The 70,081-nt window shown below is 58.5% G+C and overlaps 2 protein-coding genes across 2 annotated transcripts; one reads left to right on the forward strand and one right to left on the reverse strand.

The window, feature by feature from the left end:
- The first annotated feature begins 6,354 nt into the window (after window positions 1–6,354).
- Window positions 6,355–43,161, forward strand: LOC148784560 (uncharacterized). Its single transcript, XM_088876888.1, has 2 exons — window positions 6,355–9,797; window positions 43,038–43,161. The coding sequence occupies exons 1-2, from the start codon at window positions 6,355–6,357 to the stop codon at window positions 43,159–43,161; spliced, it is 3,567 nt and encodes a 1,188-aa protein (XP_088733014.1).
- A 579-nt stretch (window positions 43,162–43,740) lies between these two features.
- On the reverse strand, window positions 43,741–54,478 carry LOC148784561 (uncharacterized). Its single transcript, XM_088876889.1, has 2 exons — window positions 50,906–54,478; window positions 43,741–43,878 (listed from the first exon to the last, which is right to left on the reverse strand). The coding sequence occupies exons 1-2, from the start codon at window positions 54,476–54,478 to the stop codon at window positions 43,741–43,743; spliced, it is 3,711 nt and encodes a 1,236-aa protein (XP_088733015.1).
- Window positions 54,479–70,081: the final 15,603 nt, after the last annotated feature.

Genomic DNA, 70,081 nt, shown 5'->3' on the forward strand with positions numbered 1-70,081 from the left:
TCAATTCCCCTCTTCATTTTTATTTATTTATTTATTCATTAAAAAAAAATAATAATAAAAATAAAAATTCAAAAATCAGAAAATCGAAAAACATATGTCACTTACCTTCTTCCCTAATTCAAACTTCTGACCACAATTGTTCTCTTTCAGCAAATCCGCCAAGAAATCGTCGCCACCGCAATCACCACTGTCGCCGCTGGACGTTCGTCGCCGCTCAGCCCACCAATTGCCGTCGCACCACCGCTCGCCCAAATTTCTGGTTCCAGAAACCCTACCCATTTGCTCACGTAGCCCGCCGCTGCCGCTCACGAGCAACTCGCCGCCGCCGTCTCGTCTTCTCTCTTCCTCTCGGAACCAAGAAACCCACCAAGTTCTGGTTACAGAAACTCGCCGCCGCAGTCGCCTCCACCGCCGCTGCCGCTCACGAAACCCAGTTTCCCGCCTAAGCCCACCGTTCACGAGCACCTCACCACCGCCGCTGCCCCGACGACAGAAATATCCGCGGCCATCAGTACACGGTTTTCTCAACTTCCTCCATCTCATTCTTTTCTTTAACTCACTTTGATTTACTTTCTCTCAGTCGAGTGACAATGAGCGGTCGAAAAAGAAACCGTGAAGCTGGAACTCCCTCTCGATCGGGACCCCGTGCCCGTAGCACGCGCTGCGCAGACGTACTTCCGCCGTCATCTGAAGCCCTTAGCGGCACTCTGAAATTCACTACCCGCGCAGAGAAGGATAGGTACGCACTACTTAGCACTCGCTCTATTTTACCATGGAAAATATTGAGCACTGATACTCTACGTACCTTGCATGCTGTTGATAGTAGTACCTTATTGATTGACAATATTGGTTGGAAATGTTTCTTTGATTGCACCGAACATGCCTATATTGAACTGACAAGAGAATTTTACACCACTTTTGAATTTACTACTCCATCATCACTCACATTAGATACGCCAGGAGTAATCAAATTTCGCTTAATGGGGCGTCACTTTTCTATGACTTTGACTGAGTTCAATATTGCATTGGGTTTCACTACCACTGAAAACGCACGCACTCACGAATACGTTAACTCTTTATGTGATTATCGTGATGACTTTAATCCTTTCAAAGAATGGCGTAGACTATCTACTGATCCCCTTGCCTATCACCCTAGTAGATCGAAAAGTCATTACTTGAAAAGCCCCGTGCTCAAGCTTGTTCATCGTTTCTTAGCTTTCAATTTTTTCGGTCGTCGAGATACATCTGGAATTTGTTCTAAAGCTGAATTGTTTTTCTTGTGGTGTATGTTACGTGGAATTAAAGTAAACCTTGGATTTTGGTTAGCTACACAATTCCAATCATGTATTAACCGAAATCGTGCTTTAATTCTTGGTTCTTACATTACCTTGATTGCAATTAATCTTGGTGTTTTTCGTCCTTCATTCCATTACCTTCACATCGCCTGTGAATCTGAACCATTGGACATGGCCACCCTAATACGAATGGGCCTTGTCATTAGAAATGGAAGTCTTTTTGAGTTTGTGGATGCAGGACGGTCGCCCATCAGAGATGCACCCTCCACTTCACAATCCACCCACAACGATGAACCACACGGTGACGTCAACACCGCGAATGAAGACAGCAATGATGGGGACGACGAGGATGAAGACGATGATGGGGATAACGAAACCAACAACGAAACAAGGGCGCAAGAAGAGAACACCAACACCACTAGACCATCACCACCACCTCCGATGCCACAGCAAACAACCTTGGACGACATAGCTCGCAAAATCGCTCGCATCGAAGCCAACTTGATGGGTTTATTTGAACACTTCGGGCTGACACCAAGGCAACCACCCACACCTTGACCTCTTCGTCACATGCACTCAGGGACGCTTCCTTAAACTCTCTCTTTTCAATTTTCCTTGAGTTGCATGTCATAGTGCACATTGAGGGCAATGTGGACTTTAAGTGTGGGGGTATTATTGTTGAGCATGTTTATTGAAATAGGTGTTGTTGGTTGCATGATTGAAAATGGTTGTTGCTCTTGCGGATTATTGAAATTGAATCGATATTTTTTGCGCTTGATTTTCTTGAACTTTTGAAAATTTCTTAGCCTTATGAACATCTTTGCCTGAGTTTGAAACATTTTGGCATGATAAAACCCTTCAATTTTGGAATATTCTTGGCTTGATAGTGCTATGTGCAAGAAAAATACATGTTTTATGCTTGAGAATAATTCACTAGTTGAAAGCTTGTTTTCACCAAAATGATTTGAGTTAAAACCTTCTGATATAGGATTAGTGGACTACACATACCTCGTGAGATTTTGAGCTTGATATATTCATAAAAATCTTCATTCTTTCTCGAGAGAGTAACACTTTTATGGCTTTGTCTTCCTAGAATTTGCCTTGAACCACATCGAGGCCACACAAATGTGCACTTATTTGGATATGATAAAGGCATTAGAAACCACTTTCGGCCTTCTTTAACCACCTAACACAATTTTAACATTAGAGAAACTCCTTTGAGCCTTTTGACCTATTTTGTTGAATAAACCGTCATATACAAACCTATCCTGTCGCTTGTTTAAAACCTTGATTTTGATCCCTCTAAGAACTACTGGAGCATCAAGGGAAATGGGTTTAGGTTCAAAAGAACAAGTTCTCAAAATAGGAGATCGTCAAAATCTTTATGATTCACATGCTTAAAAGATGTACCTCAAAATGAGTGTGGGGGTTCCAAAATTATATTCTGCTTTATGGGAACCGACATCAATTTCCTTGGTCTATGCCTATCACAAAAAATTGGAGAGGAGAAAAAGAAAAAGAAAAAAAAAAGAAAAACAAAAGAAAAGAAAAAAAAATGTATGAACTCTCCAAAAGGAATAAGAAAGGCATAGTTCAAGGAATTGTCAAAGGATCTTGAAGGGAGATTAGTAAACTTTGAGAGCTTCGAATTATTGTTCACTCAAATTCTTTTGGTGCTCTAATTAGTTTCTTGGAATTTAACCTCATTATCCTTTTATCCTACCCCAAACCAAAGCCCCATTACAACCAAAATAAAAGACCTTTTGATCCATATATGTGCATATTTCAAAAGTGGTGGAGATGTGGTGTATAGGCAAGCCTATGGTGAAGCATTGTCGTAGTAAGTGTCGAGAGATACACTTGAGCCATATATACACTTGAGAGAATGGAAAGTGGAGAGAAAATAGTCCACTAGTTTTATGCGATTGATTTTGATAATGGTCATCACGTGAAAACTTGTTTGATACATGTTGAATTATCTCCTTCATGAAGTATGTCATTTACTTTGCACATGATTACAAACTGCCTTGAATAGTTTAAAATTTGGAGGGATTTTTGAATGCATCTTGTTTTTGCTTGAGGACAAGCAAATGGCTAAGTGTGGGGGTATTTGATAACTCTGCAATTATAATAATTTTATAGCAATTTAATCTTCCTTTTTAAGCCAAAATATTCCTAATTGTGTGATTTTATTGCATATTCAGCAAAAAGGAAGATTACAAGGACGTTTCTGCAAAATTGACAAAGTGCGCCCACGCTTAATGGAGTAGTCAACTCGGGATAAGGATAAGCACGAACGATTTCCCCAAGAGATAAAGGAATCAAGTGTTTAGATTTAGAAAGGATTCTTTTGAGCTTATCTTTTGTAATCTATTTACCTTTTTAGAGTTTATCACGTATCTATCCCCCCACTACGTTTAGATTCGTAGGGGACTTTTGTTATAAATAGGGGGGATCTCTTCATTAGAACACAGGCAGTTTTTATATTAGAACTCTATAGAATTCTCTGTTCATCTCTTCCCTATTATTTTATTTTACTACCGGAATTAATGGAATTCCACTTTCTAGTGTGTTCTTCCGTTAATATGTCCGGCTAAATTCCTTATTCCCTGGTTAAGGTATGGTGATTGCTTGATTCCTATCATGTTGTGAGATCTAATCTGCGTTCTACACTTGTCAAACAAATATTCATGTTATTCTCTGCGCTTTAATTACAAACATCTGATTTATGAATGATTCGGCCGGTTGTTCATTATCAAGAAGGTTTGCTTAGCTAATTGAACTTTATAAATCCGTGTAATTGTTTATTTAGTTCAATACTTAGTGGCAACGTAGCATGATTAGTTATGTCACAGTATTTAATTATGTTATGGGGAATGCATGATCTAGTTTAAACGAATTGTCCTCGTAGGAGTTTGTTGATTAGAATCAGGCCTTTCTAATTCTTAATGCTGTTAATAGATTAAATCTTGTGGACGTTCCCAAGGTTGTCTGTTAATTAGAGATCTAGCCAACGGTCGTACCTTGGCTAACGAAAAGGTAAGGAAAGGTGAGGTTGTTAGGTCGTACCAATGACCATAACTGGTTTATTTGTCCATACATGTGTTATTCTTGCATCAATGATCAACTCACGAGAATCAAGCACAATCCTAGCCTTAACCGGGAAATCTCTCTCTCATATCTCTATCAGGTATTTTTAATTATTTAGTTTTTGATCACTTCTATTTATCACAATCTTCCCCCCATTATTTTCTATTTTTCCAAAAGAAATCAACTTAAAGCCAATCTCTGTGGATCGACCCTACTCCCACTTTCACAAGTGTAGTAGGAATTATTTTTGGTGACTTCGACACTCATCAGCCGACGTGCGCGCGCAGCAGCCACTGCCGACGGCCGCGCGCAGGCAGCCACTGCCGACGTGCGCGCGCGCGCCTGTACGGATAGTGCCGACGGCCGCACGGGCGCCTGTGCGGGCACTGCCGACGTGCGCGCGCAGGCAGCCCGTGCCGACGTGGGCGCGCGCGCGCCTCGGGCGACCACTGCATGAAAATTTTCGCGTCACCTCAAAATCACATGATTAATTAATTTTTGTTAAAATAATTTATTTTTGAGTTATGAAAATTTTTATTTAATTATTTCAATTATTAAAAAAAAAAAAAAAAAAAAAAAACGCTTGCGCGGACGCTGCCGGCGCGCGTGCAGGCGGGCACTGCCGGGCGGGCGCGCGCAGCAGCCACTGCCGACGGCCGCGCGCAGGCAGCCACTGCCGACGTGCGCGCGCGCGCCTGTACGGACAGTGCCGACGGCCGCGCGCGCGCCTGTGCCGGCACTGCCGACGGCCGCGCGCGCGCCTGTGCGGGCACTGCCGACGTGCGCGCGCAGGCAGCCCGTGCCGACGTGCGCGCGCGCGCCTCGGGCGTCGCGTCACCTTAAAATCACATGATTAATTCATTTTTGTTGAAATAATTTATTTTTGAGTTATGAAAATTTTTATTTAATTATTTTAATTACTAAAAAAAAAAAAAAAAAAAACGCTTGCGCGGACGCCGGGCGTCGGGCGTCCACTGCATGAAAATTTTCGCGTCACCTCAAAATCACATGATTAATTCATTTCTGTTGAAATAATTTATTTTTGAGTTATGAAAATTTTTATTTAATTATTTTAATTATTAAAAAAAAAAAAAAAAAAAACGCTTGCGCGGACGCCGGGCGTCGGGCGTCCACTGCATGAAAATTTTCGCGTCACCTCAAAATCACATGATTAATTCATTTTTGTTGAAATAATTTATTTTTGAGTTATGAAAATTTTTATTTAATTATTTTAATTATTAAAAAAAAAAAAAACCCTTGCGCGGACGCTGCCGGCGCGCGCGCGCAGGCGGGCACTGCCGGGCGGGGCCGCGCGCGCCTGCGCGGGCACTGCCGGGCGGGGCCGCGGCGCCTGCGCGGGCACTGCCGGGCGGGGGCGCGCGCGCCTGCGCGGTGTCACGGGCTGCCCGTTCACTAGGCCCCGTGACGCGCACTTCGGCCACTCAACCGTTCTACATGGCCGACCACTCAGCCTTCATCGACAGACGCTGGACAACCAACTAGTCTTAGAGTCCTAGGTGTAGGCCTTTTATTGCTTTGTTACTGCTTTGTTATTTGCTTTCTATTGTTTAGATTCCTCAAGGGGACGTTATGCCTCTTGAGTTGCAAATTTCAGCTTTTCTAGTGTCTAGTGTAGACAATAGGATTTATTTTTTTAAGCCTATTATAGGGGGGAATGAGTTCAAGAAGCTTGGTTTAGTGACGTGTTAGAGTCCCCCTCAAGGCGATCCCCTTGCTCTAGCATCGTTGATCATTGTATACGCATCTTCAGTTTAATGCAATTTGGTTTTCTGAATCCGCGTGCGCAATTTACTGTTTTGTGATTTGTTCCTCCCGACTCTGATATATTCGGCGCGCTGCATTTGTGCCGAGCGGAGGTATTGGCGGACGTAGTCAGCGGACTACTAGCCACACGACGCGCTGTGTGAGAGGCGCCTCGTGAGAGGTGGTATCAGAGCCTCGTGCCACGATGGGGCCGAGGCGGACCGCTACTGCTGCGAGGGCATCGGGGCAAGATCCGGAAAGCCCGCGACATGCCGCAGCTTCAACCAGCGAGAGAGCTGAGAACCCGGAGGACGGACACTCCCGGTTGGTGGAATTGGAGACGAAGGTCTCTTCTCTAGAATCTGAGATCACGGTGCTGAATTCGGAGTTGGACGAGTGTCGGCACGTGATTCAGGAGATGGCTGGCGTATTCGGAAACGACAGCATTGCCGATATGCGGCGTGACATGGAGCAGATGGCCATTCAGATTGGGCTGCTCCAGCGTGCGGTGGGTAGCACGCCTATGGTTGCTCACGACCCCGGTGCTAGGCTTCGAATACCAGAACCGAAGGCCTATAGCGGTGAGCGTGATGCGAAGGAGGTCGAGAACTTCCTCTTCGACATGGACCAGTACTTCCTTGCGGCAGACGTGCGGGACGAGGCAAGGAAGGTTGCGACTGCGACCATGTACCTGACTGGTGACGCAAAGCTGTGGTGGCGGACCAAGTTTGCGGAAATCCAGGCTCATCAAATACAGCTCGACACGTGGGCTCTTCTACGGGAGGCGATTAGAGAGCAGTTCTTCCCCGAGAATGTGGAGTACAATGCCAGGAGGGCATTGCGAAAGCTTGAACATACAGGTTCCGTGCGGGAATATGTCAAAGCTTTCTCAGCGCTGATGCTGAACATCCGAGACATGTCGGAGGCGGACAAGCTGTTCACTTTCATGGAAGGCTTGAAACAGTGGGCGAGAAACGAGTTGCAGAGGCAACGAGTGACCGATTTGAGTTCGGCTATTATAGCGGCCGAACGCCTGGCCGATTTCAACCTAGAGACTCAAAAGGATAGGCAGGCGACGCCTAGTCCTGAGCGGGAGAAGTCGAATGGGACGAGATGGTTCAGGAATAACTTCAACAGAGGTGGGGGAGACCAGAGGCCCCACTCTCAGAATGGCTCACAGGGCAGTTCAAACAGTAACAGGCCCCAGGAGAACAGGCAGGGAGCACCCGAGAGGAGAAGAGGGTGTTTGATCTGCGATGGTCCGCATATGTATCGGGATTGCCCGAAGAGACAGGTGTTGAATGCACTGGCAACGACCTTTACCGACAAGGCGTCGTCCTCAAAGAGTGTGGAGCCACAAGCAGAGGCAGGTGGTGAGAATGACACGGAGGAGTATGAGGACAACTTGGGGGCCGTGAACCAATGGTGCAACACATTCTCTACGGTGGCGGCGAAGAGAGTCGCGCCACCCCTTGCGAAAAAGACCATCCCGGCTCTTACTGTGGAGCAGCCGGAGAAGAAGGAAGAAGATGTTCAGTCCCGGATTCCTAGGAAGAAAGGGTTGATGTTCGTGGATGTGAAGATTCATGGCAAGCCGATTCGAGCCATGATCGACACTGGAGCCTCTCACAACTACCTTGCGAGTGCCGAAGTGGCGAGACTCGGGCTCGTGCTGGAGAAGGGAGTTGGGCGTGTGAAGGCGATCAACTCGGCTGCACAACCCATTGCCGGTGTAGCCAAGTCTGTGCTGATTAAGGTTGGTGCTTATGAGGGCAAGACCAATCTTTCTGTTGTGGCAATGGACGACTTCAAGCTTATCCTTGGGCTTGAATTTCTACGGGATACACGCACTGCTGTCTTACCTCATGCCGATTCGCTGATGATGTTGGGGGCGAAGCCGTGTGTCATTCCTACCTTGGCCGGACGTACTGGAGGGAAGAACTTGTCGGCCATGCAGTTTGAGAAGGGGCACAAGCAGGATGAGATCTCCTACTTGGGTACCCTTTGGTTTGAAGAGATGGAAGAGGTGTCAGGGCCCACCCCGGGCGGTAGTAAGGAACTGTTGGGGGAGTCTAAAGACGTGATGCCAGACGAGCTGCCTCGGAAGCTACCACCGAAGAGGGCAGTGGATCACGAGATCGAGTTGGTGCCTGGCACGAGACCGCCCGCTAGGGCACCGTACAGAATACCGCAACCTAAGCTTGTGGAGCTTAGGAAGCAGTCAGCAGATGCCTTGAGCCGCAGGGCGGACTTGGCGAACTTGGAGTCGATAGCAGCGCTCTCTTCTAGCGCGGCTGCTATCTCTATGAAGGATCAGGTGCGGGAGTTACTACCGAGAGATCCCGCGGCGCGACGCCTGATTCGGCTTGTCGAGCAGGGCAAGGCTCGACACTTTTGGATCGAGGATGGATTGCTGATGACCAAGGGAAACCGCGTATACATTCCGAGAGGCGGGGACCTACGGAAATCACTTCTTTCCGAATGCCACGACACACTTTGGGCGGGACACCAAGGACAGGAGCGCACGTTTGCTTCGGTGCGGAGGGCCTATCACTGGCCACAGATGCGGGACGATGTCGAGACGCATGTCCGCACTTGTTTGATTTGTCAGCAGGACAAGGCAGACCATCAGAAGAAGGCTGGTTTGCTACAACCACTTCCCATCCCAAAGCGTCCATGGGAGAGCGTCTCCATGGATTACATCTCTGGATTGCCTAAAGTCGGGGACTTAGGCTCTATTATTGTCGTGGTCGATCGTTTGTCAAAATATGCTACATTCATCGCAGCACCCAAACACGTTACAGCAGAAGGGACGGCTCATCTCTTCTTCAAGCACATCGTCAAACATTGGGGACTGCCAAAAGATATTGTCAGTGATCGTGACTCCCGATTCACTGGCGTCTTCCGGACCGAGTTGTTCAAACTTCTCGGGTCCACACGTTCCATGAGCTCGAGCTATCATCCACAGTCCGATCGTCAGACAGAACGCTTTAATTCTACGTTGGAGGACTACCTTCGGCACTTTGTGCGAGGTACGCAGAAGGATTGGGTGAAGCTCTTGGATGTCGCTCAGCTATATTTCAATGTTCAAAAGAGCTCTTCCACCACCAACAAGAGCGCTTTTGAAATCGTTACTGGGCAGCAGCCGCTCCTTCCTCACACTCTTGACATCCCACAAAGTGTGAGATCCCCTCTTACTCGAAGTTTCTCCCAGGAGTGGAAGAAGAATGTTGATATCGTTAAAAGTTGCCTGGAGACAGCTCAGAAGCGGATGAAGACGTATGCAGATCAGAATCGCCGCTTCATTGAGTTCAATGCGGGAGACCTGGTGCTGGTGAAGGTCCCGAAACCGAAATTGTCAAAGTCATCAAGGTGGAGAGATCCTCGGTTGATGCAGAAATATGTTGGTCCTTTGCCTGTCCTTAGGCGTATTGGGACGGTGGCGTACAAGGTGGAGTTGCCGCCGTGGTGGAAGATCCACAACGTTTTCCATGTCAGCCAATTGAAAAAGTATTCAGCAGACAAGGAAGACGATACCCGCAATCAACCCAGCCGCCCACAACTCGAATTGAAGAAGACGAAGGAGAAGGTGGCTGAAGGAATCCTAGATCACCGAGTGACGAGTACCGCGAAGAAAGACCACACAGAGTACTTGGTGAAATGGAGGGGATGCAGCAGCGAGGAGAACACTTGGGAGCGAGTGATGAACCTAAAGGCGTTTCTACCTCTTGTCGAAGCGTACCATGCTTCCGTAGCGCCGGGGACGTCGCTATCTCAGGTGGGGGAGAATGTCACGGGCTGCCCGTTCACTAGGCCCCGTGACGCGCACTTCGGCCACTCAACCGTTCTACATGGCCGACCACTCAGCCTTCATCGACAGACGCTGGACAACCAACTAGTCTTAGAGTCCTAGGTGTAGGCCTTTTATTGCTTTGTTACTGCTTTGTTATTTGCTTTCTGTTGTTTAGATTCCTCAAGGGGACGTTATGCCTCTTGAGTTGCAAATTTCAGCTTTTCTAGTGTCTAGTGTAGACAATAGGATTTATTTTTTTAAGCCTATTATAGGGGGGAATGAGTTCAAGAAGCTTGGTTTAGTGACGTGTTAGAGTCCCCCTCAAGGCGATCCCCTTGCTCTAGCATCGTTGATCATTGTATACGCATCTTCAGTTTAATGCAATTTGGTTTTCTGAATCCGCGTGCGCAATTTACTGTTTTGTGATTTGTTCCTCCCGACTCTGATATATTCGGCGCGCTGCATTTGTGCCGAGCGGAGGTATTGGCGGACGTAGTCAGCGGACTACTAGCCACACGACGCGCTGTGTGAGAGGCGCCTCTGCGCGGGCACTGCAGGGCGGGCGCGCGCGCGACTGCGCGGGCACTGCCGGGCGGGCGCGCGCGCGCCAGCGCGGGCACTGCCGGGCGGGGCCGCGCGCGCCTGCGCGGGCACTGCCGGGCGGGGCCGCGGGCGCCTGCGCGGGGACTGCCGGGCGGGGCCGGTCGCGCCTGCGCGGGCACTGCCGGGCGGGCGCGCCTGCGCGGGCACTGCCGGGCGGGCGCGCGCGCGCCTGCGCGGGCACTGCCGGGCGGGGCCGCGCGCGCCTGCGCGGGCACTCGGGCGGGCGCGCGCCCGCCTGCGCGGACTGTGCCGGCCTGCGCGCGGGCGCCTGCGCGGACTGTGCCGGCCTGCGCGGCGTGTGCCGGCCTGCCCGCGCGCGCCTGCGCGGCCTGTGCCGGCCTGCGCGCCCGCGCCTGCGCGGACTGTACCGGCCTGCGCGCGCGCGCCTGCGCGGCCTGTGCGGCCTGCCCGCGCGTGCCTGCGCGGCCTGTGCGGCCTGCGCCGGCCTGGCCGCGCGCGCCTGCGCGGCCGTTGCCGGCCTGCCCGCGCGCGCCTGCGCGGCGTGTGCCGGCCTGCCCGCGCGCGCCTGCGCGGCCTGTGCCGGCATGCGCGCGCGCGCCTGCGCGGCGTGTGCCGGCCTGCGCGCCCGCGCCTGCGCCGCCTGTGCGGCCTGCGCCGGCCTGCCCGCGCGTGCCTGCGCGGCCTGTGCCGGCATGCGCGCGCGCGCCTGCGCGGCCTGTGTTGGCCTGCGCGGACCGTGCCGGCCTGTGCGCGCGCGCCTGCGCCGGCCTGCCCGCGCGCGCCTGCGCGGCCCGTGCCGGCATGCGCGCGCGCGCCAGCGCGGCCCGTGCCGGCCTGCGCGCGCGCGCAGGCAGCCCGTGCCGACGCGCGCGCGCGCGCGCCTTGTCCGACCACTGCATGAAAATTTGCACGTCACCTCAAAATGACATGATTAATTCATTTTTGTTGAAATAATTAATTTTTGAGGTGTGAAAATTTTTATTTAATTATTTTAATTATTAAAAAAATAATAAATAAAAGGAAAAAAATGGGAAAAATATGAAGACACAATAGAATAATATTTTAATTTTTTACGCATCGTATTTGTATCGCGAAATATTTATTTTATTATATTCAGTTATATTGTGCGTCCCAAATGTTTGAAAAATAATTGGGAAAAAAACTGGAGAGTTCACGTTCGCGCGGACACTGCCGACGTGCGCGCGCAGGCAGCCACTGCCGACGTGCGCGCGCAGCAGCCACTGCCGACGGCCGCGCGCAGGCAGCCACTGCCGACGTGCGCGCGCGCGCCTGTACGGACAGTGCCGACGGCCGCACGGGCGCCTGTGCGGGCACTGCCGACGTGCGCGCGCAGGCAGCCCGTGCCGACGTGGGCGCGCGCGTGCCTCGGGCGACCACTGCATGAAAATTTTCGCGTCACCTCAAAATCACATGATTAATTAATTTTTGTTAAAATAATTTATTTTTGAGTTATGAAAATTTTTATTTAATTATTTCAATTATTAAAAAAAAAAAAAAACGCTTGCGCGGACGCTGCCGGCGCGCGCGCAGGCGGGCACTGCCGGGCGGGCGCGCGCAGCAGCCACTGCCGACGGCCGCGCGCAGGCAGCCACTGCCGACGTGCGCGCGCGCGCCTGTACGGACAGTGCCGACGGCCGCGCGCGCGCCTGTGCGGGCACTGCCGACGGCCGCGCGCGCGCCTGTGCGGGCACTGCCGACGTGCGCGCGCAGGCAGCCCGTGCCGACGTGCGCGCGCGCGCGCCTCGGGCGTCGCGTCACCTCAAAATCACATGATTAATTCATTTTTGTTGAAATAATTTATTTTTGAGTTATGAAAATTTTTATTTAATTATTTTAATTATTAAAAAAAAAAAAAAAAAAAAAAAAACGCTTGCGCGGGACGCTGCCGGCGCGCGCGCGCAGGCGGGCACTGCCGGGCGGGGCCGCGCGCGCCTGCGCGGGCACTGCCGGGCGGGGCCGCGGGGCCGCGGCGCCTGCGCGGGCACTGCCGGGCGGGGGCGCGCGCGCCTGCGCGGGCAATGCAGGGCGGGCGCGCGCCTGCGCGGGCACTGCAGGGCGGGCGCGCGCGCGACTCCGCGGGCACTGCCGGGCGGACGCGCGCGCGCCTGCGCGGGCACTGCCGGGCGGGCGCGCGCGCCTGCGCGGGCACTGCCGGGCGGGGCCGCGGGCGCCTGCGCGGGCACTGGCGGGCGGGGCCGGGCGCGCCTGCGCGGGCACTGCCGGGCGGGCGCGCCTGCGCGGGCACTGCCGGGCGGGCGCGCCTGCGCGGGCACTGCCGGGCGGGCGCGCCTGCGCGGGCACTGCCGGGCGGGCGCGCCTGCGCGGGCACTGCCGGGCGGGCGCGCGCGCGCCTGCGCGGGCACTGCCGGGCGGGGCCGCGCGCGCCTGCGCGGGCACTCGGGCGGGCGCCTGCGCGGACTGTGCCGGCCTGCGCGGCGTGTGCCGGCCTGCCCGCGCGCGCCTGTGCCGGCCTGCGCGCCCGCGCCTGCGCGCCCGCGCCTGCGCGGACTGTACCGGCCTGCGCGCGCGCGCCTGCGCGGCCTGTGCGGCCTGCTCGCGCGTGCCTGCGCGGCCTGTGCGGCCTGCGCCGGCCTGCCCGCGCGCGCCTGCGCGGCCGTTGCCGGCCTGCCCGCGCGCGCCTGCGCGGCCTGTGCCGGCCTGCCCGCGCGCGCCTGCGCGGCCTGTGCCGGCATGCGCGCGCGCGCCTGCGCGGCGTGTGCCGGCCTGCGCGCCCGCGCCTGCGCCGCCTGTGCGGCCTGCGCCGGCCTGCCCGCGCGTGCCTGCGCGGCCGGTGCCGGCATGCGCGCGCGCGCCTGCGCGGCCTGTGTTGGCCTGCGCGGACCGTGCCGGCCTGGGCGCGCGCGCCTGCGCGGCCTGTGCGGCCTGCGCCGGCCTGCCCGCGCGCGCCTGCGCGGCCCGTGCCGGCGTGCGCGCGCGCGCCAGCGCGGCCCGTGCCGGCGTGCGCGCGCGCGCCAGCGCGGCCCGTGCCGGCGTGCGCGCGCGCGCCAGCGCGGCCCGTGCCGGCGTGCGCGCGCGCGCCAGCGCGGCCCGTGCCGGCGTGCGCGCGCGAGCCAGCGCGGCCCGTGCCGGCGTGCGCGCGCGCGCCAGCGCGGCCCGTGCCGGCGCGCGCGCGCGCGCGCCTTGTCCGACCACTGCATGAAAATTTGCACGTCACCTCAAAATGACATCATTTTTGTTGAAATAATTAATTTTTGAGGTGTGAAAATTTTTATTTAATTATTTAATTATTAAAAAAATAATAAATAAAAGGAAAAAAATGGGAAAAATATGAAGACACAATAGAATAATATTTTAATTTTTTATGCATCGTATTTGTATCGCGAAATATTTATTTTATTATATTCAGTTATATTGTGCGTCCCAAATGTTTGAAAAATAATTGGGAAAAAAACTGGAGAGTTCACGTTCGCGCGGACACTGCCGACTTGCGCGCGCAGGCAGCCACTGCCGACGTGCGCGCGCAGCAGCCACTGCCGACGGCCGCGCGCAGGCAGCCACTGCCGACGTGCGCGCGCGCGCCTGTACGGACAGTGCCGACGGCCGCACGGGCGCCTGTGCGGGCACTGCCGACGTGCGCGCGCAGGCAGCCCGTGCCGACGTGGGCGCGCGCGCGCCTCGGGCGACCACTGCATGAAAATTTTCGCGTCACCTCAAAATCACATGATTAATTAATTTTTGTTAAAATAATTTATTTTTGAGTTATGAAAATTTTTATTTAATTATTTCAATTATTAAAAAAAAAAAAAAACGCTTGCGCGGACGCTGCCGGCGCGCGCGCAGGCGGGCACTGCCGGGCGGGCGCGCGCAGCAGCCACTGCCGACGGCCGCGCGCAGGCAGCCACTGCCGACGTGCGCGCGCGCGCCTGTACGGACAGTGCCGACGGCCGCGCGCGCGCCTGTGCGGGCACTGCCGACGGCCGCGCGCGCGCCTGTGCGGGCACTGCCGACGGCCGCGCGCGCGCCTGTGCGGGCACTGCCGACGTGCGCGCGCAGGCAGCCCGTGCCGACGTGCGCGCGCGCGCGCCTCGGGCGTCGCGTCACCTCAAAATCACATGATTAATTCATTTTTGTTGAAATAATTTATTTTTGAGTTATGAAAATTTTTATTTAATTATTTTAATTATTAAAAAAAAAAAAAAAAAAAAAAAAAACGCTTGCGCGGACGCTGCCGGCGCGCGCGCGCAGGCGGGCACTGCCGGGCGGGGCCGCGCGCGCCTGCGCGGGCACTGCCGGGCGGGGCCGCGGGGCCGCGGCGCCTGCGCGGGCACTGCCGGGCGGGGGCGCGCGCGCCTGCGCGGGCAATGCAGGGCGGGCGCGCGCCTGCGCGGGCACTGCAGGGCGGGCGCGCGCGCGACTCCGCGGGCACTGCCGGGCGGACGCGCGCGCGCCTGCGCGGGCACTGCCGGGCGGGCGCGCGCGCCTGCGCGGGCACTGCCGGGCGGGGCCGCGGGCGCCTGCGCGGGCACTGGCGGGCGGGGCCGGGCGCGCCTGCGCGGGCACTGCCGGGCGGGCGCGCGCGCGCCTGCGCGGGCACTGCCGGGCGGGGCCGCGCGCGCCTGCGCGGGCACTCGGGCGGGCGCCTGCGCGGACTGTGCCGGCCTGCGCGCCCGCGCCTGCGCGCCCGCGCCTGCGCGGACTGTACCGGCCTGCGCGCGCGCGCCTGCGCGGCCTGTGCGGCCTGCTCGCGCGTGCCTGCGCGGCCTGTACGGCCTGCGCCGGCCTGCCCGCGCGCGCCTGCGCGGCCGTTGCCGGCCTGCCCGCGCGCGCCTGCGCGGCCTGTGCCGGCCTGCCCGCGCGCGCCTGCGCGGCCTGTGCCGGCATGCGCGCGCGCGCCTGCGCGGCGTGTGCCGGCCTGCGCGCCCGCGCCTGCGCCGCCTGTGCGGCCTGCGCCGGCCTGCCCGCGCGTGCCTGCGCGGCCGGTGCCGGCATGCGCGCGCGCGCCTGCGCGGCCTGTGTTGGCCTGCGCGGACCGTGCCGGCCTGTGCGGCCTGCGCCGGCCTGCCCGCGCGCGCCTGCGCGGCCCGTGCCGGCGTGCGCGCGCGCGCCAGCGCGGCCCGTGCCGGCGTGCGCGCGCGCGCCAGCGCGGCCCGTGCCGGCGTGCGCGCGCGCGCCAGCGCGGCCCGTGCCGGCATGCGGGCGCGCGCCAGCGCGGCCCGTGCCGGCCTGCGCGCGCGCGCAGGCAGCCCGTGCCGACGCGCGCGCGCGCGCGCCTTGGCCGACCACTGCATGAAAATTTGCACGTCACCTCAAAATGACATGATTAATTCATTTTTGTTGAAATAATTAATTTTTGAGGTGTGAAAATTTTTATTTAATTATTTTAATTATTAAAAAAATAATAAATAAAAGGAAAAAAATGGGAAAAATATGAAGACACAATAGAATAATATTTTAATTTTTTACGCATCGTATTTGTATCGCGAAATATTTATTTTATTATATTCAGTTATATTGTGCGTCCCAAATGTTTCAAAAATAATTGGGAAAAAAACTGGAGAGTTCACGTTCGCGCGGACACTGCCGACGTGCGCGCGCAGGCAGCCACTGCCGACGTGCGCGCGCAGCAGCCACTGCCGACGGCCGCGCGCAGGCAGCCACTGCCGACGTGCGCGCGCGCGCCTGTACGGACAGTGCCGACGGCCGCACGGGCGCCTGTGCGGGCACTGCCGACGTGCGCGCGCAGGCAGCCCGTGCCGACGTGGGCGCGCGCGCGCCTCGGGCGACCACTGCATCAAAATTTTCGCGTCACCTCAAAATCACATGATTAATTAATTTTTGTTAAAATAATTTATTTTTGAGTTATGAAAATTTTTATTTAATTATTTCAATTATTAAAAAAAAAAAAAAAAAAAAAACGCTTGCGCGGACGCTGCCGGCGCGCGCGCAGGCGGGCACTGCCGGGCGGGCGCGCGCAGCAGCCACTGCCGACGGCCGCGCGCAGGCAGCCACTGCCGACGTGCGCGCGCGCGCCTGTACGGACAGTGCCGACGGCCGCGCGCGCGCCTGTGCGGGCACTGCCGACGTGCGCGCGCAGGCAGCCCGTGCCGACGTGCGCGCGCGCGCGCCTCGGGCGTCGCGTCACCTCAAAATCACATGATTAATTCATTTTTGTTGAAATAATTTATTTTTGAGTTATGAAAATTTTTATTTAATTATTTTAATTATTAAAAAAAAAAAAAAAAAAAACGCTTGCGCGGACGCCGGGCGCCGGGCGTCCACTGCATGAAAATTTTCGCGTCACCTCAAAATCACATGATTAATTCATTTTTGAGTTATGAAAATTTTTATTTAATTATTTTAATTATTTAAAAAAAAAAAAAAAACGCTTGCGCGGACGCTGCCGGCGCGAGCGCGCAGGCGGGCACTGCCGGGCGGGGCCGCGCGCGCCTGCGCGGGCACTGCCGGGCGGGGCCGCGGCGCCTGCGCGGGCACTGCCGGGCGCGGGCGCGCGCGCCTGCGCGGGCACTGCAGGCCGGGCGCGCGCGCGACTGCGCGGGCACTGCCGGGCGGGCGCGCGCGCGCCTGCGCAGGCACTGCCGGGCGGGCGCGCGCGCGCCTGCGCGGGCACTGCAGTGCGCGCGCGCGCCTGCGCGGGCACTGCAGGGCGGGCGCGCGCGCGACTGCGCAGGCACTGCCGGCCGGGCGCGCGCAGTCCTGCGCGGGCACTGCCGGGCGGGGCCGCGCGCGCCTGCGCGGCACTGCGCGGGCACTGCGGGGCGGGCGCGCCTGCGCGGGCACTGCCGGGCGGGCGCGCGCGCGCCTGCGCGGGCACTGCCGGGCGGGCGCGCGCGCGCCTGCGCGGGCACTGCCGGGCGGGGCCGCTCGCGCGGGCGCGCGCCCGCCTGCGCGGACTGTGCCGGCCTGCGCGCGGGCGCCAGTGCGGGCACTGCCGGGGGCGCGGGCGCCTGCGCGGACTGTGCCGGCCTGCGCGGCGTGTGCCGGCCTGCCCGCGCGCGCCTGCGCGGCCTGTGCCGGCCTGCGCTCCCGCGCCTGCGCGGACTGTACCGGCCTGCGCGCGCGCGCCTGCGCGGCCTGTGCGGCCTGCGCCGGCCTGCCCGCGCGTGCCCGCGCGGCCTGTGCGGCCTGCGCCGGCCTGCCCGCGCGCGCCTGCGCGGCCTGTGCCGGCCTGCCCGCGCGCGCCTGCGCGGCCTGTGCCGGCATGCGCGCGCGCGCCTGCGCGGCGTGTGCCGGCCTGCGCGCCCGCGCCTGCGCCGCCTGTGCGGCCTGCGCCGGCCTGCCCGCGCGTGCCTGCGCGGCCTGTGCCGGCATGCGCGCGCGCGCCTGCGCGGCCTGTGTTGGCCTGCGCGGACCGTGCAGGCCTGTGCGCGCGCGCCTGCGCGGCCTGTGCGGCCTGCGCCGGCCTGCCCGCGCGCGCCTGCGCGGCCCGTACCGGCATGCGCGCGCGCGCAGGCAGCCCGTGCCGACGCACACGCGCGCGCGCCTTGGCCGACCACTGCATGAAAATTTGCACGTCACCTCAAAATGACATGATTAATTCATTTTTGTTGAAATAATTAATTTTTGAGGTGTGAAAATTTTTATTTAATTATTTTAATTATTAAAAAAATAATAAATAAAAGGAAAAAAATGGGAAAAATATGAAGACACAATAGAATAATATTTTAATTTTTTACGCATCGTATTTGTATCGCGAAATATTTATTTTATTATATTCAGTTATATTGTGCGTCCCAAATGTTTGAAAAATAATTGGGAAAAAAACTGGAGAGTTCACGTTCGCGCGGACACTGCCGACGTGCGCGCGCAGGCAGCCACTGCCGTCGTGCGCGCGCAGCAGCCACTGCCGACGGCCGCGCGCAGGCAGCCACTGCCGACGTGCGCGCGCGCGCCTGTACGGACAGTGCCGACGGCCGCGCGCGCGCCTGTGCGGGCACTGCCGACGTGCGCGCGCGCGCCTCGGGCGTCGCGTCACCTCAAAATCACATGATTAATTCATTTTTGTTGAAATAATTTATTTTTGAGTTATGAAAATTTTTATTTAATTATTTTAATTATTAAAAAAAAAAAAAAAAAAAACGCTTGCGCGGACGCCGGGCGTCGGGCGTCCACTGCATGAAAATTTTCGCGTCACCTCAAAATCACATGATTAATTCATTTTTGAGTTATGAAAATTTTTATTTAATTATTTTAATTATTTAAAAAAAAAAAAAAAACGCTTGCGCGGACGCTGCCGGCGCGCGCGCGCAGGCGGGCACTGCCGGGCGGGGCCGCGCGCGCCTGCGCGGGCACTGCCGGGCGGGGCCGCGGCGCCTGCGCGGGCACTGCCGGGCGCGGGCGCGCGCGCCTGCGCGGGCACTGCAGGCCGGGCGCGCGCGCGACTGCGCGGGCACTGCCGGGCGGGCGCGCGCGCGCCTGCGCAGGCACTGCCGGGCGGGCGCGCGCGCGCCTGCGCGGGCACTGCAGGGCGCGCGCGCGCCTGCGCGGGCACTGCAGGGCGGGCGCGCGCGCGACTGCGCAGCCACTGCCGGCCGGGCGCGCGCGTGCCTGCGCGGGCACTGCCGGCCGGGCGCGCGCGCGCCTGCGCGGGCACTGCCGGCCGAGCGCGCGCGCGCCAGCGCGGGCACTGCCGGGCGGGGCCGCGCGCGCCTGCGCGGCACTGCGCGGGCACTGCGGGGCGGGCGCGCCTGCGCGGGCACTGCCGGGCGGGCGCGCGCGCGCCTGCGCGGGCACTGCCGGGCGGGGCCGCGCGCGCCTGCGCGGGCACTCGCGCGGGCGCGCGCCCGCCTGCGCGGACTGTGCCGGCCTGCGCGCGGGCGCCAGTGCGGGCACTGCCGGGGGCGCGGGCGCCTGCGCGGACTGTGCCGGCCTGCGCGGCGTGTGCCGGCCTGCCCGCGCGCGCCTGCGCGGCCTGTGCCGGCCTGCGCTCCCGCGCCTGCGCGGACTGTACCGGCCTGCGCGCGCGCGCCTGCGCGGCCTGTGCGGCCTGCGCCGGCCTGCCCGCGCGTGCCCGCGCGGCCTGTGCGGCCTGCGCCGGCCTGCCCGCGCGCGCCTGCGCGGCCTGTGCCGGCCTGCCCGCGCGCGCCTGCGCGGCCTGTGCCGGCATGCGCGCGCGCGCCTGCGCGGCGTGTGCCGGCCTGCGCGCCCGCGCCTGCGCCGCCTGTGCGGCCTGCGCCGGCCTGCCCGCGCGTGCCTGCGCGGCCTGTGCCGGCATGCGCGCGCGCGCCTGCGCGGCCTGTGTTGGCCTGCGCGGACCGTGCAGGCCTGTGCGCGCGCGCCTGCGCGGCCTGTGCGGCCTGCGCCGGCCTGCCCGCGCGCACCTGCGCGGCCCGTGCCGGCATGCGCGCGCGCGCAGGCAGCCCGTGCCGACGCGCACGCGCGCGCGCCTTGGCCGACCACTGCATGAAAATTTGCACGTCACCTCAAAATGACATGATTAATTCATTTTTGTTGAAATAATTAATTTTTGAGGTGTAAAAATTTTTATTTAATTATTTTAATTATTAAAAAAATAATAAATAAAAGGAAAAAAATGGGAAAAATATGAAGACACAATAGAATAATATTTTAATTTTTTACGCATCGTATTTGTATCGCGATATATTTATTTTATTATATTCAGTTATATTGTGCGTCCCAAATGTTTGAAAAATAATTGGGAAAAAAACTGGAGAGTTCAAGTTCGCGCGGACACTGCCGACGTGCGCGCGCAGGCAGCCACTGCCGACGTGCGCGCGCAGCAGCCACTGCCGACGGCCGCGCGCAGGCAGCCACTGCCGACGGCCGCGCGCAGGCAGCCACTGCCGACGTGCGCGCGCGCGCCTGTACGGACAGTGCCGACGGCCGCACGGGCGCCTGTGCGGGCACTGCCGACGTGCGCGCGCAGGCAGCCCGTGCCGACGTGGGCGCGCGCACGCCTCGGGCGACCACTGCATGAAAATTTTCGCGTCACCTCAAAATCACATGATTAATTAATTTTTGTTAAAATAATTTATTTTTGAGTTATGAAAATTTTTATTTAATTATTTCAATTATTAAAAAAAAAAAAAAACGCTTGCGCGGACGCTGCCGGCGCGCGCGCAGGCGGGCACTGCCGGGCGGGCGCGCGCAGCAGCCACTGCCGACGGCCGCGCGCAGGCAGCCACTGCCGACGTGCGCGCGCGCGCCTGTACGGACAGTGCTGACGGCCGCGCGCGCGCCTGTGCGGGCACTGCCGACGGCCGCGCGCGCGCCTGTGCGGGCACTGCCGACGGCCGCGCGCGCGCCTGTGCGGGCACTGCCGACGTGCGCGCGCAGGCAGCCCGTGCCGACGTGCGCGCGCGCGCGCCTCGGGCGTTGCGTCACCTCAAAATCACATGATTAATTCATTTTTGTTGAAATAATTTATTTTTGAGTTATGAAAATTTTTATTTAATTATTTTAATTATTAAAAAAAAAAAAAAAAAAAACGCTTGCGCGGACGCCGGGCGTCGGGCGTCCACTGCATGAAAATTTTCGCTTCACCTCAAAATCACATGATTAATTCATTTTTGTTGAAATAATTTATTTTTGAGTTATGAAAATTTTTATTTAATTATTTTAATTATTAAAAAAAAAAAAAAAAAAAACGCTTGCGCGGACGCTGCCGGCGCGCGCGCGCGCCTGCGCGGGCACTGCCGGGCGGGGCCGCGCGCGCCTGCGCGGGCACTCGGGCGGGCGCGCGCCCGTCTGCGCGGACTGTGCTGGCCTGCGCGCGGGCGCCAGTGCGGGCACTGCCGGGGGCGCGGGCGCCTGCGCGGACTGTGCCGGCCTGCGCGGCGTGTGCCGGCCTGTGCGCCCGCGCCTGCGCGGACTGTACCGGCCTGCGCGCGCGCGCCTGCGCGGCCTGTGCGGCCTGCGCCGGTCTGCCCGCGCGCGCCTGCGCGGCCTGTGCGGCCAGCGCCGGCCTGCCCGCGCGCGCCTGCGCGGCCTGTGCCGGCCTGCCCGCGCGCGCCTGCGCGGCCTGTGCCGGCCTGCCCGCGCGCGCCTGCGCGGCCTGTGCCGGCATGCGCGCGCGCGCCTGCGCGGCGTGTGCCGGCCTGCGCGCCCGCGCCTGCGCCGCCTGTGCGGCCTGCGCCGGCCTGCCCGCGCGTGCCTGCGCGGCCTGTGCCGGCATGCGCGCGCGCGCCTGCGCGGCCTGTGTTGGCCTGTGCGCGCGCGCCGGCGCGGCCTGTGCGGCCTGCGCCGGCCTGCCCGCGCGCGCCTGCGCGGCCCGTGCCGGCATGCGCGCGCGCGCCAGCGCGGCCCGTGGCGGCCTGCGCGCGCGCGCAGGCAGCCCGTGCCGACGCGCGCGCGCGCGCGCATTGGCCGACCACTGCATGAAAATTTGCACGTCACCTCAAAATGACATGATTAATTCATTTTTGTTGAAATAATTAATTTTTGAGGTGTGAAAATTTTTCTTTAATTATTTTAATTATTAAAAAAATAATAAATAAAAGGAAAAAAATGGGAAAAATATGAAGACACAATAGAATAATATTTTAATTTTTTACGCATCGTATTTGTATCGCGAAATATTTATTTTATTATATTCAGTTATATTGTGCGTCCCAAATGTTTGAAAAATAATTGGGAAAAAAACTGGAGAGTTCACGTTCGCGCGGACACTGCCGACGTGCGCGCGCAGCAGCCACTGCCGACGGCCGCGCGCAGGCAGCCACTGCCGACGTGCGCGCGCGCGCCTGTACGGACAGTGCCGACGGCCGCACGGGCGACTGTGCGGGCACTGCCGACGTGCGCGCGCAGGCGGCCCGTGCCGACGTGCGCGCGCAGGCAGCCCGTGCCGACGTGGGCGCGCGCGCGCCTCGGGCGACCACTGCATGAAAATTTTCGCGTCACCTCAAAATCACATGATTAATTAATTTTTGTTAAAATAATTTATTTTTGAGTTATGAAAATTTTTATTTAATTATTTCAATTATAAAAAAAAAAAAAAACGCTTGCGCGGACGCTGCCGGCGCGCGCGCAGGCGGGCACTGCCGGGCGGGCGCGCGCAGCAGCCACTGCCGACGGCCGCGCGCAGGCAGCCACTGCCGACGTGCGCGCGCGCGCCTCTACGGACAGTGCCGACGGCCGCGCGCGCGCCTGTGCGGGCACTGCCGACGTGCGCGCGCAGGCCGCCCGTGCCGACGTGCGCGCGCGCGCGCCTCGGGCGTCGCGTCACCTCAAAATCACATGATTAATTCATTTTTGTTGAAATAATTTATTTTTGAATTATGAAAATTTTTATTTAATTATTTTAATTATTAAAAAAAAAAAAAAAAAACGCTTGCGCGGACGCCGGGCGTCGGGCGTCCACTGCATGAAAATTTTCGCGTCACCTCAAAATCACATGATTAATTCATTTTTGTTGAAATAATTTATTATTGAGTTATGAAAATTTTTATTTAATTATTTTAATTATTAAAAAAAAAAAAAAAAAAAACGCTTGCGCGGACGCTGCCGGCGCGCGCGCGCAGGCGGGCACTGCCGGGCGGGGCCGCGCGCGCCTGCGCGGGCACTGCCGGGCGGGGCCGCGGCGCCTGCGCGGGCACTGCCGGGCGGGGGCGCGCGCGCCTGCGCGGGCACTGCAGGGCGGGCGCGCGCGCGACTGCGCGGGCACTGCCGGCCGGGCGCGCGCGCGCCTTCGCGGGCACTGCCGGCCGGGCGCGCGCGCGCATGCGCGGGCACTGCCGGGCGGGGGCGCGCGCGCCTGCGCGGGCACTGCCGGCCGGGCGCGCGCGCGCTTGCGCGGGCACTGCCGGGCGGGCGCGCGCGCGCCTGCGCGGGCACTGCCGGGCGGGGGCGCGCGCGCCAGCGCGGGCACTGCCGGGCGGGCGCGCGCGGGCCTGCGCGGGCATTGCCGGGCGGGGACGCGCGCGCCTGCGCGGGCACTCGGGCGGACGCGCGCCCGCCTGCGCGGACTGTGCCGGCCTGCGCGCGGGCGCCAGTGCGGGCACTGCCGGGGGCGCGGGCGCCTGCGCGGACTGTGCCGGCCTGCGCGGCGTGTGCCGGCCTGCCCGCGCGCGCCTGCGCGGCCTGTGCCGGCCTGCGCGCCCGCGCCTGCGCGGACTGTACCGGCCTGCGCGCGCGCCTGCGCGGCCTGCGCCGGCCTGCCCGCGCGCGCCTGCGCGGCCTGTGCCGGCCTGCCCGCGCGCGCCTGCGCGGCCTGTGCCGGCATGCGCGCGCGCGCCTGCGCAGCGTGTGCCGGCCTGCGCGCCCGCGCCTGCGCCGCCTGTGCGGCCTGCGCCGGCCTGCCCGCGCGTGCCTGCGCGGCCTGTGTTGGCCTGCGCGGACCGTGCCGGCCTGTGCGCGCGCGCCTGCGCGGCCTGTGCGGCCTGCGCCGGCCTGCCCGCGCGCGCGCGCAGGCAGCCCGTGCCGACGCGCGCGCGCGCGCGCCTTGGCCGACCACTGCATGAAAATTTGCACGTCACCTCAAAATGACATGATTAATTCATTTTTGTTGAAATAATTAATTTTTGAGGTGTGAAAATTTTTATTTAATTATTTTAATTATTAAAAAAATAATAAATAAAAGGAAAAAAATGGGAAAAATATGAAGACACAATAGAATAATATTTTAATTTTTTACGCATCGTATTTGTATCGCGAAATATTTATTTTATTATATTCAGTTATATTGTGCGTCCCAAATGTTTGAAAAATAATTGGGAAAAAAACTGGAGACTTCACGTTCGCGCGGACACTGCCGACGTGCGCGCGCAGCAGCCACTGCCGACGGCCGCGCGCAGGCAGCCACTGCCGACGGCCGCGCGCAGGCAGCCACTGCCGACGGCCGCGCGCAGGCAGCCACTGCCGACGTGTGCGCGCGCGCCTGTACGGACAGTGCCGACGGCCGCACGGGCGCCTGTGCGGGCACTGCCGACGTGCGCGCGCAGGCAGCCCGTGCCGACGTGGGCGCGCGCGCGCCTCGGGCGACCACTGCATGAAAATTTTCGCGTCACCTCAAAATCACATGATTAATTAATTTTTGTTAAAATAATTTATTTTTGAGTTATGAAAATTTTTATTTAATTATTTCAATTATTCAAAAAAAAAAAAAAAAAAAAAACGCTTGCGCGGACGCTGCCGGCGCGCGCGCAGGCGGGCACTGCCGGGCGGGCGCGCGCAGCAGCCACTGCCGACGGCCGCGCGCAGGCAGCCACTGCCGACGTGCGCGCGCGCGCCTGTACGGACAGTGCCGACGGCCGCGCGCGCGCCTGTGCGGGCACTGCCGACGGCCGCGCGCGCGCCTGTGCGGGCACTGCCGACGGCCGCGCGCGCGCCTGTGCGGGCACTGCCGACGGCCGCGCGCGCGCCTGTGCGGGCACTGCCGACGGCCGCGCGCGCGCCTGTGCGGGCACTGCCGACGTGCGCGCGCAGGCAGCCCGTGCCGACGTGCGCGCGCGCGCGCCTCAGGCGTCGCGTCACCTCAAAATCACATGATTAATTCATTTTTGTTGAAATAATTTATTTTTGAGTTATGAAAATTTTTATTTAATTATTTTAATTATTAAAAAAAAAAAAAACGCTTGCGCGGACGCCGGGCGTCGGGCGTCCACTGCATGAAAATTTTCGCGTCACCTCAAAATCACATGATTAATTCATTTTTGTTGAAATAATTTATTTTTGAGTTATGAAAATTTTTATTTAACTATTTTAATTATTAAAAAAAAAAAAAAAAAACGCTTGCGCGGACGCTGCCGGCGCGCGCGCGCAGGCGGGCACTGCCGGGCGGGCGCGTGGGCGCCTGCGCGGGCACTGCCGGGCGGGGCCGGGCGCGCCTGCGCGGGCACTGCCGGGCGGGGCAGCGCGCGCCTGCGCGGGCACTCGGGCGGGCGCGCGCCCGCCTGCGCGGACTGTGCCGGCCTGCGCGCGGGCGCCAGTGCGGGCACTGCCGGGGGCGCGGGCGCCTGCGCGGACTGTGCCGGCCTGCGCGGCGTGTGCCGGCCTGCCCGCGCGCGCCTGCGCGGCCTGTGCCGGCCTGCCCGCGCGCGTCTGCGCGGCATGTGCCGGCCTGCCCGCGCGCGCCTGCGCGGCCTGTGCCGGCATGCGCGCGCGCGCCTGCGCGGCGTGTGCCGGCCTGCGCGCCCGCGCCTGCGCCGCCTGTGCGGCCTGCGCCGGCCTGCCCGCGCGTGCCTGCGCGGCCTGTGCCGGCATGCGCGCGCGCGCCTGCGCGGCCTGTGTTGGCCTGCGCGGACCGTGCCGGCCTGTGCGCGCGCGCCTGCGCGGCCTGCGCCGGCCTGCCCGTGCGCGCCTGCGCGGCCCGTGCCGGCATGCGCGCGCGCGCCAGCGCGGCCCGTGCCGGCCTGCGCGCGCGCGCAGGCAGCCCGTGCCGACGCGCGCGCGCGCGCGCCTTGGCCGACCACTGCATGAAAATTTGCACGTCACCTCAAAATGACATGATTAATTCATTTTTGTTGAAATAATTAATTTTTGAGGTGTGAAAATTTTTATTTAATTATTTTAATTATTAAAAAAATAATAAATAAAAGGAAAAAAATGGGAAAAATATGAAGACACAATAGAATAATATTTTAATTTTTTACGCATCGTATTTGTATCGCGAAATATTTATTTTATTATATTCAGTTATATTGTGCGTCCCAAATGTTTGAAAAATAATTGGGAAAAAACTGGAGAGTTCACGTTCGCGCGGACACTGTCGACGTGCGCGCGCAGGCAGCCAATGCCGTCGTGCGCGCGCAGCAGCCACTGCCGACGGCCGCGCGCAGGCAGCCACTGCCGACGTGCGCGCGCGCGCCTGTACGGACAGTGCCGACGGCCGCACGGGCGCCTGTGCGGGCACTGCCGACGTGCGCGCGCAGGCAGCCCGTGCCGACGTGGGCGCGCGCGCGCCTCGGGCGTCGCGTCACCTCAAAATCACATGATTAATTCATTTTTGTTGAAATAATTTATTTTTGAGTTATAAAAATTTTTATTTAATTATTTTAATTATTAAAAAAAAAAAAAAAAAAAAACGATTGCGCGGACGCCGGGCGTCGGGCGTCCACTGCATGAAAATTTTCGCGTCACCTCAAAATCACATGATTAATTCATTTTTGTTGAAATAATTTATTTTTGAGTTATGAAAATTTTTATTTAATTATTTTAATTATTAAAAAAAAAAAAAAAAAAACGCTTGCGCGGACGCCGGGCGTCGGGCGTCCACTGCATGAAAATTTTCGCGTCACCTCAAAATCACATGATTAATTCATTTTTGTTGAAATAATTTATTTTTGAGTTATGAAAATTTTTATTTAACTATTTTAATTATTAAAAAAAAAAAAAAAAAAAAAACGCTTGCGCGGACGCTGCCGGGCGGGGCCGCGGCGCCTGCGCGGGCACTGCCGGGCGGGGGCGCGCGCGCCTGCGCGGGCACTGCAGGGCTGGCGCGCGCGCGCCTGCGCGGGCACTGCCGGGCGGGCGCGCGCGCGCCTGCGCGGGCACTGCCGGGCGGGGCCGCGTGCGCCTGCGCGGGCACTCGGGCGGGCGCGCGCCCGCCTGCGCGGACTGTGCCGGCCTGCGCGCGGGCGCCAGTGCGGGCACTGCCGGGGGCGCGGGCGCCTGCGCGGACTGTGCCGGCCTGCGCGGCGTGTGCCGGCCTGCCCGCGCGCGCCTGCGCGGCCTGTGCCGGCCTGCGCGCCCGCGCCTGCGCGGACTGTACCGGCCTGCGCGCGCGCGCCTGCGCGGCCTGTGCGGCCTGCGCCGGCCTGCCCGCGCGCGCCTGCGCGGCCTGTGCCGGCCTGCCCGCGCGCGCCTGCGCGGCCTGTGTCGGCATGCGCGCGCGCGCCTGCGCGGCGTGTGCCGGCCTGCGCGCCCGCGCCTGCGCCGCCTGTGCGGCCTGCGCCAGCCTGCCCGCGCGTGCCTGCGCGGCCTGTGCCGGCATGCGCGCGCGCGCCTGCGCGGCCTGTGTTGGCCTGCGCGGACCGTGCCAGCCTGTGCGCGCGCGCCTGCGCGGCCTGTGCGGCCCGTGCCGGCATGCGCGCGCGCGCCAGCGCGGCCCGTGCCGGCCTGCGCGCGCGCGCAGGCAGCCCGTGCCGACGCGCGCGCGCGCGCGCCTTGGCCGACCACTGCATGAAAATTTGCACGTCACCTCAAAATGACATGATTAATTCATTTTTGTTGAAATAATTAATTTTTGAGGTGTGAAAATTTTTATTTAATTATTTTAATTATTAAAAAAATAATAAATAAAAGGAAAAAAATGGGAAAAATATGAAGACACAATAGAATAATATTTTAATTTTTTACGCATCGTATTTGTATCGCGAAATATTTATTTTATTATATTCAGTTATATTTGTGCGTCCCAAATGTTTGAAAAATAATTGGGAAAAAAACTGGAGAGTTCACGTTCGCGCGGACACTGCCGACGTGCGCGCGCAGGCAGCCACTGCCGACGTGCGCGCGCAGCAGCCACTGCCGACGGCCGCGCGCAGGCAGCCACTGCCGACGTGCGCGCGCGCGCCTGTGCGGACAGTGCCGACGGCCGCACGGGCGCCTGTGCGGGCACTGCCGACGTGCGCGCGCAGGCAGCCCGTGCCGACGTGGGCGCGCGCGCGCCTCGGGCGACCACTGCATGAAAATTTTCGCGTCACCTCAAAATCACATGATTAATTAATTTTTGTTAAAATAATTTATTTTTGAGTTATGAAAATTTTTATTTAATTATTTCAATTATTAAAAAAAAAAAAAAAAAAAAAACGCTTGCGCGAACGCTGCCGGCGCGCGCGCAGGCGGGCACTGCCGGGCGGGCGCGCGCAGCAGCCACTGCCGACGGCCGCGCGCAGGCAGCCACTGCCGACGTGCGCGCGCGCGCCTGTACGGACAGTGCCGACGGCCGCGCGCGCGCCTGTGCGGGCACTGCCGACGGCCGCGCGCGCGCCTGTGCGGGCACTGCCGACGGCCGCGCGCGCGCCTGTGCGGGCACTGCCGACGGCCGCGCGCGCGCCTCTGCGGGCACTGCCGACGTGCGCGCGCGCGCCTCGGGCGTCGCGTCACCTCAAAATCACATGATTAATTCATTTTTGTTGAAATAATTTATTTTTGAGTTATGAAAATTTTTATTTAATTATTTTAATTATTAAAAAAAAAAAAAAAAAAAACTTTTGCGCGGACGCCGGGCGTCGGGCGTCCACTGCATGAAAATTTTCGCGTCACCTCAAAATCACATGATTAATTCATTTTTGTTGTAATAATTTATTTTTGAGTTATGAAAATTTTTATTTAACTATTTTAATTATTAAAAAAAAAAAAAAAAAAAAACGCTTGCGCGGACGCTGCCGGCGCGCGCGCGCAGGCGGGCACTGCCGGGCGGGGCGGCGCGCGCCTGCGCGGGCACTGCCGGGCGGGGCCGCGCGCGCCTGCGCGGGCACTCGGGAGGGCGCGCGCCCGCCTGCGCGGACTGTGCCGGCCTGCGCGCGGGCGCCAGTGCGGGCACTGCCGGGAGCGCGGGCGCCTGCGCGGACTGTGCCGGCCTGCGCGGCGTGTGCCGGCCTGCCCGCGCGCGCCTGCGCGGCCTGTGCCGGCCTGCGCGCCCGCGCCTGCGCGGACTGTACCGGCCTGCGCGCACGCGCCTGCGCGGCCTGTGCGGCCTGCGCCGGCCTGCCCGCGCGCGCCTGCGCGGCCTGTGCCGGCCTGACCGCGCGCGCCTGCGCGGCCTGTGCCGACCTGCCCGCGCGCGCCTGCGCGGCGTGTGCCGGCCTGCCCGCGCGCGCCTGCGGGGCCTGTGCCGGCATGCGCGCGCGCGCCTGCGCGGCGTGTGCCGGCCTGCGCGCCCGCGCCTGCGCCGCCTGTGCGGCCTGCGCCAGCTTACACGCGCGTGCCTGCGCGGCCTGTGCCGGCATGCGCGCGCGCGCCTGCGCGGCCTGTGTTGGCCTGCGCGGACCGTGCCGGCCTGTGCGCGCGCGCCTGCGCGGCCTGTGCGGCCTGCGGCGGCCTGCCCGCGCGCGCCTGCGCGGCCCGTGCCGGCATGCGCGCGCGCGCCAGCGCGGCCCGTGCCGGCCTGCGCGCGCGCGCAGGCAGCCCGTGCCGAAGCGCGAGCGCGCGCGCCTTGGCCGACCACAGCATGAAAATTTGCACGTCACCTCAAAATGACATGATTAATTCATTTTTGTTGAAATAATTAATTTTTGAGGTGTGAAAATTTTTATTTAATTATTTTAATTATTAAAAAAATAATAAATAAAAGGAAAAAAATGGGAAAAATATGAAGACACAATAGAATAATATTTTAATTTTTTACGCATCGTATTTGTATCGCGAAATATTTATTTTATTATATTCAGTTATATTTGTGCGTCCCAAATGTTTGAAAAATAATTGGGAAAAAAACTGGAGAGTTCACGTTCGCGCGGACACTGCCGACGTGCGCGCGCAGGCAGCCACTGCCGACGTGCGCGTGCAGCAGCCACTGCCGACGGCCGCGCGCAGGCAGCCACTGCCGACGTGCGCGCGCGCGCCTGTACGGACAGTGCCGACGGCCGCACGGGCACTGCCGGGCGGGGCCGCGCGCGCGCGCCTGCGCGGGCACTGCCGGGGGGGCGCACGGGCGCCTGCGCGAGCACTGCAGGGCGGGCGCGCCTGCGCGGGCACTGCTGGGCGGGCGCGCGCGCGCCTGCGCGGGCACTGCAGGGCGGGGCCGCGCGCGCCCGCCTGCGTGGACTGTGCCGGCCTGCGCGCGGGCGCCAGTGCGGGCACTGCCGGGGGCGCGGGCGCCTGCGCGGCGTGTGCCGGCCTGCCCGCGCGCGCCTGCGCGGCCTGTGCCGGCCTGCGCGCCCGCGCCTGCGCGGACTGTACCGGCCTGCGCGCGCGCGCCTGCGCTGCCTGTGCGGCCTGCGCCGGCCTGCCCGCGCGCGCCTGCGCGGCCTGTGCGGCCTGCGCCGGCCTGCCCGCGCGCCCCTGCGCGGCCTGTGCCGGCCTGCCCGCGCGCGCCTGCGCGGCCTGTGCCGGCCTGCCCGAGCGCGCCTGCGCGGCCTGTGCCGGCATGCGCGCGCGCGCCTGCGCGGCGTGTGCCGGCCTGCGCGCCCGCGCTTGCGCCGCCTGTGCGGCCTGCGCCGGCCTGCCCGCGCGTGCCTGCGCGGCGTGTGCCGGCATGCGCGCGCGCGCCTGCGCGGCCTGTGTTGGCCTGCGCGGACCGTGCCGGCCTGTGCGCGCGCGCCTGGGCGGCCTGTGCGGCCTCCCCCTCGCTGCCCGCGCGCGCCTGCGCAGCCCGTGCCGGCATGCGCGCGCGCGCCAGCGCGGCCCGTGCCGGCCTGCGCGCGCGCGCAGGCAGCCCGTGCCGACGCGCGCGCGCGCGCGCGCGCCTTGGTCGACCACTGCATGAAAATTTGCACGTCACCTCAAAATGACATGATTAATTCATTTTTGTTGAAATAATTAATTTTTGAGGTGTGAACATTTTTATTTAATTATTTTAATTATTAAAAAAATTATAAATAAAAGGAAAAAAATGGGAAAAATATGAAGACACAATAGAATAATATTTTAATTTTTTACGCATCGTATTTGTATCGCGAAATATTTATTTTATTATATTCAGTTATATTGTGCGTCCCAAATGTTTGAAAAATAATTGGGAAAAAAACTGGAGAGTTCACGTTCGCGCGGACACTGCCGACGTGCGCGCGCAGCAGCGACTGCCGACGGCCGCGCGCAGGCAGCCACTGCCGACGTGCGCGCGCGCGCCTGTACGGATAGTGCCGACGGCCGCACGGGCGCCTGTGCGGGCACTGCAGACGTGCGCGCGCAGGCAGCCCGTGCCGACGTGGGCGCGCGCGCGCCTCGGGCGACCACTGCATGAAAATTTTCGCGTCACCTCAAAATCACATGATTAATTAATTTTTGTTAAATTAATTTATTTATGAGTTATGAAAATTTTTATTTAATTATTTCAATTATTAAAAAAAAAAAAAAAAAAAAAAAAAAAGGCTTGCGCGGACGCTGCCGGCGCGCGCGCGCCTGCGCGGGCACTGCCGGGCGGGGCCGCGGCGCCTGCGCGGGCACTGCCGGGCGGGCGCGCGCGCGCGTGCGCGGGCACTGCCGGGCGGGCGCGCGCGCGCGTGCGCGGGCACTGCCGGGCGGGCGCGCGCGCGCGTGCGCGGGCACTGCCGGGCGGGCGCGCGCGCGCGTGCGCGGGCACTGCCGGGCGGGCGCGCGCGCGCCTGCGCGGGCACTGCCGGGCGGGGCCGCGCGCGCCTGCGCGGGCACTGCCGGGCGGGGCCGCGCGCGCCTGCGCGGGCACTGCAGGGCGGGCGCGCGCGCGACTGCGCGGGCACTGCCGGGCGGGCGCGCGCGCGCCTGCGCGGGCACTGCCGGCCGGGCGCGCGCGCGCCTGCGCGGGCACTGCCGGGCGGGGCCGCGCGCGCCTGCGCGGGCACTGCCGGGCGGGGCCGCGCGCGCCTGCGCGGGCACTGCCGGGCGGGCGCGCGGGCGCCTGCGCGGGCACTGCCGGGCGGGGCCGGGCGCGCCTGCGCGGGCACTGCCGGGCGGGCGCGCGCGCCCCTGCGCGGGCACTGCCGGGCGGGGCCGCGCGCGCCTGCGCGGGCACTCGGGCGGGCGCGCGCCCGCCTGCGCGGACTGTGCCGGCCTGCGCGCGGGCGCCAGTGCGGGCACTGCCGGGGGCGCGGGCGCCTGCGCGGACTGTGCCGGCCTGCCCGCGCGCGCCTGCGCGGCCTGTGCCGGCCTGCGCGGACTGTACCGGCCTACGCGCGCGCGCCTGCGCGGCCTGTGCGGCCTGCGCCGGCCTGCCCGCGCGCGCCTGCGCGGCCTGTGCCGGCCTGCCCGCGCGCGCCTGCGCGGCCTGTGCCGGCATGCGCGCGCGCGCCTGCGCGGCGTGTGCCGGCCTGCGCGCCCGCGCCTGCGCCGCCTGTGCGGCCTGCGCCGGCCTGCCCGCGCGTGCCTGCGCGGCCTGTGCCGGCATGCGCGCGCGCGCCTGCGCGGCCTGTGTTGGCCTGCGCGGACCGTGCCGGCCTGTGCGGCCTGCGCCGGCCTGCCCGCGCGCGCCTGCGTGGCCCGTGCCGGCATGCGCGCGCGCGCCAGCGCGGCCCGTGCCGGCCTGCGCGCGCGCGCAGGCAGCCCGTGCCGACGCGCGCGCGCGCGCGCCTTGGCCGACCACTGCATGAAAATTTGCACGTCACCTCAAAATGACATGATTAATTCATTTTTGTTGAAATAATTAATTTTTGAGGTGTGAAAATTTTTATTTAATTATTTTAATTATTAAAAAAATAATAAATAAAAGGAAAAAAATGGGAAAAATATGAAGACACAATAGAATAATATTTTAATTTTTTACGCATCGTATTTGTATCGCGAAATATTTATTTTATTATATTCAGTTATATTGTGCGTCCCAAATGTTTGAAAAATAATTGGGAAAAAAACTGGAGAGTTCACGTTCGCGCGGACACTGCCGACGCGCGCGCGCAGGCAGCCACTGCCGACGTGCGCGCGCAGCAGCCACTGGCGACGGCCGCGGGCAGGCAGCCACTGCCGACGTGCGTGCGCGCGCCTGTACGGACAGTGCCGACGGCCGCACGGGCGCCTGTGCGGGCACTGCCGACGTGCGCGCGCAGGCAGCCCGTGCCGACGTGGGCGCGCGCGCGCCTCGGGCGACCACTGCATGAAAATTTTCGCGTCACCTCAAAATCACATGATTAATTAATTTTTGTTAAAATAATTTATTTTTGAGTTATGAAAATTTTTATTTAATTATTTCAATTATTAAAAAAATAAAAAATAAAAAATAAAAACGCTTGCGCGGACGCTGCCGGCGCACGCAGGCAGGCACTGCCGGGCGGGCGCGCGCTGCAGCCACTGCCGACGGCCGCGCGCAGGCAGCCACTGCCGACGTGCGCGCGCGCGCCTGTACGGACAGTGCCGACGGCCGCGCGCGCGCCTGTGCGGGCACTGCCGACGTGCGCGCGCAGGCAGCCCGTGCCGACGTGCGCGCGCGCGCGCCTCGGGCGTCGCGTCACCTCAAAATCACATGATTAATTCATTTTTGTTGAAATAATTTATTTTTGAGTTATGAAAATTTTTATTTAATTATTTTAATTATTAAAAAAAAAAAAAAAAAACGCTTGCGCGGACGCTGGGCATCGGGCGTCCACTGCATGAAAATTTTCGCGTCACCTCAAAATCACATGATTAATTCATTTTTGTTGAAATAATTTATTTTTGAGTTATGAAAATTTTTATTTAATTATTTTAATTATTAAAAAAAAAAAAAAAAAACATTTGCGCGGACGCTGCCGGCGCGCGCGCGCAGGCGGGCACTGCCGGGCGGGGGCGCGCAGCAGCCACTGCCGACGGCCGCGCGCAGGCAGCCACTGCCGACGTGCGCGCGCGCGCCTGTACGGACAGTGCCGACGGCCGCGCGTGCGCCTGTGCGGGCACTGCCGACGTGCGCGCGCAGGCAGCCCGTGCCGACGTGCGCGCGCGCGCGCCTCGGGCGTCGCGTCATGATAACTCTGCAATTATAATGATTTTATAGCAATTTAATCTTCCTTTTTAAGCCAAAATATTCCTAATTGTGTGATTTTATTGCATATTCAGCAAAAAGGAAGATTACAAGGACGTTTCTGCAAAATTGACAAAGTGCGCCCACGCCTAATGGAGTAGTCAACTCGGGATAAGGATAAGCACGAACGATTTTCCCAAGAGATAAAGGAATCATGTGTTTAGATTTAGAAAGGATTCTTTTGAGCTTATCTTTTGTAATCTATTTACCTTTTTAGAGTTTATCACGTATCTATCCCCCCACTACATTTAGATTCGTAGGGAACTTTTGTTATAAATAGGGGGGATCTCTTCATTAGAAGATTCAGTTTTTATCTTAAAACTCTATAGAATTCTCTGTTCATCTCTTCTCTTTTATTTTATTTTACTACCGGAATTAATGGAATTCCACTTTCTAGTGTGTTCTTCCATTAATATGTCCGGCTAAATTCCTTATTTCCTGGTTAAGGTATGGTGATTGCTTGATTCCCATTATGTTGTGAGATCTAATCTGCGTTCTACACTTGTCAAGCAAATATTCGTGTTATTCTCTGTGCTTTAATTACAAACATCTGATTTATGAATGATTCGGCCGGTTGTTCATTATCAAGAAGGTTTGCTTAGCTAATTGAACTTTATAAATCCGTGTAATTGTTTATTTAGTTCAATACTTAGTGGCAACGTAGCATGATTAGTTATGTCACAGTATTTAATTATGTTATGGGGAATGCATGTTCTAGTTTAAACGAATTGTCCTCGTAGGAGTTTGTTGATTAGAATCAGGCCTTTCTAATTCTTAATGCTGTTAATAGATTAAATCTTGTGGACGTTCCCAGGATTGTCTGTGCCGGCCTGCGCGCGCGCCTGCGCGGCCTGCGCGGCGTGTGCCGGCCTGCCCGCGCGCGCCTGCGCGCGCGCGCCTGCGCGGACTGTACCTGCCTGCGCGCCCGCGCCTGCGCGGCCTGTGCGGCCTGCGCCGGCCTGCCCGCGCGCGCCTGCGCGGACTGTGCCGGCCTGGCCGCGCGCGCCTGCGCGGCCTGTGCCGGCATGCCCGCGCGCGCCTGCGCGGCCTGTGCCGGCCTGCGCGCGCGCGCCTGCGCGGCCTGTGCGGCCTACGCCGGCCTGCCCCCGCGCGCCTGCGCGGCCTGTGTTGGCCTGCGCGGACCGTGCCGGCCTGCGCGCGCGCGCAGGCAGCCCGTGCCGACGCGCGCGCGCGCGCCTTGGCCGACCACTGCATGAAAATTTGCACGTCACCTCAAAATGACATGATTAATTCATTTTTGTTGAAATAATTAATTTTTGAGGTGTGAAAATTTTTATTTAATTATTTTAATTATTAAAAAAATAATAAATAAAAGGAAAAAAATGGGAAAAATATGAAGACACAATAGAATAATATTTTAATTTTTTACGCATCGTATTTGTATCGCGAAATATTTATTTTATTATATTCAGTTATATTGTGCGTCCCAAATGTTTGAAAAATAATTGAGAAAAAAACTGGAGAGTTCACGTTCGCGCGGACACTGCCGACGTGCGCGCGCAGGCAGCCACTGCCGACGGCCGCGCGCAGGCAGCCACTGCCGACGGCCGCGCGCGCCTCGGGCGTCGTGTCACCTCAAAATCACATGATTAATTCATTTTTGTTGAAATAATTTATTTTTGAGTTATGAAAATTTTTATTTAATTATTTTAATTATTAAAAAAAAAAAAAAAAAACGCTTGCGCGGACGCTGGGCATCGGGCGTCCACTGCATGAAAATTTTCGCGTCACCTCAAAATCACATGATTAATTCATTTTTGTTGAAATAATTTATTTTTGAGTTATGAAAATTTTTATTTAATTATTTTAATTATTAAAAAAAAAAAAAAAAAACGCTTGCGCGGACGCTGCCGGCGCGCGCGCGCAGGCGGGCGCTGCCGGGCGGGCGCGCGGTCGCAGGCGGGCACTGCCGGGCGGGCGCGCGCAGCAGCCACTGCCGACGGCCGCGCGCAGGCAGCCACTGCCGACGTGCGCGCGCGCGCCTGTACGGACAGTGCCGACGGCCGCGCGCGCGCCTGTGCGGGCACTGCCGACGTGCGCGCGCGCGCGCCTCGGCCGTCGCGTCACCTCAAAATCACATGATTAATTCATTTTTGTTGAAATAATTTACTTTTGAGTTATGAAAATTTTTATTTAATTATTTTAATTATTTAAAAAAAAAAAAAAAAAAACGCTTGCGCGGACGCCGGGCCTCGGGCGTCCACTGCATGAAAATTTTCGCGTCACCTCAAAATCACATGATTAATTCATTTTTGTTGAAATAATTTATTTTTGAGTTATGAAAATTTTTATTTAATTATTTTAATTATTAAAAAAAAAAAAAAAAAAAAAACGCTTGCGCGGACGCGCGGGCGCCAGTCGGCCATGCCTGTGCCCGCGCAGGCGCGCGCGCGCGGACGCCCCTCTGCCGTGCGCGCGCGGCCGGCGGCGGCGGGCGGCGGGGTCTGCCGGCCGGCGGCGTCTTCCGGCCGGCGGCGGTTTTTTCCCAAATTTTTTTCAAACTTTTGCGACGCATAATATAACTGAATATAATAAAATAAATATTTCGCGATACAAATACGATGCGTAAAAAATTAAAAAATTATTCTAATGTGACTTCATATTTTTCCCTTTTTTCCCTTTTATTTATTATTTTTTTAATAATTAAAATAATTAAATAAATATTTTCATAACTCAAAAATAAATTATTTCGACAAAAATTAATTAGTCATGTGATTTTGTGGTGACTTTCAAATTTTCGGCAGCGTCCGCAAAGGCGCCCTTGGGCAAGACGGCCGGCAGTGACTTGCGGAGTACGTGCGGGCGGCTAGGGGAGGCCGGCCGGCACGCAGGTGCGCAAACGGCCTACGAGCAGAGACTCTTACCGATTGGGGATTGCAAAACTGTTCGTATGGGAACTTCCTTGATGTGTGGGGATGCTATCCGCCAAGTATGAAGTCATTCCGAGGACGTTTGGGCAAGGAGATATAAGGGCGACGATCAGGCGCCACCCTGCGCGCGAGCAGGAGAGAAATGCGTGAAGCAGAGTGCTTTATCTTTCGAGATTTGCAAAACTGTTTCTATGGCGAGATCCTTGGAGTGTTGGGAAGACCTCCAAGATGTTTCAGAGGTAGACGGTTCCGTTTGGGTAGGAAACGACGATGATCTTCAGAGTCTGCCAGTGCAGTGGCGAGACTGTAATTTCAGAATATTGCGTGGGCAATTCCTCAGCGATGGATGATCGGATGGGGCTGAAATTCAAGAGTTATGATGTAGAAGTCGTAGGCTACGCTACGGTTCAAGCGGCACGTGATTTGGACATCGGTTGAGGGAGATACGAAAAAGGTGCGCTCCTCAACCCCTTTCAATGTCTACTGCTGGAAATAGAAAAAACTTTCTTAAGCCTATTATAAGGGGGGTATGATGCGGTGAGCTCCAGCCGGCCCTCCCCGTGCACGACGGCAGTGGCGGTAGGCAACGTCGGCACTAAATGAGCATCTCTTGGGGGCATGTTGGGGGCCTCCAAGGGCCGGCTCTAGGCATCTCAAAGGAGTGTTTAGAGTCCCCGAAAGGCATGGGAACCGGACGGGCAGCGTAGGGCCAGGACGGCCTACGTTGGGCACAAATGCGGCCGAGAGGTTCCGTGTGACGTGCAAGGTTGCTCCGCGGGCTGCGAGATATTTGGGGCAACACCTCTCGTGCGAATGGGTGATCGAGGCAAGCACTCCAAGACCTCGTGATCCAACTCATGGCACGTGCTATCGGGTTCTAGCCGTCCATGGGGGTCCGTTGGCCAAGATGAGCGGTCGTGGGGCGACGCCGCATTGTGGGCAAATTATGTAGCCACGTCGAAAGGCAAGAAGGCATGTCGGGCATGCCATGCGGGATCAAAGCAAGATGTCGGCATATCATGTGGGCCTCGGACTTAAGGTGCGGTCCTACTCGGGCGAGGCATAAAAGACGGCCACGACGAAGGCGTGCGCCAAGGATGCCCCGAGTGTGCATTGGACATGAGACGGGCGTTGCGGGCGCATGCGGAGCGCCGTAATGCCGAGGCAGAGCGAGGATGCTCCTTGCCATCGAGGGATGCGTCGGCGGGTTCCGAGATTGTGGGCGAGACGCATGGCGGCAGACTAGCTAGTCGGGGCCGGCCGCTAAGAGACGCTAAGGCGTGCATGCCGAGAGCCTCGGCGAACATGGGCATTTTGGATAGGCGAGCGCAAAGGCACGCGGTGCCGCGCAGGGATGCGTTCAGATGTCGTGCTAGCGAGCTTCAGTGTCGAAGACACGCGACGAACAGTCGGTAAACTCTGAGATGTGCGAAGGCTGGTCGAAGGTTGGGTGAAACCTGAGACGCCGCACGGGCGAAAAATATATTCCGCTGCGTGACAAGAGAGTCCGCCCGTGACAGTTGGTATCAGAGCCCGGTACCCGGGCTCTGTGCTCTTCAAAAAGAGAATTGTGCCCAGTTGAAGATCTGGATTGGCACACGCCTCTACATCAGGTAGAGCTCAGTTGGGTTGAGACCGTCAGTTGAGACAAGATTATGCCGTAATTCGGGCACAGATATGTGGCTTTGTTGTCTTGGGCTTTAAAATGCTTCAGCGAGCCGATTGTGAGATGGTATGATTTTGGGGGATGTCTGCCACAGAGATCATGTTGAGTAAAGTCCTTTTGCGCGAGTTTGGGCTGCTTCAAAGGGCAAGCGGCTACGGTCCAACTTTGATGATATTGGTTGGCAGTTGGGTTAGCGTCGCAGATATGTTGAGCGAGCTGTCAACCGTGGTCCGAAATTTTTTTTTTTTGGAAGGAACGAATATCAGATTTCAGAATTCATCTTGGCTTCCCTGAGCGAGAGGGGGACATGCCGATGCGTCGGGTGGACTGCGAGAGCCACGATTGCGAGATAAGCAACCATGTGTGCGGAGCTGCCGCAAGTCAGGAGGTGATCTAGGCGTTGAGGCCGTTTTGGTGTGCGAGATGCCACCTTTTGTGGAGAGTGGTGGATGAGGGGCCACCTTCTCATGAGGATTCGAGGAACCTTCCAGCGGGGAAGGATGAGCAGAATGTTGAGGTGCTTAGGCACAATTGCACATGAGGTGCTTGGAACAAGCCACCCTTGGGGTTGCGAGGAGTGGATGTTGAGACCCCTTCGTTTTGTGGGCAGTTGTCGGTATGAGCCGTATGTGGCCGAGCAGAAATGTGGGATGGAATGCTGTTGTGGTAGATGAGAGTGCGTCTAGAGGAAAGATGGCACGCTTCAAGAACCAGAGGGGCATAAGCATCCGTTATGAGAAAAACGGCAACTTGTCCGGAGCTTGAGTGGGTGCAACCCACTAAGCCGTGCGTTGGATGCTCGTCAGGAGCATAATTGAGCAGAATTGCGAATGTTCTTCGAGGGGATTCGGACACCATATTATGGGCTCTTTGGTTGATGGATTTCCGAGGGGGACTACCGAGTTGAGATTTGAGGGGAGCATCGGGCTCCATTGGCACCATGAGCGGCATGGTGCGGCCGGGCTAGGATTTGGAATTGAATTTGAGTTTGGCGGCCGGGCGAGGATTCAAGAAATCTTAGCCTTGTGTCGCGTTGTGAATGAAATCCCAGTCCCGCGATCTTTGGGGGCAGTGACCCTATTTTTGTGCTGAGTCAAGAGAGGACTCTTTGCAGAGATGTTCGGTCCACGAGTGGCGTGGTTCCGACAGTTTGGGCAATCGGCCCATGTGCGTTTAAGTTGGTTCAAGTGTGAACAACCGCAGCGGCGGGTATGAGTGTTTGCCGAGGACGGCAACACCTCGAGTGGGGGAGAGAGTGTGAAGCGTGCACACAGACTCCACACTTCGGTCGTTCCAAATCAATTCGAGTGTATCTGAGGCACTGTTTTGAGGGACATCAGAGTTTCAGAGGCGCACTTGATGGGACTTGAAGCACAGTTTGCTACCCACCCGTTTGAAAAGTCGTGAAGAGAGTACAGAATGCGTGTACAGACTTCCGACCTGTGGTATTTGCATTGTAAATTGAGTGTATTCAGACACTACCTGTGGGGGCAAACAGTCAGTGAGCAACAGTTCGGAGAGAGTGTAGCAGCGTACACAGACTCCATTATCGATTGAGCGACATTGGGGAAGAGAGTGTAGAGGAGTACACAGACTTCCAACTTGAGCAGACAATGAGAAATGCAGTGCATTGAGGCACGATTGTGGAGAGCTACCCGCCACTTTGGGAAGAGAGTGCAGAGAGAGGCACAGACTTCCGCTTTGAATTTTCGTGATGAATCGAGTGCGTTTGAGGCACTATGTTTTGTGGGGGAGCTTAGCACAGATTTGGGAAGAGGGTGTCGACGAGTACACGGACTTCCACTTGCGTTGAGATGATCACATCAGGTGCGGCAGAGGCACCGTTTGTGGGGAGATTACGTGGGGTGCTGAAGAGGCACTTCACGACCGAAGTGCTCGAAAGAGTAGGAGGACGGTCTGGTGTCGCGCGATACTGAGAGAGAGTATTGGGCACCGCATACACCTCAATCCTTCGTGTATGTGTTGACGAGGACGTCAACGGATCGAGTGGGGGAGAATGTCACTGGCCGCTCCTTGGGCAAGACGGCCGGCAGTGACTTGCGGAGTACGTGCGGGCGGCTAGGGGAGGCCGGCCGGCACGCAGGTGCGCAAACGGCCTACGAGCAGAGACTCTTACCGATTGGGGATTGCAAAACTGTTCGTATGGGAACTTCCTTGATGTGTGGGGATGCTATCCGCCAAGTATGAAGTCATTCCGAGGACGTTTGGGCAAGGAGATATAAGGGCGACGATCAGGCGCCACCCTGCGCGCGAGCAGGAGAGAAATGCGTGAAGCAGAGTGCTTTATCTTTCGAGATTTGCAAAACTGTTTCTATGGCGAGATCCTTGGAGTGTTGGGAAGACCTCCAAGATGTTTCAGAGGTAGACGGTTCCGTTTGGGTAGGAAACGACGATGATCTTCAGAGTCTGCCAGTGCAGTGGCGAGACTGTAATTTCAGAATATTGCGTGGGCAATTCCTCAGCGATGGATGATCGGATGGGGCTGAAATTCAAGAGTTATGATGTAGAAGTCGTAGGCTACGCTACGGTTCAAGCGGCACGTGATTTGGACATCGGTTGAGGGAGATACGAAAAAGGTGCGCTCCTCAACCCCTTTCAATGTCTACTGCTGGAAATAGAAAAAACTTTCTTAAGCCTATTATAAGGGGGGTATGATGCGGTGAGCTCCAGCCGGCCCTCCCCGTGCACGACGGCAGTGGCGGTAGGCAACGTCGGCACTAAATGAGCATCTCTTGGGGGCATGTTGGGGGCCTCCAAGGGCCGGCTCTAGGCATCTCAAAGGAGTGTTTAGAGTCCCCGAAAGGCATGGGAACCGGACGGGCAGCGTAGGGCCAGGACGGCCTACGTTGGGCACAAATGCGGCCGAGAGGTTCCGTGTGACGTGCAAGGTTGCTCCGCGGGCTGCGAGATATTTGGGGCAACACCTCTCGTGCGAATGGGTGATCGAGGCAAGCACTCCAAGACCTCGTGATCCAACTCATGGCACGTGCTATCGGGTTCTAGCCGTCCATGGGGGTCCGTTGGCCAAGATGAGCGGTCGTGGGGCGACGCCGCATTGTGGGCAAATTATGTAGCCACGTCGAAAGGCAAGAAGGCATGTCGGGCATGCCATGCGGGATCAAAGCAAGATGTCGGCATATCATGTGGGCCTCGGACTTAAGGTGCGGTCCTACTCGGGCGAGGCATAAAAGACGGCCACGACGAAGGCGTGCGCCAAGGATGCCCCGAGTGTGCATTGGACATGAGACGGGCGTTGCGGGCGCATGCGGAGCGCCGTAATGCCGAGGCAGAGCGAGGATGCTCCTTGCCATCGAGGGATGCGTCGGCGGGTTCCGAGATTGTGGGCGAGACGCATGGCGGCAGACTAGCTAGTCGGGGCCGGCCGCTAAGAGACGCTAAGGCGTGCATGCCGAGAGCCTCGGCGAACATGGGCATTTTGGATAGGCGAGCGCAAAGGCACGCGGTGCCGCGCAGGGATGCGTTCAGATGTCGTGCTAGCGAGCTTCAGTGTCGAAGACACGCGACGAACAGTCGGTAAACTCTGAGATGTGCGAAGGCTGGTCGAAGGTTGGGTGAAACCTGAGACGCCGCACGGGCGAAAAATATATTCCGCTGCGTGACAAGAGAGTCCGCCCGTGACAGTTGGTATCAGAGCCCGGTACCCGGGCTCTGTGCTCTTCAAAAAGAGAATTGTGCCCAGTTGAAGATCTGGATTGGCACACGCCTCTACATCAGGTAGAGCTCAGTTGGGTTGAGACCGTCAGTTGAGACAAGATTATGCCGTAATTCGGGCACAGATATGTGGCTTTGTTGTCTTGGGCTTTAAAATGCTTCAGCGAGCCGATTGTGAGATGGTATGATTTTGGGGGATGTCTGCCACAGAGATCATGTTGAGTAGAGTCCTTTTGCGCGAGTTTGGGCTGCTTCAAAGGGCAAGCGGCTACGGTCCAACTTTGATGATATTGGTTGGCAGTTGGGTTAGCGTCGCAGATATGTTGAGCGAGCTGTCAACCGTGGTCCGAAATTTTTTTTTTTTGGAAGGAACGAATATCAGATTTCAGAATTCATCTTGGCTTCCCTGAGCGAGAGGGGGACATGCCGATGCGTCGGGTGGACTGCGAGAGCCACGATTGCGAGATAAGCAACCATGTGTGCGGAGCTGCCGCAAGTCAGGAGGTGATCTAGGCGTTGAGGCCGTTTTGGTGTGCGAGATGCCACCTTTTGTGGAGAGTGGTGGATGAGGGGCCACCTTCTCATGAGGATTCGAGGAACCTTCCAGCGGGGAAGGATGAGCAGAATGTTGAGGTGCTTAGGCACAATTGCACATGAGGTGCTTGGAACAAGCCACCCTTGGGGTTGCGAGGAGTGGATGTTGAGACCCCTTCGTTTTGTGGGCAGTTGTCGGTATGAGCCGTATGTGGCCGAGCAGAAATGTGGGATGGAATGCTGTTGTGGTAGATGAGAGTGCGTCTAGAGGAAAGATGGCACGCTTCAAGAACCAGAGGGGCATAAGCATCCGTTATGAGAAAAACGGCAACTTGTCCGGAGCTTGAGTGGGTGCAACCCACTAAGCCGTGCGTTGGATGCTCGTCAGGAGCATAATTGAGCAGAATTGCGAATGTTCTTCGAGGGGATTCGGACACCATATTATGGGCTCTTTGGTTGATGGATTTCCGAGGGGGACTACCGAGTTGAGATTTGAGGGGAGCATCGGGCTCCATTGGCACCATGAGCGGCATGGTGCGGCCGGGCTAGGATTTGGAATTGAATTTGAGTTTGGCGGCCGGGCGAGGATTCAAGAAATCTTAGCCTTGTGTCGCGTTGTGAATGAAATCCCAGTCCCGCGATCTTTGGGGGCAGTGACCCTATTTTTGTGCTGAGTCAAGAGAGGACTCTTTGCAGAGATGTTCGGTCCACGAGTGGCGTGGTTCCGACAGTTTGGGCAATCGGCCCATGTGCGTTTAAGTTGGTTCAAGTGTGAACAACCGCAGCGGCGGGTATGAGTGTTTGCCGAGGACGGCAACACCTCGAGTGGGGGAGAGAGTGTGAAGCGTGCACACAGACTCCACACTTCGGTCGTTCCAAATCAATTCGAGTGTATCTGAGGCACTGTTTTGAGGGACATCAGAGTTTCAGAGGCGCACTTGATGGGACTTGAAGCACAGTTTGCTACCCACCCGTTTGAAAAGTCGTGAAGAGAGTACAGAATGCGTGTACAGACTTCCGACCTGTGGTATTTGCATTGTAAATTGAGTGTATTCAGACACTACCTGTGGGGGCAAACAGTCAGTGAGCAACAGTTCGGAGAGAGTGTAGCAGCGTACACAGACTCCATTATCGATTGAGCGACATTGGGGAAGAGAGTGTAGAGGAGTACACAGACTTCCAACTTGAGCAGACAATGAGAAATGCAGTGCATTGAGGCACGATTGTGGAGAGCTACCCGCCACTTTGGGAAGAGAGTGCAGAGAGAGGCACAGACTTCCGCTTTGAATTTTCGTGATGAATCGAGTGCGTTTGAGGCACTATGTTTTGTGGGGGAGCTTAGCACAGATTTGGGAAGAGGGTGTCGACGAGTACACGGACTTCCACTTGCGTTGAGATGATCACATCAGGTGCGGCAGAGGCACCGTTTGTGGGGAGATTACGTGGGGTGCTGAAGAGGCACTTCACGACCGAAGTGCTCGAAAGAGTAGGAGGACGGTCTGGTGTCGCGCGATACTGAGAGAGAGTATTGGGCACCGCATACACCTCAATCCTTCGTGTATGTGTTGACGAGGACGTCAACGGATCGAGTGGGGGAGAATGTCACTGGCCGCTCCTTGGGCAAGACGGCCGGCAGTGACTTGCGGAGTACGTGCGGGCGGCTAGGGGAGGCCGGCCGGCACGCAGGTGCGCAAACGGCCTACGAGCAGAGACTCTTACCGATTGGGGATTGCAAAACTGTTCGTATGGGAACTTCCTTGATGTGTGGGGATGCTATCCGCCAAGTATGAAGTCATTCCGAGGACGTTTGGGCAAGGAGATATAAGGGCGACGATCAGGCGCCACCTTGCGCGCGAGCAGGAGAGAAATGCGTGAAGCAGAGTGCTTTATCTTTCGAGATTTGCAAAACTGTTTCTATGGCGAGATCCTTGGAGTGTTGGGAAGACCTCCAAGATGTTTCAGAGGTAGACGGTTCCGTTTGGGTAGGAAACGACGATGATCTTCAGAGTCTGCCAGTGCAGTGGCGAGACTGTAATTTCAGAATATTGCGTGGGCAATTCCTCAGCGATGGATGATCGGATGGGGCTGAAATTCAAGAGTTATGATGTAGAAGTCGTAGGCTACGCTACGGTTCAAGCGGCACGTGATTTGGACATCGGTTGAGGGAGATACGAAAAAGGTGCGCTCCTCAACCCCTTTCAATGTCTACTGCTGGAAATAGAAAAAACTTTCTTAAGCCTATTATAAGGGGGGTATGATGCGGTGAGCTCCAGCCGGCCCTCCCCGTGCACGACGGCAGTGGCGGTAGGCAACGTCGGCACTAAATGAGCATCTCTTGGGGGCATGTTGGGGGCCTCCAAGGGCCGGCTCTAGGCATCTCAAAGGAGTGTTTAGAGTCCCCGAAAGGCATGGGAACCGGACGGGCAGCGTAGGGCCAGGACGGCCTACGTTGGGCACAAATGCGGCCGAGAGGTTCCGTGTGACGTGCAAGGTTGCTCCGCGGGCTGCGAGATATTTGGGGCAACACCTCTCGTGCGAATGGGTGATCGAGGCAAGCACTCCAAGACCTCGTGATCCAACTCATGGCACGTGCTATCGGGTTCTAGCCGTCCATGGGGGTCCGTTGGCCAAGATGAGCGGTCGTGGGGCGACGCCGCATTGTGGGCAAATTATGTAGCCACGTCGAAAGGCAAGAAGGCATGTCGGGCATGCCATGCGGGATCAAAGCAAGATGTCGGCATATCATGTGGGCCTCGGACTTAAGGTGCGGTCCTACTCGGGCGAGGCATAAAAGACGGCCACGACGAAGGCGTGCGCCAAGGATGCCCCGAGTGTGCATTGGACATGAGACGGGCGTTGCGGGCGCATGCGGAGCGCCGTAATGCCGAGGCAGAGCGAGGATGCTCCTTGCCATCGAGGGATGCGTCGGCGGGTTCCGAGATTGTGGGCGAGACGCATGGCGGCAGACTAGCTAGTCGGGGCCGGCCGCTAAGAGACGCTAAGGCGTGCATGCCGAGAGCCTCGGCGAACATGGGCATTTTGGATAGGCGAGCGCAAAGGCACGCGGTGCCGCGCAGGGATGCGTTCAGATGTCGTGCTAGCGAGCTTCAGTGTCGAAGACACGCGACGAACAGTCGGTAAACTCTGAGATGTGCGAAGGCTGGTCGAAGGTTGGGTGAAACCTGAGACGCCGCACGGGCGAAAAATATATTCCGCTGCGTGACAAGAGAGTCCGCCCGTGACACTGTGCCCGCGCAGGCGCGCGCGCGCGGGCGCCCGTCCGCCTTGCCTGTGCCCGCGTAGGCGCGCGCGCGCGGGCGCCAGTCGGCCCTGCCTGTGCCCGCGCAGGCGCGCGCGCGCGGGCGCCAGTCGGCCATGCCTGTGCCCGCGCAGGCGCGCGCGCGCGGGCGCCCGTCTGCCGTGAGCGCGCGGCCGCCGGCCGGCGGCGGCGTCTGCCGGCCGGCGGCGGTTTTTTCCCAAATTTTTTTCAAACCTTTGCGACGCATAATATAACTGAATATAATAAAATAAATATTTCGCGATACAAATACGATGCGTAAAAAATTAAAAAATTATTCTAATGTGACTTCATTTTTTTCCCTTTTATTTATTATTTTTTTAATAATTAAAATAATTAAATAAATATTTTCATAACTCAAAAATAAATTATTTCGACAAAAATTAATTAGTCATGTGATTTTGTGGTGACGTGCAAATTTTCGGCAGCGTCCGCAAAGGCGCGCGCGCGCACGCGGGGCTGTTTCCGCACCGGCGCGCTCGCGCCGGCGGGACTGTTTCCGCAAAGCCGCGCGCGCGCACGCGGGGCTGTTTCCGCACCGGCGCGCTCGCGCCGGCGGGGGTGTTTCCGCAAAGCCGCGCGCGCGCACGCGGGGTTGTTTTCGCACCGGCGCGCTCGCGCAGGCGGGGCTGTTTCCGCACACGCGCCGGCAGCGTCCGCACAGGCGTGCGCGCGCACGTCGGCAGTGGCTTCCTACACGGGCGCCCGTCTGCTGCCGACAGGCCTGCGCGCGCGCACGTCGGCAGTAGTCGGGCAGGCGGCGTCTGCCGCCGTCGGCAGTTTTTTCCCGATGCTTCCTCAATCTTCTGGGACGCATAATATAACATAATATAATAAAATAAATATTTCGCGATTCAAATACGATGCGTAAAAAATTAAAATATTATTCTAATCTGTTTTCATATTTTTCCCTTTTTTCCCATTTATTTATTATTTTTTTTAATAATTAAAATAATTAAATAAATATTTTAAATTAATAATTAATAATAATTATTTTAATTAAAATAATTAAATTAATCGTGTGATTTTGAGGCGACGTGAAAATTTTTATGTTGCGGCCGCCCAAGGCGCGCGGGCGCACGGCGGCAGTGCCCGAGCAGGCGCGGGCGCACGCCGGCAGTGCCCGCGCTGGCGCGCGCGCGGGCGCCCGTCGGCAGTGCCCGCGCGGGCGCGCGCGCGGGGGCGCCCGTCGGCAGTGCCCGAGCGGGCGCAGGCGCGGGCGCCCGACCGCCCTGCCTGTGCCCGCGCAGGCGCGCGCGCGGGCGCTCGACCGCCCTGCCTGTGCCCGCGTAGGCGCGCGCGCGCGGGCGCCCGACCGCCCTGCCTGTGCCCTCGCAGGCGCGCGCGCGCGGGCGCCCCGCCGCCCTGCCTGTGCCCGCGCAGGCGCGGGCGCCCGACCGCCCTACCTGTGCCCGCGCAGGGGCGCGCGCGCGGGCGCCCGTCCGCCCTGCCTGTGCCCGCGCAGGCGCGCGCCCGCGCGGGCACTGCCGACGGGCGCCCGCGCGTGCGCCAGCGCGGGCACTGCTGGCGTGCGCCCGCGCCTGCTCGGGCACTGCCGCCGTGCGCGCGCGCGCCTTGGGCGGCCGCAACATAAAAATTTTCACGTCACCTCAAAATCACACGATTAATTTAATTATTTTAATTAAAATAATTATTATTAATTATTAATTTAAAATATTTATTTAATTATTTTAATTATTAAAAAAAATAATAAATAAATGGGAAAAAAGGGAAAAATATGAAGACAGATTAGAATAATATTTTAATTTTTTACGCATCGTATTTGAATCGCGAAATATTTATTTTATTATATTATGTTATATTATGCGTCCCAGAAGATTGAAGAAGCATCGGGAAAAAACTGCCGACGGCGGCAGACGCCGCCTGCCCGACTACTGCCGACGTGCGCGCGCGCAGGCCTTTCGGCAGTAGACGGGCGCCCGTGTAGGAAGCCACTGCCGACGTGCGCGCGCGCGCCTTTGCGGAAACAGCCCCGCGTGCGCGCGCGCGCCTTTGCGGACGCTGCCGAAAATTTGCACGTCACCACAAAATCACATGACTAATTAATTTTTGTCGAAATAATTTATTTTTGAGTTATGAAAATATTTATTTAATTATTTTAATTATTAAAAAAATAATAAATAAAAGGGAAAAAAGGGAAAAATATGAAGTCAGATTAGAATAATTTTTTAATTTTTTACGCATCGTATTTGTATCTCGAAATATTTATTTTATTATATTCAGTTATATTATGCGTCGCAAAAGTTGAAAAAAATTTGGGAAAAAACCGCCGCCGGCCGGCAGACCCCGCCGGCCGCCGCCGGAGGCCGGCGGCCGCGCGCGCACGGCAGACGGGCGCCCGCGCGGGCACAGGCATGGCCGACTGGCGCCCGCGCGGGCACAGGCATGGCCGACTGGCGCCCGCGCGCGCGCGCCTGCGCGGGCACAGGCAGGGCCGGCTGGCGCCCGCGCGCGAGCGCCTGCGCGGGCACAGGCACGGCGGACGGGCGCCCGCGCGCGCGCGCCTGCGCGGGCACAGGCAGGGCGGTCGGGCGCCCGCGCCTGCGCGGGCACAGGCAGGGCGGACGGGCGCCCGCGCGCGCGCGCCTGCGCGGGCACAGGCAGGGCGGTCGGGCGCCCGCGCGCGCGCGCCTGCGCGGGCACAGGCAGGGCGGCGGGGCGCCCGCGCGCGCGCGCCTGCGCGGGAACAGGCAGGGCGGTCGGGCGCCCGCGCGCGCGCGCCTGCGCGGGCACAGGCAGGGCGGTCGGGCGCCCGCGCGCGCGCGCCTGCGCGGGCACAGGCAGGGCGGTCGGGCGCCCGCGCCTGCGCGGGCACAGGCAGGGCGGTCGGGCGCCCGCGCCTGCGCCCGCTCGGGCACTGCCGACGGGCGCCCCCGCGCGCGCGCCCGCGCGGGCACTGCCGACGGGCGCCCGCGCGCGCGCCAGCGCGGGCACTGCCGGCGTGCGCCCGCGCCTGCTCGGGCACTGCCGCCGTGCGCGCGCGCGCCTTGGGCGGCCGCAACATAAAAATTTCCACGTCGCCTCAAAATCACACGATTAATTTAATTATTTTAATTAAAATAATTATTATTAATTATTAATTTAAAATATTTATTTAATTATTTTAATTATTAAAAAAATAATAAATAAATGGGAAAAAAGGGAAAAATATGAAGACAGATTAGAATAATATTTTAATTTTTTACGAATCGTATTTGAATCGCGAAATATTTATTTTATTATATTATGTTATATTATGCGTCCCAGAAGATTGAAGAAGCATCGGGAAAAAACTGCCGACGGCGGCAGACGCCGCCTGCCCGACTACTGCCGACGTGCGCGCGCGCAGGCCTGTCGGCAGCAGACGGGCGCCCGTGTAGGAAGCCACTGCCGACGTGCGCGCGCGCGCCTGTGCGGACGCTGCCGGCGCGTGTGCGGAAACAGCCCCGCCTGCGCGAGCGCGCCGGTGCGAAAACAGCCCCGCGTGCGCGCGCGCAGCTTTGCGGAAATAGCCCCGCCGGCGCGAGCGCGCCGGTGCGGAAACAGCCCCGCGTGCGCGCGCGGGGCTTTGCGGAAAAAGCCCCGCCGGCGCGAGCGCGCCGGTGCGGAAACAGTGCGCGCGCGCGCCTTTGCGGAAACAGCCCCGCGTGCGCGCGCGCGCCTTTGCGGACGCTGCCGAAAATTTGCACGTCACCACAAAATCACATGACTAATTAATTTTTGTCGAAATAATTTATTTTTGAGTTATGAAAATATTTATTTAATTATTTTAATTATTAAAAAAATAATAAATAAAAGGGAAAAAAGGGAAAAATATGAAGTCACATTAGAATAATTTTTTAATTTTTTACGCATCGTATTTGTATCGAGAAATATTTATTTTATTATATTCAGTTATATTATGCGTCGCAAAATTTTGAAAAAAATTTGGGAAAAAACCGCCGCCGGCCGGAAGACGCCGCCGGCCGGCAGACCCCGCTGGCCGCCGACGCCGCCGGCCGGAAGACCCCGCCGGCCGGCGGCCGCGCGCGCACGGCAGACGGGCGCCCGCGCGCGCGCGCCTGCGCGGCCACAGGCATGGCCGACTGGCGCCCGCGCGCGCGCGCCTGCGCGGGCACAGGCAGGGCCGACTGGCGCCCGGTTGCAGTGCCCGCGCGGGCGCGCGTGCGGTGGCTCCCGTCGGCAGTGCCCGAGCGGGCGCAGGCGCGGGCGCCCGACCGCCCTGCCTGTGTCTCACGAGGCGCCTATCACACAGCGCGTCGTGTGGCTAGTAGTCCGCTGACTACGTCCGCCAATACCTCCGCTCGGCACAAATGCAGCGCGCCGAATATATCAGAGTCGGGAGGAACAAATCACAAAACAGTAAATTGCGCACGCGGATTCAGAAAACCAAATTGCATTGAACTGAAAATGCGTATACAATGATCAACGATGCTAGAGCAAGGGGATCGCCTTGAGGGGGACTCTAACACGTCACTAAACCAAGCTTCTTGAACTCATTCCCCCCTATAATAGGCTTAAAAAAATAAATCCTATTGTCTACACTAGACACTAGAAAGGCTGAAATTTGCAACTCAAGAGGTATAACGTCCCCTTGAGGAATCTAAACAACAGAAAGCAAATAACAAAGCAGTAACAAAGCAATAAAAGGCCTACACCTAGGACTCTAAGACTAGTTGGTTGTCCAGCGTCTGTCGATGAAGGCTGAGTGGTCGGCCATGTAGAACGGTTGAGTGGCCGAAGTGCGCGTCACGGGGCCTAGTGAATGGGCAGCCCGTGACATTCTCCCCCACCTGAGATAGCGACGTCCCCGGCGCTACGGAAGCATGGCACGCTTCGACAAGAGGTAGAAACGCCTTTAGGTTTGTCACTCGCTCCCAAGTGTTCTCCTCGCTGCTGCATCCCCTCCATTTCACCAAATACTCTGTGTGGTCTTTCTTCGTGGTACTCGTCGCTCGGTGATCTAGGATTACTTCAGCCACCTTCTCCTTCGTCTTCTTCAATTCGAGTTGTGGGCGGCTGGGTTGATTGCGGGTATCGTCTTCCTTGTCTGCTGAATACTTTTTCAATTGGCTGACATGGAAAACGTTGTGGATCTTCCACCACGGCGGCAACTCCACCTTGTACGCCACCGTCCCAATACGCCTAAGGACAGGCAAAGGACCAACATATTTCTGCATCAACCGAGGATCTCTCCACCTTGATGACTTTGACAATTTCGGATTCGGGACCTTCACCAGCACCAGGTCTCCCGCATTGAACCCAATGAAGCGGCGATTCTGATCTGCATACTTCTTCATCCGCTTCTGAGCTGTCTCCAGGCAACTTCTAACGATATCAACATTCTTCTTCCACTCCTGGGAGAAACTTCGAGTAAGAGGGGATCTCACACTTTGGGGAATGTCAAAAGTGTGAGGAAGGAGCGGCTGCTGCCCAGTAATGATTTCAAAAGCGCTCTTGTTGGAGGTGGAAGAGCTCTTTTGAACATTGAAATATAGCTGAGCGACATCCAGGAGTTTCACCCAATCCTTCTGCGTACCTCGCACAAAGTGCCGAAGGTAGTCCTCCAATGTAGAATTAAAGCATTCTGTCTGACCATCGGACTGTGGATGATAGCTCGAGCTCATGGAACGTGTGGACCCGAGAAGCTTGAACAACTCGGTCCGGAAGACGCCAGTGAATCGGGAGTCACGATCACTGACAATATCTTTTGGCAGTCCCCAATGCTTGACGATGTGCTTGAAAAAGAGATGAGCTGTCCCTTTTGCTGTAACGTGTTTGGGTGCTGCGATGAATGTAGCATATTTTGAAAAATGATCTACCACGACAATGATAGAGCCTAAGTTCCCGACCTTAGGCAATCCAGAGATGTAATCCATGGAGACGCTCTCCCATGGACGCTTTGGGATGGGAAGTGGTTGCAGCAGACCGGCCTTCTTCTGATGGTCTGCCTTGTCCTGCTGACAAATCAAACAAGTGCGGACATGCGTCTCGACATCGTCCCGCATCTGTGGCCAGTGATAGGCCCTCCGCACTGAAGCAAACGTGCGCTCCTGTCCTTGGTGTCCCGCCCAAAGTGTGTCGTGGCATTCGGAAAGAAGTGATTTCCGTAGGTCCCCGCCTCTCGGAACATATACGCGGTTTCCCTTGGTCATCAGCAATCCATCCTCGATCCAAAAGTGTCGAGCCTTGCCCTGCTCGACAAGCCGAATCAGGCGTCGCGCCGCGGGATCTCTCGGTAGTAACTCCCGCACCTGATCCTTCGTAGAGATAGCAGCCACGCTAGAAGAGAGCGCTGCTATCGACTCCAAGTTCGCCAAGTCCGCCCTGCGGCTCAAGGCGTCTGCTGACTGCTTCCTAAGCTCCACAAGCTTAGGTTGCAGTATTCTGTACGGTGCCCTAGCGGGCGGTCTCGTGCCAGGCACCAACTCGATCTCGTGATCCACTGCCCTCTTCGGTGGTAGCTTCCTAGGCAGCTCGTCTGGCATCACGTCTTTAGACTCCCCCAACAGTTCCTTACTACCGCCCGGGGTGGGCCCTGACACCTCTTCCATCTCTTCAAAACAAAGGGTACCCAAGTAGGAGATCTCATCCTGCTTGTGCCCCTTCTCAAACTGCATGGCCGACAAGTTCTTCTCTCTAGTACGTCCGGCCAAGGTAGGAATGACACACGGCTTCGCCCCCAATATCATCAGCGAATCGGCATGAGGTAAGACAGCAGTGCGTGTATCCCGTAGAAATTCAAGCCCAAGGATAAGCTTGAAGTCGTCCATTGCCACAACAGAAAGATTGGTCTTGCCCTCATAAGCACCAACCTTAATCAGCACAGACTTGGCTACACCGGCAATGGGTTGTGCAGCCGAGTTGATCGCCTTCACACGCCCAACTCCCTTCTCCAGCACGAGCCCGAGTCTCGCCACTTCGGCGCTCGCAAGGTAGTTGTGAGAGGCTCCAGTGTCGATCATGGCTCGAATCGGCTTGCCATGAATCTTCACATCAACGAACATCAACCCTTTCTTCCGAGGAATCCGGGGCTGAACATCTTCTTCTTTCTTCTCCGGCTGCTCCACAGTAAGAGCCGGGATGGTCTTTTCCGCAAGGGGTGGCGCGACTCTCTTCGCCGCCACCGTAGAGAATGTGTTGCACCATTGGTTCACGGCCCCCAAGTTGTCCTCATCCTCCTCCGTGTCATTCTCACCACCTGCCTCTGCTTGTGGCTCCACACTCTTTGAGGACGACGCCTTGTCGGTAAAGGTCGTTGCCAGTGCATTCAACACCTGTCTCTTCGGGCAATCCCGATACATATGCGGACCATCGCAGATCAAACACCCTCTTCTCCTCTCGGGTGCTCCCTGCCTGTTCTCTTGGGGCTTGTTCCTGTTTGAACTGCCCTGTGAGCCATTCTGAGAGTGGGGCCTCTGGTCTCCCCCACCTCTGTTGAAGTTATTCCTGAACCATCTCGTCCCATTCGACTTCTCCCGCTCAGGACTAGGCGTCGCCTGCCTATCCTTTTGAGTCTCTAGGTTGAAATCGGCCAGGCGTTCGGCCGCTATAATAGCCGAACTCAAATCGGTCACTCGTTGCCTCTGCAACTCGTTTCTCGCCCACTGTTTCAAGCCTTCCATGAAAGTGAACAGCTTGTCTGCCTCCGACATGTCTCGGATGTTCAGCATCAGCGCTGAGAAAGCTTTGACATATTCCCGCACGGAACCTGTATGCTCAAGCTTTCGCAATGCCCTCCTGGCATTGTACTCCACATTCTCGGGGAAGAACTGCTCTCTGATCGCCTCCCGTAGAAGAGCCCACGTGTCGAGCTGTATTTGATGTGCCTGGATCTCCGCAAACTTGGTCCGCCACCATAGCTTTGCGTCACCAGTCAGGTACATGGTCGCAGTCGCAACCTTCCTTGCCTCGTCCCGCACGTCTGCCGCAAGGAAGTACTGGTCCATGTCGAAGAGGAAGTTCTCGACCTCCTTCGCATCACGCTCACCGCTATAGGCCTTCGGTTCTGGTATTCGAAGCCTAGCACCGGGGTCGTGAGCAACCATAGGCGTGCTACCCACTGCACGCTGGAGCAGTCCGATCTGAATGGACATCTGCTCCATGTCACGCCGCATATCGGCAATGCTGTCGTTTCCGAATACGCCAGCCATCTCCTGAATCACCTGCCGACATTCGTCCAACTCCGAATTCAGCACCGTGATCTCAGATTCTAGGGAAGAGACCTTCGTCTCCAATTCCACCAACCGGGAGTGTCCGTCCTCCGGGTTCTCAGCTCTCTCGCTGGTTGAAGCTGCGGCATGTCGCGGGCTTTCCGGATCTTGCCCCGATGCCCTCGCAGCAGTAGCGGTCCGCCTCGGCCCCATCGTGGCACGAGGCTCTGATACCACCTCTCACGAGGCGCCTATCACACAGCGCGTCGTGTGGCTAGTAGTCCGCTGACTACGTCCGCCAATACCTCCGCTCGGCACAAATGCAGCGCGCCGAATATATCAGAGTCGGGAGGAACAAATCACAAAACAGTAAATTGCGCACGCGGATTCAGAAAACCAAATTGCATTGAACTGAAAATGCGTATACAATGATCAACGATGCTAGAGCAAGGGGATCGCCTTGAGGGGGACTCTAACACGTCACTAAACCAAGCTTCTTGAACTCATTCCCCCCTATAATAGGCTTAAAAAAATAAATCCTATTGTCTACACTAGACACTAGAAAGGCTGAAATTTGCAACTCAAGAGGTATAACGTCCCCTTGAGGAATCTAAACAACAGAAAGCAAATAACAAAGCAGTAACAAAGCAATAAAAGGCCTACACCTAGGACTCTAAGACTAGTTGGTTGTCCAGCGTCTGTCGATGAAGGCTGAGTGGTCGGCCATGTAGAACGGTTGAGTGGCCGAAGTGCGCGTCACGGGGCCTAGTGAATGGGCAGCCCGTGACACTGTGCCAGCGCAGGCGCGGGCGCCCGACCGCCCTGCCTGTGCCCGCGCAGGCGCGCGCGCGCGGGCGCCCCGCCGCCCTGCCTGTGCCCGCGCAGGCGCGCGCGCGCGGGCGCCCGACCGCCCTGCCTGTGCCCGCGCAGGCGCGCGCGCGGGCGCCCGTCCGCCCTGCCTGTGCCCGCGCAGGCGCGGGCGCCCGACCGCCCTGCCTGTGCCCGCGCAGGCGCGCGCGCGCGGGCGCCCGTCCGCCCTGCCTGTCCCCGCGCAGGCGCGCGCGCGCGGGCGCGCGAGCGCGGGCACCCGTCCGCCCTGCCTGTGCCCGCGCAGGCGCGCGCGCGCGGGCGCCCGTCGGCCCTGCCTGTGCCCGCGCAGGCGCGAGTGCGCGGGCGCCCGTCGGCCCTGCCTGTGCCCGCGCAGGCGCGCGCGCGCGGGCGCCAGTCGGCCATGCCTGTGCCCGCGCAGGCGCGCGCGCGCGGGCGCCCGTCTGCCGTGCGCGGGCGCCCGTCTGCCGTGCGCGCGCGGCCGCCGGCCGGCGGCGGCGGCCGGCGGGGTCTGCCGGCCGGCGGCGTCTTCCGGCCGGCGGCGGTTTTCTCCCAAATTTTTTTCAAACTTTTGCGACGCATAATATAACTGAATATAATAAAATAAATATTTCGCGATACAAATACGATGCGTAAAAAATTAAAAAATTATTCTAATGTGACTTCATATTTTTCCCTTTTTTCCCTTTTATTTATTATTTTTTTAATAATTAAAATAATTAAATAAATATTTTCATAACTCAAAAATAAATTATTTCGACAAAAATTAATTAGTCATGTGATTTTGTGGTGACGTGCAAATTTTCGGCAGCGTCCGCAAAGGCACGCGCGCGCACGCGGGGCTGTTTCCGCAAAGGCGCGCGCGCGCACGCGGGGCTGTTTCCGCACCGGCGCGCTCGCGCCGGCGGGGCTGTTTCCGCAAAGCCGCGCACGCGCACGCGGGGCTGTTTCCGCACCGGCGCGCTCGCGCAGGCGGGGCCGTTTCCGCACACGCGCCGGCAGCGTCCGCACAGGCGCGCGCGCGCACGTCGGCAGTGGCTTCCTACACGAGCGCACGTCTGCTGCCGACAGGCCTGCGCGCACGCACGTCTGCAGTAGTCGGGCAGGCGGCGTCTGCCGCCGTCGGCAGTTTTTTCCCGATGCTTCTTCAATCTTCTGGGACGCATTATATAACATAATATAATAAAATAAATATTTCGCGATTCAAATACGATGCGTAAAAAATTAAAATATTATTCTAATCTGTCATCATATTTTTCCCTTTTTTCCCATTTATTTATTATATTTTTTAATAATTAAAATAATTAAATAAATATTTTAAATTAATAATTAATAATAATTATTTTAATTAAAATAATTAAATTAATCGTGTGATTTTGAGGCGACGTGAAAATTTTTATGTTGCGGCCGCCCAAGGCGCGCGCGCGCACGGTGGCAGTGCCCGAGCAGGCGTGGGCGCACGCCGGCAGTGCCCGCGCTGGCGCGCGCTCGGGCGCCCGTCGGCAGTGCCCGCGCGGGCGCGCGCGCGGGGGCGCCCGTCGGCAGTGCCCGAGCGGGCGCAGGCGCGGGCGCCCGACCGCCCTACCTGTGCCCGCGCAGGCGCGCGCGCGGGCGCCCGACCGCCCTGCCTGTGCCCGCGCAGGCGCGCGCGCCCCGCCGCCCTGCCTGTGCCCGCGCAGGCGCGCGCGTGCGGGCGCCAGACCGCCCTGCCTGTGCCCGCGCAGGCGCGCGCGCGCGGGCGCCCGTCCGCCCTACCTGTGCCGCGCAGGCGCGGGCACCCGACCGCCCTGCCTGTGCCCGCGCAGGCGCGCGCGCGGGCGCCCGTCCGCCCTGCCTGTGCACGCGCAGGCGCGCGCGCGCGGGCGCCCGTCCGCCCTGCCTGTGCCCGCGTAGGCGCGCGCGCGCGGGCGCCCGTCGGCCCTGCCTGTGCCCGCGCAGGCGCGCGCGCACGGGCGCCAGTCGGCCCTGCCTGTGCCCGCGCAGGCGCGCGCGCGGGCGCCAGTCGGCCATGCCTGTGCCCGCGCAGGCGCGCGCGCGCGGGCGCCCGTCTGCCGTGCGCGCGCGGCCGCCGGCCGGCGGCGGCGGGGTCCGGCGGCCGGTGGCGTCTGCCGGCCGGCGGGGTCTGCCGGCCGGCGGCGTCTTCCGGCCGGCGGCGGTTTTTTCCCAAATTTTTTTCAAACTTTTGCAACGCATAATATAACTGAATATAATAAAATAAATATTTCGCGATACAAATACGATGCGTAAAAAATTAAAAAATTATTCTAATGTGACTTCATATTTTTCCCTTTTTTCCCTTTTATTTATTTTTTTTTAATAATTAAAATAATTAAATAAATATTTTTATAACTCAAAAATAAATTATTTCGACAAAAATTAATTAGTCATGTGATTTTGTGGTGACGTGCAAATTTTCGGCAGCGTCCGCAAAGGCGCGCGCGCGCACGTCGGCAGCGTCCGCAAAGGCGCGCGCGCGCACGCGGGGCTGTTTCCGCAAAGGCGCGCGCGCGCACGCGGGGCTGTTTCCGCACCGGCGCGCTCGTGCCGGCGGGGCTGTTTCCGCAAAGCCGCGCGCGCGCACGCGGGGCTGTTTTCGCACCGGCGCGCCCGCGCAGGCGGGGCTGTTTCCGCACAAGCGCCGGCAGCGTCCGCACAGGCGCGCGCGCGCACGTCGGCAGTGGCTTCCTACACGGGCGCCCGTCTGCTGCCGACAAGCCTGCGCGCGCGCACGTCGGCAGTAGTCGGGCAGGCGGCGTCTGCCGCCGTCGGCAGTTTTTTCCCGATGCTTCTTCAATTTTCTGGGACGCATAATATAACATAATATAATAAAATAAATATTTCGCGATTCAAATACGATGCGTAAAAAATTAAAATATTATTCTAATCTGTCTTCATATTTTTCCCTTTTTTCCCATTTATTTATTATTTTTTTTAATAATTAAAATAATTAAATAAATATTTTAAATTAATAATTAATAATAATTATTTTAAATAAAATAATTAAATTAATCGTGTGATTTTGAGGCGACGTGAAAATTTTTATGTTGCGGCCGCCCAAGGCGCGCGCGCGCACGGCGGCAGTGCCCGAGCAGGCGCGGGCGCACGCCGGCAGTGCCCGCGCTGGCGCGCGCGCGGGAACCCGTCGGCAGTGCCCGCGCGGGCGCGCGCGCGGGGGCGCCCGTCGGCAGTGCCCGAGCGGGCGCAGGCGCGGGCGCCCGACCGCCCTGCCTGTGCCCGCGCAGGCGCGGGCGCCCGACCGCCCTGCCTGTGCCCGCGCAGGCGCGGGCGCCCGACCGCGCTGCCTGTGCCCGCGCAGGCGCGCGCGCGCGGGCGCCAGTCGGCCCTGCCTGTGCCCGCGCAGGCGCGCGCGCGCGGGCGCCAGTCGGCCCTGCCTGTGCCCGCGCAGGCGCGCGCGCGCGGGCGACAGTCGGCCATGCCTGTGCCCGCGCAGGCGCGCGCGCGCGGGCGCCCGTCTGCCGTGCGCGCGCGGCCGCCGGCCGGCGGCGGCGGCCGGGGTGGTCTGCCGGCCGGCGGCGTCTTCCGGCCGGCGGCGGTTTTTTCCCAAATTTTTTTCAAACTTTTGTGACGCATAATATAACTGAATATAATAAAATAAATATTTCGCGATACAAATACGATGCGTAAAAAATTAAAAAATTATTCTAATGTGACTTCATATTTTTCCCTTTTTTCCCTTTTATTTATTATTTTTTTAATAATTAAAATAATTAAATAAATCTTTTCATAACTCAAAAATAAATTATTTCGACAAAAATTAATTAGTCATGTGATTTTGTGGTGACGTGCAAATTTTCGGCAGCGTCCGCAAAGGCGCGCGCGCGCACGCGGGGCTGTTTCCGCAAAGGCGCGCGCGCGCACGCGGGGCTGTTTCCGCACCGGCGCGCTCGCGCCGGCGGGGCTGTTTCCGCAAAGCCGCGCGCGCGCACGCGGGGCTGTTTTCGCACCGGCGCGCCCGCGCAGGCGGGGCTGTTTCCGCACACGCGCCGGCAGCGTCCGCACAGGCGCGCGCGCGCACGTCGGCAGTGGCTTCCTACACGGGCGCCCGTCTGCTGCCGACAGGCCTGCGCGCGCGCACGTCGGCAGTAGTCGGGCAGGCGGCGTCTGCCGCCGTCGGCAATTTTTTCCCGATGCTTCTTCAATTTTCTGGGACGCATAATATAACATAATATAATAAAATAAATATTTCGCGATTCAAATACGATTCGTAAAAAATTAAAATATTATTCTAATCTGTCTTCATATTTTTCCCTTTTTTCCCATTTATTTATTATTTTTTTTAATAATTAAAATAATTAAATAAATATTTTAAATTAATAATTAATAATAATTATTTTAAATAAAATAATTAAATTAATCGTGTGATTTTGAGGCGACGTGAAAATTTTTATGTTGCGGCCGCCCAAGGCGCGCGCGCGCACGGCGGCAGTGCCCGAGCAGGCGCGGGCGCACGCCGGCAGTGCCCGCGCTGGCGCGCGCGCGGGAACCCGTTGGCAGTGCCCGCGCGGGCGCGCGCGCGGGGGCGCCCGTCGGCAGTGCCCGAGCGGGCGCAGGCGCGGGCGCCCGACCGCCCTGCCTGTGCCCGCGCAGGCGCGGGCGCCCGACCGCCCTGCCTGTGCCCGCGCAGGCGCGGGCGCCCGACCGCCCTGCCTGTGCCGGCGCACGCGCGCGCGCCCGACCGCCCTGCCTGTGCCCGCGCAGGCGCGCGCGCGGGCGCCCGACCGCGCTGCCTGTGCCCGCGCAGGCGCGCGCGCGCGGGCGCCAGTCGGCCCTGCCTGTGCCCGCGCAGGCGCGCGCGCGCGGGCGCCAGTCGGCCCTGCCTGTGCCCGCGCAGGCACGCGCGCGCGGGCGCCAGTCGGCCCTGCGCGCGCGGCGGCCGGCGGGGTCTGCCGGCCGGCGGGGTCTTCCGGCGGCCGGCGGGGTCTGCCGGCCGGCGGCGGTTTTTTCCCAAATTTTTTTCAAACTTTTGCGACGCATAATATAACTGAATATAATAAAATAAATATTTCTAATGTGACTTCATATTTTTCCCTTTTTTCCCTTTTATTTATTATTTTTTTAATAATTAAAATAATTAAATAAATATTTTCATAACTCAAAAATAAATTATTTCGACAAAAATTAATTAGTCATATGATTTTGTGGTGACGTGCAAATTTTCGGCAGCGTCCGCAAAGGCGCGCACGCGCACGTCGGCAGCGTCCGCAAAGGCTGGCGCGCGCACGCGAGGCTGTTTCCGCAAAGGCGCGCTCGCGCCGGCGGGGCTGTTTCCGAAAAGCCGCGCGCGCGCACGCGGGGCTGTTTTCGCACCGGCGCGCTCGCGCAGTCGGGGCTGTTTCCGCACACGCGCCGGCAGCGTCCGCACAGGCGCGCGCGCGCACGTAGGCAGTGGCTTCCTACACGGGCGCCCGTCTGCTGCCGACAGGCCTGCGCGCGCGCACGTCGGCAGTAGTCGGGCAGGCGGCGTCTGCCGCCGTCGGCAGTTTTTTCCCGATGCTTCTTCAATCTTCTGGGACGCATAATATAACATAATATAATAAAATAAATATTTCGCGATTCAAATACGATGCGTAAAAAATTAAAATATTATTCTAATCTGTCATCATATTTTTCCCTTTTTTCCCATTTATTTATTATATTTTTTAATAATTAAAATAATTAAATAAATATTTTAAATTAATAATTAATAATAATTATTTTAATTAAAATAATTAAATTAATCGTGTGATTTTGAGGCGACGTGAAAATTTTTATGTTGCGGCCGCCCAAGGCGCGCGCGCGCACGGTGGCAGTGCCCGAGCAGGCGTGGGCGCACGCCGGCAGTGCCCGCGCTGGCGCGCGCTCGGGCGCCCGTCGGCAGTGCCCGCGCGGGCGCGCGCGCGGGGGCGCCCGTCGGCAGTGCCCGAGCGGGCGCAGGCGCGGGCGCCCGACCGCCCTACCTGTGCCCGCGCAGGCGCGCGCGCGGGCGCCCGACCGCCCTGCCTGTGCCCGCGCAGGCGCGCGCGCGCGGGCGCCCCGCCGCCCTGCCTGTGCCCGCGCAGGCGCGCGCGTGCGGGCGCCAGACCGCCCTGCCTGTGCCCGCGCAGGCGCGCGCGCGCGGGCGCCCGTCCGCCCTACCTGTGCCGCGCAGGCGCGGGCACCCGACCGCCCTGCCTGTGCCCGCGCAGGCGCGCGCGCGGGCGCCCGTCCGCCCTGCCTGTGCACGCGCAGGCGCGCGCGCGCGGGCGCCCGTCCGCCCTGCCTGTGCCCGCGTAGGCGCGCGCGCGCGGGCGCCCGTCGGCCCTGCCTGTGCCCGCGCAGGCGCGCGCGCACGGGCGCCAGTCGGCCCTGCCTGTGCCCGCGCAGGCGCGCGCGCGGGCGCCAGTCGGCCATGCCTGTGCCCGCGCAGGCGCGCGCGCGCGGGCGCCCGTCTGCCGTGCGCGCGCGGCCGCCGGCCGGCGGCGGCGGCGTCCGGCGGCCGGTGGCGTCTGCCGGCCGGCGGCGTCTTCCGGCCGGCGGCGGTTTTTTCCCAAATTTTTTTCAAACTTTTGCAACGCATAATATAACTGAATATAATAAAATAAATATTTCGCGATACAAATACGATGCGTAAAAAATTAAAAAATTATTCTAATGTGACTTCATATTTTTCCCTTTTTTCCCTTTTATTTATTTTTTTTTAATAATTAAAATAATTAAATAAATATTTTTATAACTCAAAAATAAATTATTTCGACAAAAATTAATTAGTCATGTGATTTTGTGGTGACGTGCAAATTTTCGGCAGCGTCCGCAAAGGCGCGCGCGCGCACGTCGGCAGCGTCCGCAAAGGCGCGCGCGCGCACGCGGGGCTGTTTCCGCAAAGGCGCGCGCGCGCACGCGGGGCTGTTTCCGCACCGGCGCGCTCGTGCCGGCGGGGCTGTTTCCGCAAAGCCGCGCGCGCGCACGCGGGGCTGTTTTCGCACCGGCGCGCCCGCGCAGGCGGGGCTGTTTCCGCACAAGCGCCGGCAGCGTCCGCACAGGCGCGCGCGCGCACGTCGGCAGTGGCTTCCTACACGGGCGCCCGTCTGCTGCCGACAGGCCTGCGCGCGCGCACGTCGGCAGTAGTCGGGCAGGCGGCGTCTGCCGCCGTCGGCAGTTTTTTCCCGATGCTTCTTCAATTTTCTGGGACGCATAATATAACATAATATAATAAAATAAATATTTCGCGATTCAAATACGATGCGTAAAAAATTAAAATATTATTCTAATCTGTCTTCATATTTTTCCCTTTTTTCCCATTTATTTATTATTTTTTTTAATAATTAAAATAATTAAATAAATATTTTAAATTAATAATTAATAATAATTATTTTAAATAAAATAATTAAATTAATCGTGTGATTTTGAGGCGACGTGAAAATTTTTATGTTGCGGCCGCCCAAGGCGCGCGCGCGCACGGCGGCAGTGCCCGAGCAGGCGCGGGCGCACGCCGGCAGTGCCCGCGCTGGCGCGCGCGCGGGAACCCGTCGGCAGTGCCCGCGCGGGCGCGCGCGCGGGGGCGCCCGTCGGCAGTGCCCGAGCGGGCGCAGGCGCGGGCGCCCGACCGCCCTGCCTGTGCCCGCGCAGGCGCGCGCGCGGGCGCCCGACCGCGCTGCCTGTGCCCGCGCAGGCGCGCGCGCGCGGGCGCCAGTCGGCCCTGCCTGTGCCCGCGCAGGCGCGCGCGCGCGGGCGCCAGTCGGCCCTGCCTGTGCCCGCGCAGGCGCGCGCGCGCGGGCGACAGTCGGCCATGCCTGTGCCCGCGCAGGCGCGCGCGCGCGGGCGCCCGTCTGCCGTGCGCGCGCGGCCGCCGGCCGGCGGCGGCGGCCGGCGTGGTCTGCCGGCCGGCGGCGTCTTCCGGCCGGCGGCGGTTTTTTCCCAAATTTTTTTCAAACTTTTGTGACGCATAATATAACTGAATATAATAAAATAAATATTTCGCGATACAAATACGATGCGTAAAAAATTAAAAAATTATTCTAATGTGACTTCATATTTTTCCCTTTTTTCCCTTTTATTTATTATTTTTTTAATAATTAAAATAATTAAATAAATCTTTTCATAACTCAAAAATAAATTATTTCGACAAAAATTAATTAGTCATGTGATTTTGTGGTGACGTGCAAATTTTCGGCAGCGTCCGCAAAGGCGCGCGCGCGCACGTCGGCAGCGTCCGCAAAGGCGCGCGCGCGCACGCGGGGCTGTTTCCGCAAAGGCGCGCGCGCGCACGCGGGGCTGTTTCCGCACCGGCGCGCTCGCGCCGGCGGGGCTGTTTCCGCAAAGCCGCGCGCGCGCACGCGGGGCTGTTTTCGCACCGGCGCGCCCGCGCAGGCGGGGCTGTTTCCGCACACGCGCCGGCAGCGTCCGCACAGGCGCGCGCGCGCACGTCGGCAGTGGCTTCCTACACGGGCGCCCGTCTGCTGCCGACAGGCCTGCGCGCGCGCACGTCGGCAGTAGTCGGGCAGGCGGCGTCTGCCGCCGTCGGCAATTTTTTCCCAATGCTTCTTCAATTTTCTGGGACGCATAATATAACATAATATAATAAAATAAATATTTCGCGATTCAAATACGATTCGTAAAAAATTAAAATATTATTCTAATCTGTCTTCATATTTTTCCCTTTTTTCCCATTTATTTATTATTTTTTTTAATAATTAAAATAATTAAATAAATATTTTAAATTAATAATTAATAATAATTATTTTAAATAAAATAATTAAATTAATCGTGTGATTTTGAGGCGACGTGAAAATTTTTATGTTGCGGCCGCCCAAGGCGCGCGCGCGCACGGCGGCAGTGCCCGAGCAGGCGCGGGCGCACGCCGGCAGTGCCCGCGCTGGCGCGCGCGCGGGAACCCGTTGGCAGTGCCTGCGCGGGCGCGCGCGCGGGGGCGCCCGTCGGCAGTGCCCGAGCGGGCGCAGGCGCGGGCGCCCGACCGCCCTGCCTGTGCCCGCGCAGGCGCGGGCGCCCGACCGCCCTGCCTGTGCCCGCGCAGGCGCGGGCGCCCGACCGCCCTGCCTGTGCCGGCGCACGCGCGCGCGCCCGACCGCCCTGCCTGTGCCCGCGCAGGCGCGCGCGCGGGCGCCCGACCGCGCTGCCTGTGCCCGCGCAGGCGCGCGCGCGCGGGCGCCAGTCGGCCCTGCCTGTGCCCGCGCAGGCGCGCGCGCGCGGGCGCCAGTCGGCCCTGCCTGTGCCCGCGCAGGCACGCGCGCGCGGGCGCCAGTCGGCCCTGCGCGCGCGGCGGCCGGCGGGGTCTGCCGGCCGGCGGGGTCTTCCGGCGGCCGGCGGGGTCTGCCGGCCGGCGGCGGTTTTTTCCCAAATTTTTTTCAAACTTTTGCGACGCATAATATAACTGAATATAATAAAATAAATATTTCTAATGTGACTTCATATTTTTCCCTTTTTTCCCTTTTATTTATTATTTTTTTAATAATTAAAATAATTAAATAAATATTTTCATAACTCAAAAATAAATTATTTCGACAAAAATTAATTAGTCATATGATTTTGTGGTGACGTGCAAATTTTCGGCAGCGTCCGCAAAGGCGCGCACGCGCACGTCGGCAGCGTCCGCAAAGGCTGGCGCGCGCACGCGAGGCTGTTTCCGCAAAGGCGCGCTCGCGCCGGCGGGGCTGTTTCCGAAAAGCCGCGCGCGCGCACGCGGGGCTGTTTTCGCACCGGCGCGCTCGCGCAGTCGGGGCTGTTTCCGCACACGCGCCGGCAGCGTCCGCACAGGCGCGCGCGCGCACGTAGGCAGTGGCTTCCTACACGGGCGCCCGTCTGCTGCCGACAGGCCTGCGCGCGCGCACGTCGGCAGTAGTCGGGCAGGCGGCGTCTGCCGCCGTCGGCAGTTTTTTCCCGATGCTTCTTCAATCTTCTGGGACGCATAATATAACATAATATAATAAAATAAATATTTCGCGATTCAAATACGATGCGTAAAAAATTAAAATATTATTCTAATCTGTCTTCAAATTTTTCCCTTTTTTCCCATTTATTTATTATTTTTTTTAATAATTAAAATAATTAAATAAATATTTTAAATTAATAATTAATAATAATTATTTTAATTAAAATAATTAAATTAATCGTGTGATTTTGAGGCGACGTGAAAATTTTTATGTTGCGGCCGCCCAAGGCGCGCGCGCGCACGGCGGCAGTGCCCGAGCAGGCGCGGGCGCCCGTCGGCAATGCCCGCGCGGGCGCGCGCGCGGGGGCGCCCGTCGGCAGTGCCCGAGCGGGCGCAGGCGCGGGCGCCCGACCGCCCTGCCTGTGCCCGCGCAGGCGCGCGCGCGGGCGCCCGACCGCCCTGCCTGTGCCCGCGCAGGCGCGCTCGCGCGGGCGCCCGTCCGCCCTGCCTGTGCCCGCGCAGGCGCGGGCGCCCGACCGCCCTGCCTGTGCCCGCGCAGGCGCGCGCGCGCGGGCGCCCGTCCGCCCTGCCTGTGCCCGCGCAGGCGCGAGCGGGCGGGCGCCCGTCGGCCCTGCCTGTGCCCGCGCAGGCGCTCGCGCGCGGGCGCCAGTCGGCCCTGCCTGTGCCCGCGCAGGCGCGCGCGCGCGGGCGCCAGTCGGCCATGCCTGTGCCCGCGCAGGCGCGCGCGCGCTGGCGCCAGTCGGCCCTGCCTGTGCCCGCGCAGGCGCGCGCGCGCGGGCGCCAGTCGGCCATGCCTGTGCCCGCGCAGGCGCGCGCGCGCGGGTGCCCGTCTGCCGTGCGCGCGCGGCCGCGGGCCGGCGGCGGCGGCCGGCGGGGTCTGCCGGCCGGCGGCATCTTCCGGCCGACGGCGGTTTTTTCCCAAATTTTTTTCAAACTTTTGCGACGCATAATATAACTGAATATAATAAAATAAATATTTCGCGATACAAATACGATGCGTAAAAAATTAAAAAATTATTCTAATGTGACTTCATATTTTTCCCTTTTTTCCCTTTTATTTATTATTTTTTTAATAATTAAAATAATTAAATAAATAATATTTTCATAACTCAAAAATAAATTATTTCGACAAAAATTAATTAGTCATGTGATTTTGTGGTGACGTGCAAATTTTCGGCAGCGTCCGCAAAGGCGCGCGCGCGCACGTCGGCAGCGTCCGCAAAGGCGCGCGCGCGCACGCGGGGCTGTTTCCGCAAAGGCGCGCGCGCGCACGCGGGGCTGTTTCCGCACCGGCGCGCGCGCGCACGTCGGCAGTGGCTTCCTACACGGGCGCCCGTCTGCTGCCGACAGGCCTGCGCGCGCGCACGTCGGCAGTAGTCGGGCAGGCGGCGTCTGCCGCCGTCGGCAGTTTTTTCCCGATGCTTCTTCAATCTTCTGGGACGCATAATATAACATAATATAATAAAATAAATATTTCGCGATTCAAATACGATGCGTAAAAAATTAAAATATTATTATAATCTGTCTTCAAATTTTTCCCTTTTTTCCCATTTATTTATTATTTTTTTAATAATTAAAATAATTAAATAAATATTTTAAATTAATAATTAATAATAATTATTTTAATTAAAATAATTAAATTAATCGTGTGATTTTGAGACGACGTGAAAATTTTTATGTTACGGCCGCCCAAGGCGCGCGCGCGCACGGCGGCAGTGCCCGAGCAGGCGCGGGCGCACGCCGGCAGTGCCCGCGCTGGCTCGCGCGCGGGCGCCCGTCGGCAGTGCCCGCGCGGGCGCACGCGCGGGGGCGCCCGTCAGGAGGGCGCAGGCGCGGGCGCCCGACCGGCCTGCCTGTGCCCGCGCAGGCGCGGGCGCCCGACCGCCCTGCCTGTGCCCGCGCAGGCGCGGGCGCCCGACCGCCCTGCCTGTGCCCGCGCAGGCGCGGGCGCCCGACCGCTCTGCCTGTGCCCGCGCAGGCGCGCGCGCGGGCGCCCGACCGCCCTGCCTGTTCCGGCGCAGGTGCGCGCGCGCGGGCGCCCGTCCGCCCTGCCTGTGCCCGCGCAGGCGCGCGCGCGCGGGCGCCCGTCCGCCCTGCCTGTGACCGCGGAGGCGCGAGCAGGCGCGGGCGCACGCCGGCAGTGCCCGCGCGGGCGCCCGTCGGCAGTGCCCGCGCGGGCGCGCGCTCGGGGGCGCCCGTCGGCAGTGCCCGAGCGGGCGCAGGCGCGGGCGCCCGACCGCCCTGCCTGTGCCCGCGCAGGCGCGCGAGCGGGCGCCCGACCGCCCTGCCTGTGCCCGCGTAGGCGCGCGCGCGCGGGCGCCCGACCGCCCTGCCTGTGCCCGCGCAGGCAAGCGCGCGCGGGCGCCCCGCCGCCCTGCCTTTGCCCGCGCAGGCGCGCGCGCGCGGGCGCCCGACCGCCCTGCCTGTGCCCGCGCAGGCGCGCGCGCGCGGGCGCCAGTCGGCCATGCCTGTGCCCGCGCAGGCGCGCGCGCGCGGCGGCCGGCGGCGGCCGGCGGGGTCTTCCGGCGGCGGCTGCCGCCGCCGGCGTCTTCCGGCCGGCGGCGGTTTTTTCCCAAATTTTTTTCAAACTTTTGCGACGCATAATATAACTGAATATAATAAAATAAATATTTCGCGATACAAATACGATGCGTAAAAAATTAAAAAATTATTCTAATGTGACTTCATATTTTTCCCTTTTTTCCCTTTTATTTATTATTTTTTTAATAATTAAAATAATTAAATAAATATTTTCATAACTCAAAAATAAATTATTTCGACAAAAATTAATTAGTCATGTGATTTTGTGGTGACGTGCAAATTTTCGGCAGCGTCCGCAAAGGCGCGCGGGCGCACGTGGGGCTGTTTCCGCAAAGGCGCGCGCGCGCAAGCGGGGCTGTTTCCGCAAAGGCGCGCACGCGCACGCGGGGCTGTTTCCGCACCGGCGCGCTCGCGCCGGCGGGGCTGTTTCCGCAAAGCCTCGCGCGCGCACGCGGGTCTGTTTTCGCACCGGCGCGCTCGCGCAGGCGGGGCTGTTTCCGCACACGCGCCGGCAGCGTCCGCACAAGCGCGCGCGCGCACGCCGGCAGTGGCTTCCTACACGGGCGCCCGTCTGCTGCCGACAGGCCTGCGCGCGCACGTTGGCAGTAGTCGGGCAGGCGGCGTCTGCCGCCGTCGGCAGTTTTTTCCCGATGCTTCTTCAATCTTTTGGGACGCATAATATAACATAATATAATAAAATAAATATTTCGCGATTCAAATACGATGCGTAAAAAATTAAAATATTATTCTAATCTGTCTTCATATTTTTCCCTTTTTTCCCATTTATTTATTATTTTTTTTAATAATTAAAATAATTAAATAAATATTTTAAATTAATAATTAATAATAATTATTTTAATTAAAATAATTAAATTAATCGTGTGATTTTGAGGCGACGTGAAAATTTTTATGTTGCGGCCGCCCAAGGCGCGCGCGCGCACGGCGGCAGTGCCGGAGCAGGCGCGGGCGCACGCCGGCAGTGCCCGCGCTGGCGCGCGCGCGGGCGCCTGTCGGCAGTGCCCGCGCGGGCGCGCGAGCGGGGGCGCCCGTCGGCAGTGCCCGAGCGGGCGCAGGCGCGGGCGCCCGACCGCCCTGCCTGTGCCCGCGCAGGCGCGGGCGCCCGACCGCCCATCCTGTGCCCGCGCAGGCGCGCGCGCGCGGGCGCCCGACCGCCGTGCCTGTGCCCGCGCGGGCGCCCGACCGCCCTGCCTGTGCCCGCGCAGGCGCGCGCTCGCGGGCGCCCCGCCGCCCTGCCTGTGCCCGCGCAGGCGCGCGCGCGCGGGCGCCCGACCGCACTGCCAGTGCCCGCGCAGGCGCGCGCGCGCGGGCGCCCGTCCGCCCTGCCTGTGCCCGCGCAGGCGCGGGCGCCCGAACGCCCTGCCTGTGTCTCACGAGGCGCCTTCCGCAATGCGGGGAAGGGGCACCGTGTGGCTAGCAGTCCGCAGACTACTTCCGCCAATAGCAACACACCACCGAAAACCCGACGGGCACTAGCACAGCACACCGACAGGAATAGCAACAGCAAGCAACAGCAGCAAGCAACAGTAAGCAAGGTGCAGTAAGAAAGCAGTAAATTGAGCACGCGGTTCAGAAAGTAGATTTCATTGCATTGAACGATTGCATATACATTGTACAACGATGCTAGCGCAAGGGGATCGCCTTGAGGGGGACACTAGCACGTAGACTACACCAAGCTTCGAGAACTCATTCCCCCCTATAATAGGCTTAAAAAAGTTTTTCCTATTGACAGCAGTAAACATTGAAAAAGCTGAACATCGCACCTCAGGAGGCCTAACGTCCCCCTGAGCAAACAAAAGTATTTACAACGTACATCAAGTACAAGACAAAAGACCAACGCCTAAAAACTCTAAGACTGCGGAAGCCTAGCGTCTGGGCGAAGGTTGTTGGTCGGCCGAGTAGAGCGGTTGGGTGGCCGAGATGTGCCAAATGTGCGTCAAGGGTTCCGAGTGCGCGGGCGGCCCTTGACATTCTCCCCCACCTGAGATGGCGACGTCCTCGGCGCATGAGAAGCATGATACGCTTCGACAAGAGGTAAAAATGCCTTGAGGTTCGTCACCCGCTCCCAAGTGTTCTCCTCGCTGCTGCATCCCCTCCATTTCACCAAGTACTCCGTGTGGTTGCGCTTTGCGGTACTCGTAACTCGGTGATTTAGGATAGCTTCAGCCACCTTCTCCTTAGTCTTCGTCAATTCAAGTTGCGGGCGGCTGGGCTGATTGCGGGCATCGTCCTCCCTGTCTGCTGAATATTTCTTTAGCTGACTCACATGGAAGACGTTATGGATTTTCCACCAGGAAGGCAACTCTACCTTGTAGGCCACCGTTCCAATACGCTTTATGATAGATAAAGGGCCAACATATTTTTGCATCAACCGAGGATCTCTCCCCCTTGATGACTTCGATAATCTTGGGTCTGGGACCTTCACCATCACAAGGTCTCCCGCATTGAACTCGATGAAGCGGCGGTTTTGATCAGCATACTTTTTCATCCGCTTCTGAGCTTTCTCCAGGCAACTTCTGGCGATGTCAACGTTCTGCTTCCAT

This window comes from Sesamum indicum, linkage group LG13, assembly GCF_026168435.1.
Source record: "Sesamum indicum cultivar Baizhima isolate 11 linkage group LG13, ASM2616843v1, whole genome shotgun sequence".
Taxonomy (NCBI): Eukaryota; Viridiplantae; Streptophyta; class Magnoliopsida; order Lamiales; family Pedaliaceae; genus Sesamum; species Sesamum indicum.

Coding starts and splice junctions, on each gene's coding strand:
- LOC148784560 (XM_088876888.1), top strand. CDS start 6,355: ATGGGGCCGAGGCGGACCGCTACTGCTGCGAGGGCATCGGGGCAAGAT. Junction 9,798..43,037: donor GCGAAGAAAGACCACACAGA/GTACTTGGTGAA, acceptor GTGGCCGAGCAG/AAATGTGGGATGGAATGCTG.
- LOC148784561 (XM_088876889.1), bottom strand. CDS start 54,478: ATGGGGCCGAGGCGGACCGCTACTGCTGCGAGGGCATCGGGGCAAGAT. Junction 43,879..50,905: donor CGGGGACGTCGCTATCTCAG/GTGGGGGAGAAT, acceptor TTGCCCCCACAG/GTAGTGTCTGAATACACTCA.